This window comes from Oncorhynchus nerka, linkage group LG8 (assembly GCF_034236695.1).
Source record: "Oncorhynchus nerka isolate Pitt River linkage group LG8, Oner_Uvic_2.0, whole genome shotgun sequence".
NCBI lineage: Eukaryota > Metazoa > Chordata > Actinopteri > Salmoniformes > Salmonidae > Oncorhynchus > Oncorhynchus nerka.
The window spans coordinates 60,478,486-60,550,574 of NC_088403.1; the positions used below are offsets into that span (position 1 = coordinate 60,478,486).

The window sequence follows — 72,089 nt, forward strand, 5'->3', positions numbered from 1 at the left end:
TGCCAGGTTTCCTCCAGACGTGACGGTTGGCATTCAAGCCAAAGAGCTCAATCTTGGTTTCTTAAGACCAGAGAATCTTTTTTCTCATTGTCTGAGAGTCTTCATCTGCCTTTTGGCAAACTTCAAGCATGCTGTCATGTGCCTTTTACAGAGGAGTGGCTTCCGTCTGGCCACTCTACCGCATTGGCCTGACTGGTGGAGTCCTGCTGAGATGGTTGTCCTTCTGGATGGTTGTCCTTCCCCATTTCCACAGAGGACCCCTAGAGCTCTGTCAGAGTAACCATCGGGTTCTTGGTCACCTCCCTAACCAAGGCCCTTCTCCCCGATTGCTCAGTTTTGCCCGGCGGCAAGCTCTAGGAAGTGTCTTGGTGGTTCTAAATTTCTTCCATGAGGCCACAGTGTTCTTGGGGACCTTTAACCTCTCTACGGTATGTGGGACGGTAGCGTTCCACCTGTCAACAGCCAGTGAAACTGCAGGGCGCCAAATTCAAAACAACCGAAATTCCATAACTAAAATTCCTCAAACATACATGTATTTTACACAATTTTAAAGATACACTTTTTGTAAATCCAGCCACAGTGTCCGATTTCAAAAAGGCTTTACGACGAAAACAAACCAAGCGATTATGTTAGGTCAGAGCCAAGTCACAGAAAAACACAGCCATTTTTCCAGCCAAAGAGAGGAGTCACAAAAATCAGAAATATAGATCAAATGAATCACTAACCTTTGATGATCTTCATCAGATGACACTCATAGGACTTCATGGTACACAATACGTGTATGTTTTGTTCGGTAATGTTCATATTTATATCCAAAAATCGGAGTTTACTTTGGCGCATTATGTTCAGTAGTTCCAAAACATGATTTTGCAGAGAGCCACATCAATTCACAAAAATACTCATAATAAACATTGATAAACGATATAAGTGTTATTCACAGAATTAAAGACATATTTCTCCTTAATGCAACCGCTGTGTCAGATTTTAAAAAAACTTGCAAACCATGCAATAATCTGAGTACGGTGCTCAGACGACAAATCAAGCCAAATTGATATCCTCCATGTTGGAGTCAACATTAGTCAGAAATAGCATTAAAAATATTCACTTACCTTTGATGATCTTCATCAGAATGCACTCCCAGGAATCCCAGTTCCACAATAAATGTTTGTTTTGTTTGATAATGTTCATCATTTGTGTCCAAATAGCTACTTTTGTTAGCACGTTTTGTAAACAAATCCAATGTCACGAAGCGCGTTCACTAGTTGCAGACGAAATGTCCAAAAGTTCCGTTACAGTCCTTAGAAACATGTCAAACGATGTATAGAATCAATTTTTAGGATGTTTTAAACATAAATCTTCAATAATGTTCCAACCGGAGAATTCCTTTGTCTTCAGAAATGCAATGGAATGCAGGTCGCTCTCACGTGAACGCGCGAGACTGAGCTCGTGGCTGCTGGCAGACCCCTGACTCATTCCCCTCTCATTCGGCCACACTTCACAGTTGAAGCATCAAACAAGTTTCTAAAGACTGTTGACATCTAGTGGAAGCCTTAGGAAGTGCAACATGACCCCATAGACACTGTGGATTCGATTGGGTAAGAGTCGAAAAACAACAAACCTCAGATTTCCCATTTCCTGGTTGGATTGTGTCTCAGGTTTTTGCCTGCCATATGAGTTCTGTTATACTCACAGACATCATTCAAATAGTTTTAGAAACTTCAGAGTGTTTTCTATCCAAATCTACTAATTATATGCATTTTCTAGCTTTCATGGCAGAGTAGCAGGCAGTTTAAGTTGGGCACGCTTTTCTTCCAAAATTCCCAATGCTGCACCCTACCCTAGAGAAGTTACATGCTGCATAAATATTTTAGTACCCTTTCCCAGATCTGTGCCTCGAGATAATCCTGTCTCAGAGCTCTACGGATTATTCCTTCAACCCCATGACCTGTTTTTTACTCTGACATGCATTGTCAACTGCTGTACCTTATATAGACAGGTGTGTGCCTTTCCAAATCATGTCCAATCAATTGAGGTTACCACAGTTGAACTCCAATCAAGAACTGTAGTAGAAACATCAAGGATGGTCAATTGAAACAGGATTGACCTGAGCTCAGTTTCGAGTCATATAGCAAAGGGTCTGAATAGAAATAAATAATTTGTAAATAAGGTATTCTTTAAATGTTTTGGGTTTATACATTTGTAGACATTTGTAAAAACCTGTTTTTCCTTTGACACTGAGGGGTTTTTTGTGTCGATTGATGAGGATTAAAAAAAACAATTTTAGAATGAGGATGTAACATAACAAAATGTGGAAAAAGTGAAGATGTCTTAATTCTTTTCCCAAATGCACTGAACATAAATTAATTAGGCCCTAATCTATGGATTTCACATGACCGGGAATACAGACATGCCACTGTTATCCACAGATAACTGTTAGTCACAGATAACTGTTAGTCACAGACAACTGTTAGTCACAGATAACTGTTAGTCACAGATAACTGTTAGTCACAGATAACTGTTAGTCACAGATACATGTTAGTCACAGATTACTGTTAGTCACAGATAGCTGTTAGTCACAGATTGTCCTTAGGACCTAGTCACAGTATTTTTATGCACTCATTATGCCTGTCCATACCATAACCCTACCTGCACCATTGGGCACTCTGTTCACAACGCTGCAAACCACTAGTCCACACCACACACTACATAGTGTCTGAGGTTGTGAGGCCGGTTGGACGTACTGCTAAAATCTCTAAAACGATGTTGGAGGCAGCTTATGGTAGATAAATTAACATTAAATTCTCTGGTAACAGCTCTGGTGGACATTCCTGAAATGAGAATGTCAATTACACGCTCCTTCAAAACTTGAGCAGAGGGCAGAGCACCCAATGACAGAGGAGAGGGAGGGCAGAGCACCCAATGACAGAGGAGAGGGAGGGCAGAGCACCCAATGACAGAGGAGAGGGAGAGCAGAGCACCCAATGACAGAGGAGAGGGAGGGCAGAGCACCCAATGAAAGAGGAGAGGGAGAGCAGAGCACCCAATGACAGAGGAGAGGGAGTTCACAGCACCCAATGACAGAGGAGAGGGAGAGCAGAGCACCCAATGAAAGAGGAGAGGGAGTTCACAGCACCCAATGACAGAGGAGAGGGAGTTCACAGCACCCAATGACAGAGGAGAGGGAGAGCAGAGCACCCAATGACAGAGGAGAGGGAGTTCACAGCACCTAATAACAGAGGAGAGGGAGGGCAGAGCACCCAATGACAGAGGAGAGCGAGTTCACAGCACCCAATGACAGAGGAGAGGGAGTTCACAGCACCTAATAACAGAGGAGAGGGAGGGCAGAGCACCCAATGAAAGAGGAGAGTGAGGGCAGAGCACCCAATGAAAGAGGAGAGGGAGTGCAGAGCACCCAATGCTGGAGGTATTTATCTAGACACTGAGTGTACAAGACATCAGGACCACCTGCTCTCTCCATGACAGTTAACAGTCATTTACCAGTCAGCAGATATCAATCCAATTGATCATGAGGGATTAGATGGAACGATCTATTTAGAGTAGAAACCCACGACCAGCCTACTTGACACAACTTGTGGGAAGTATTGGTGTTGACTTGGGCCATCGTCCTTCTGGAACTCTCTTGATACCTTGTATCACTCTCAATTCAGGCCTCACTGACCTGAACAATTCTTGAAATTACTCAACCCTTTCATTTTCAGAACAATGAGGCAATTTCCTTCTCTGGCTCTGTCCAACCCCTTTTCCTGTGGGATAAATGTCACATCCCAGTTTTGTTTGTTTAGAGATGAATAACAAATTCTAGCAAATGAGGAGCAGTGTCATGTTTAAAAAGGGACAAACGTGATGACAGACACACAGTAGGAGAGACAGAGAGAAAGGGGAGAGAGTTGGATAGCGAGAGAGAGATAGAGAGACAGACAGAGAGAGACAGAGCGAGAGTAAGAGAGTTTTCTTCAAACAACAGGTGAGGCCATTTGTGATTGTAGATATTTCATTTTTCATACATATTTCATTGTAGAGAAATGTGTATAATATTTATTAGATACTTTTTTATTCCTAGTTTTGAAGGTTCCAGTGTAGAATAATCCACCATGTGTTCTTACTCTCTGGAAATGTAATGTTGAGGTTTTTCATCCCTACCCACTTCCAATACTTTAGAAACCTAACCTAACAATCACTGATTGTTCCTGTCTCTGAACAGGTGATAACCCTCTATGTGGGGAGCATTATCTCCACCTGTCCTGTCAGGTCATATCAGTAAAGAAGGAGAAAGACAGTTTGTGTTGGTAAAGTGTTGCAACCTTGAAGTGCATTGAATCATATATCCTTTGAATTTCACAGTGATGGAAACGTTGTTGTATCTCACCCTGCTAATCTCAGGTCAGTTTACTGTGTGTGTGTCCCAGCAAACATGCCCACATTGGGCCGATGTGTTCTTGCTAATCGGCTCCATATCACATCCAAGACATTTGCCCAGTGTTGCCCAGCGTGGCCCAGTGTTGCCCAGTGTTGGCAGCTCATATCTGGTGAGGACAGCCTTCACAGTTCCTGAAATAATTATATCAAATCAAAGTTAATTTGTCACGTGCGCCAAATACAACATGTTTAGACCTTACAGTGAAATGCTTACAGGCTCTAACCAATAGTGCAAAGAATGGTATTAGGTGAAACATAGGTAAGTAAAGAAATAAAAACAACAGTGAAAAGACAGTGAAAAATAACAGTAGCGAGACTATATACTGTAGAGAGGTTATATACAGTAGAGGCTATATACAGTAGTGAGGCTATATACAGTAGAGAGGCTATATACAGTAGAGAGGCAGTAGAGGCTATATACAGTAGAGAGCTATATACAGTAGTGAGGCTATATACAGTAGAGGCTATATACAGTAGAGAGGCCATATATAGTAGAGAGGCTATACAGAAGAGAGGCTATATACAGTAGAGAGGCTATATACAGTAGAGAGGCTATATACAGTAGAGAGGCTATATACAGAAGAGAGGCTATATACAGTAGCGAGGCTATATGCAGTAGAGAGGCTATATGCAGTAGAGAGGCTATATACAGTAGAGAGGCTATATACAGTAGAGAGGCCATATACAGTAGCGCGGTTATATACAGTAGTGAGGCTATATACAGTAGAGAGGCTATATACAGTAGAGGCTATATACAGTAGTGAGGCTATATACTGTAGCGAGGCTATATACAGTAGAGAGGCTATATACAGTAGAGAGGCTATATACAGTAGAGGCTATATACAGTAGAGAGGCTATATACAGTAGTGAGGCTATATACAGTAGAGGCTATATACAGTAGAGAGGCCATATATAGTAGAGAGGCTACATACAGAAGAGAGGCTATATACAGTAGAGAGGCTATATACAGTAGAGAGGCTATATACAGTAGAGAGGCTATATACAGTAGTGAGGCTATATACAGAAGAGAGGCTATATACAGTAGCGAGGCTATATGCAGTAGAGAGGCTATATGCAGTAGAGAGGCTATATACAGTAGAGAGGCTATATACAGTAGAGAGGCCATATACAGTAGAGAGGCTATATACAGTAGCGAGTTATATACAGTAGTGAGGCTATATACAGTAGAGAGGCTATATACAGTAGAGAGGCTATATACTATATACAGTAGCGGCTATATACAGTAGCGAGGCTATATACAGTAGAGAGGCTATATGCAGTAGAGAGGCTATATACAGTAGAGAGGCTATATACAGTAGCGAGGCTATAACAGTAGCGAGGCTATATTCAGTAGCGAGGCTACATACAGGCACCGGTCAGTCGGGCTGATTTAGGTAGTATGTACATGTAGATATTGTTATAGAGACCATGCAAATATGATGAACAGAGAGTAGCCGTAGCGTAAAAGAGGGGTGGGCGGGTGGTGGGTGGAGGGACACAATGCAGATAGCCCTGTTAGCGAATATGCGGGGGCACTGGTTGGCCGGGCCAATTGAGGTAGTATGTACATGAATGTATAGTTAAAGTGACTATGCATATATGATAAAACAGAGAATATAGCAGCAGTGTAAAAGGGGGGTTGGGGGTTGGGGGGGTTGGGGGGCACAATGCAAATAGTCTGGGTAGCCTTTTGATTACTTGTTCAGGAGTCTTATGGCTTGGGGGTAGAAACTATTGAGAAACCTTTTGTCCTAGACTTGGCACTCTGGTACCTTTTGCAATGTGATAGTAGAGTGAACAGTCTATGACTGGGGTGGCTGGGGTCTTTGAAAACTTTTAGGGCCTTCCTCGGACATCGCCTCGTGTAGAGGTCCTGGATGGCAGGCAACTTAGCCCCAGTGATGCACTGGGCCGTACGCACTACCTTCTGTAGTGCCTTGCAGTCGGAGGCCGAGCAGTTGCCATACCAGGCAGTGATGCAACTAGTCAGAATGCTCTCGATGTTGCAGCTGTAGAACCTTTTGAGGATCTGAGGGCCCATGCCAAATCTTTTTAGTTTCCTGAGGCAGAATAGGTTTTGTCGTGCCCTCTTCACAACTGTCTTAGTGTGTTTGGACCATTCTAGTTTGTTGGTGATGTGGACACCAAGGAACTTGAAGCTCTCAACCTGCTCCACTACAGCCCCGACGATGAGCATGTGGGCGTGCTCCGTCCTCCTTTTCCTGTAGTCCACAATCATCTCCTTAGTTTTGGTTACGTTGAGGGACAGGTTGTTATTCTGGCACCACCCTGCCAGGTCTCTGGCTTCTCCCTATAGGCTGTCTCGTCGTTGTCAGTGATCAGGCCTACCACTTTGTGTCATCAGCAGACTTATGGTGTTGGAGTCGTGCCTGGCCATGCAGTCGTGGGTGAACAGGGAGAACAGGAGTGGACTGAGCACGCAACCCTGGGGGGCTCCAGTGTTGAGGATCAGCGTGGCAGATGTGTTGCTACCTACACTCACCACCTGGGGGCGTCCCGTCAAGAAGTCTAGGATCCAGTTGCAGAGGGAGGTGTTTAGTCCCAGGATCCTTAGCTTAGTGGTGCACTTTGAGGGTACTATTGTGTTGCTGTAGTCAATGAATAGCATTCTCACATAAATGTTCCTTTTGTTCAGGTGGGTAAGGGCAGTGTGGAGTGCAAGAGAGATTGCATCATCTGTGGATCTGTTTGGGCGGTATGCAAATTGGAGTGGGTCTAGGGTTTCTGGGATAATGGTGTTGATGTGAGCCATTTCCAGCCTTTCAAAGCAATTCATGTCTACAGACGTGAGTGCTACGGGTCTGTAGTCATTTAGGCAGGTTGCCTTCATGTTTGTGGGCACAGGGACTATGGTGGTCTGCTTGAAACATGTTGGTATTATATTATAGACTCAATCAGGGACATGTTGAAAATGTCAGTGAAGACACCTGCCAGTTGGTCAGCACATGCCCGGAGCACACATCCTGGTAATCCGTCTAGCAGCGCAGCCTTGTGAATGTTGACCTGTTAAAAGGTCTTTCCTACATCGGCTACGGAGAGCGTGATCACGCAGTCGTCCGGAACAGCTGATGATCTCATGCATGCCTCATTGTTCCTTGCCTCGAAGCGAGCATAGAAGTGATGTAGCTCATCTGGTAGGCTTTAGTCACTGGGCAGCTAGTGGCTGTGCTTCCCTTTGTAGTCTGTAAAAATTTGCAAACCCTGTCACATAAGACGAGCGTCGGAGCCAGTCTAGTACCATTTAATCTTAGACCTGTATTGATGCTTTACCTGTTTGATGGTTTGTCGCAGGGCATAGCAGGATTTCTTATAAGCTTCCGGGTTAAAGTCCCGCATCTTGAAAGCTGCAGCTCTACCCTTTAGCTCAGTGCAAATGTTGCCTGTAATCCATGGCTTCTGGTTGGGGTATGTACGTACAGTCACTGTGGGGACGACGTCCTCGATGCCCTTATTGATAAAGCCAGTGACTGATGTGGTGTACTCCTCAATGCCATTGGAAGAATCCAAGGGAACATTTTCCAGTCTGTGATAGCAAAACAGTCCTTTAGTTTAGCATCTGCTTCATCTGACCACCTTTTTATAGACCGAGTCACTGGTACATAATTCTTTAATTTGTGCTTGTAAGCAGGAATCAGGAGTATAGAGTTGTGGTTGGATTTACCAAATGGAAGGCGAGGGAGAGCTTTGTACATGTCTCTGTGTGTGTAGTACAGGTGATCCAGAATTGTTTTCCCTCTGGTTGCACATTTAACATGTTGATAGAAATGAGGTAGAACTGGTTTTAGTTTCCCTGCATTAACGCCTCCGGCCAATAGGAGCGCCGCCTCTGGGTGAGTGGTTTCCTGTTAGCTTATTTCCTTAAATAACTGACTGAGTGCGGTCTTAATGCCAGCATCCTTCTGTGGTGGTAAATAAACAGCCACTAAAAGTATAGCTGAAAACTCTCTAGGCAAGTAGAGTGGTCTGCAATTTATCACAATATACTCTACTTCAGGCAAGCAAAATTTGAGACTTCCTTAGATTTCGTGCACCAGCTGTTCTTTACAAATATAAACAGACCGCACCTCCTCGTCTTACCGGAGTGTGCTGTTCTATCTTGCCGGTGCAGCGTATATCCTTCTAGCTGAATATCCATATCATCATTCAGCCACGATTCCGTGAAACATAGGATGTTACAGTTTTTGATGTCCCGTTGGTAGGCTATTCGTGATCGTACCTCGTCTAATTTATTGTCCAATGGTTGCACGTTGGCGGGCAATATTGACGGTAACATTAGCTTTACCACTCGCCTTCTGCGGATCCGTACGAGGCATCCAACTGTGTGTCCTCTGTACCTGCGTCTCTTCCTCTTGCAAATAACTGGGATGTTGGCCTTGTCGGGTGTTCGGAGAATGTCCTGTGTGTTCTGCTTGTTGAAGAAAACATCTTTGTCTAATCCGAGGTGAGTGATCGCTGTCCTGAAATCCAGAAGGTATTTTTTTGCTGTAAGATACTGTTGCAGAAAAATTATGTACGAAATAAGTTACAAATAACGTGAAAAAAGGTCCTGAGTGTATTGGCCACCTCATGGTAATTTATCAGTTGTTTCTCTTATGTACAGGTATTAATGCAATTGCTAAAGTAATGAATCAATTGTAATATTTATGAGCCCTAATTTCTGTAAAGTGTTTTCACATATGGTCCTGTTAAAAAGAACTGATCTCAGTTCTGTTTAAAGTGAACTGTGGTAGAAAGAGCAACAGAACTCTGTTCTCTTTGTATTCACTCTGCCCCTGGCTCTGAATGAGGACTCAACTCTTTGCTAGTTCACTTCACCTATTTTGTGGATAGAGTCCACTTTGCATTCACACTTCTATGTTTAGAAAGGAATCAAGATCTTTTTCCAACATTCACTCAATGCACCCTGGGATTTTATAAAGTGCAGGACAAGCCATTCAATCAGAATGTGTTATCAGACAGCTAGATAAACATCCTTACATTTAGAAAGATAATAGATACAAACATAATTATAATCAGAAGATAATATTAACATGCACTGTACATTTCATTGCTAACAGAAATAATAGCAATAGAATAACTGCAGAATAAATAATGATTTATTTGAAAATAGTACAACCAAGGTAGTCTACCGCCCCTCAACGATCCCTCACCAACCCAACAAATGCACATTGAACACCCACGCAGGACAAGTGTGGTCATGTATGCTGTGTGTTTATGGATGCACCATGCTCTACAAACTGTGTTTATGGATGCGTGTGTGTGTGTGTGTGTGTGTGTGTGTGTGTGTGTGTTTTGCACACCAGTGTGTACTGTATGTTAACAGATCCATAGATAATATGGTCGGGGTTGAGAAGGTGATGGAGAAAATGTACCTCATGAATCATTTTTCTGTTCACAGGATTCTACACACCTTCCTCATGTCTTCATCAGTATCACTTCATTACCAACGATATGAACTGGACTGATGCCCAGAGTTACTGCAGAGCACATTACACTGACCTGGCCTCAGTAGATGACAAGGAGGACCTGAACAGGCTGATTACCAGTGTCAGTAGTTATAATTCCTGGTTATGGATCGGACTGAAGAAGGGAGACTCCATGAAGTGGTCTCTGGCAGACAGACGTTTCTACAGCGAGGGGGAGACTGAGTTCAGAAACTGGGACACAGGGACACCCCAAAATGGTAACTGTGCATTAATGAGTACATCTGGGTTGTGGAACAACACCTCCTGTGATGACCAGCATCACTTCATCTGTTATGATGGTGAGTGTTTACATACTAATGATGAAGCCTGTTCTAAGTGCTGGAGCTGCCATTGAGTTGAAACATAGACTCATGAGAGCTTTAAGTTGTTAATCAGTTATTGATTTGTTATCAAATCAATCAGAACATTTACTATAGATGATCATTAGATGATGTTTTATTGGATATTTGTATCGATTATTACATTTGACTTTTGCAGGAAAACAAGACACCAACCTAACATACGTCTTAATTCAGGAGAACAAGACCTGGATAGATGCTCAGAGTTACTGCAGACAGTATCACACAGACCTGGTCAGTGTGAGGAACCAGACTGAGAACACAGAGATAGAGAAGAAGATATCACTGAGGGGACTTCCTGTGTGGATCGGTCTGTTTCTAGACTCCTGGAGATGGTCAGACCAGAGTGACTCCTCATTCAGAAACTGGTTGCCAGGACGGCCTTCAACAGATCAGGGATACACCTGCACTCTGATGTCTTCTGATACTTGTTATTATTATGAAGATGGTTATCATGTTTATTATTATGCTCCATGGATAAATGATCCCTGTGGCCTCAACTATCCTTTCAGCTGCTATGGTAAGTTACAACATTCTCCTCCTGGTCTTAATAATATAATGATGACAAGATAATTCTAATTCCCCCATGATTCACTACTGTCATTGTGGGATTGTATTATCTTGTAGGTCCAGCTGTGGAGACCACTGAGAAACCTCAACTGAAGAGACATGTGGTGAGAATAAAGATGACCCCAAAGGATCAAAATCTGAACCTCAGTGATCCTGCTGTTCAGGACGCCATCTTACAAGAGGTGAGTTTCCCCCTGTTCATGAAGAACCACTCAATAATGATGCAAACTCTACAGATCACCTCTATGATCTCCTCATAGAGTCAAAGGTTTGAAGTCAATAATGTCTCTGCAAAGCAGGAAGGATTGGTAGTTGTAGATCTTCAGAATGACCAATACAGAGTGAAATATTGTGTGTCTGTGTGTCTTTGTGTTTCTCCAGATAAGGAACAAGCTGAAGGAGCAGGGGTTACCTACAGACACCAAAGTGACATGGAAAAAGCAGCCTGATGGGAAGGTCTTCCACAAGGAGGAAGAGGGGTCTCCCAAGAAAGAAGAGGAGGAGAAGAAGATGAAGAGGATGATGACAAAGAGAGAACTCTAATTATGTCAAATGTTCTAACTTCTCTCTTTTTTTCTTCTTAAATTTAGATTAATTATCTGTACTGGGATGTATTTTCTGAATCTAATTCAATGTGTTTTATTAATTAAATTGTTTAAGTATAAACATCAATAGATGTTTTTCTTGATAATTTTCTTGACTTGGTTGTTTTATTACAGGGTTTGTTCTCAAGACAGACAATTCACACATCATGTCTGTAAATGAGTTATTTGTAGTTATGTTGATATTCAGGGCTGTGAAAGAGTATTTGCCTCCTTTCTAATTTGCTCAACTTTTACAGATTTAAGATGAAGAATGTTATCAGATCTTCAATGAAAACAGAATATTAGATGAAGGGAACATGAGTGAACAAATAACACAACAATTACATACTTATTTCATTTATTTCATAAACAAAGTTATGTTACATCCAATGTTCATGTGTTAAATATGAATTGTCCCATTACACTCAATTACTGGTTGTCACACCTTTAGCTGCAATGACTCCAACCAAGCGCTTCCTGAAGTTGTTGATCAGCATTTCACGTCGCTGTGGAGCATTTTTGGCCCACTCTTCCACCTAGAACTGCTTAAACTCAGCGAGTTTTCATGGATGAACTTTGAAGTCCTTCCACAACATCTCAATTGGGATCATTAGGTCTGGACATTGACTGGGTCATTCCAAAACTTCAAATGTGTTGCTTTTGAACCATTTTCATGTAGACTTGATTGTGTGTTTTGGATCAATGTCTTGCTGCATGACTCTCTTCAGCTCACAGACGGATGGCCTGACATTCTCCTGTAGAATTCTCTGATACTGAGCAGAATTCATGGTTCCCTCTATTAAGGCAAGTCGTCCAGGTTCTGAGGCAGCAAAGCATCCCCTTTACTGATGAATGCAGTGTTTGGTTTTTGCCAGGCGAAATGGGACCCATGTCGTCTAAAAAAAAATGTTGTTATTGAATTTTGACCCCTTTTTCTCCCCAATTTCGTGGTATCCAATTTGTTTTAGTAAATACGATCTTACTCCCATACGGGCTCCGGAGAGACGAAGGTTGAAAGTCATGCGTCCTCCGATACACAACCCAACCAAGCCGCACTGCTTCTTAACACAGCACGCATCCAACCCGGAAGCCAGCCGCACCAATGTGTTCGGAGGAAAAAGCCGCACCAATGTGTCGGAGGAAACGCTGTGCACCTGGCAACCTTGGTTAGCGTGCACTGGCCCCGGCCCGCCACAGGAGTCAAGGATATCCCTACCGGCCAAGCCCTCCCTAACCCGGATGACGCTGGGCCAATTGTGCGTCGCCCCACGGACCTCCCGGTCCTGGGCGCGAACCCAGTCTCTGATGGCACAGCTGGCACTGCAGCGCCCTTCACCACTTCACCACAAAAAAATAAAAATAATTATACATCTGTCGATAAAACCTTCTTCCAAAAGTCTTGATGTGTAATGCAATGCGTACAGGCGGCAGAGAAGTCAGAAACAGGAGAGTGTTCACTAAACATAAACCTCCGTCAACAGAACAATACAATAAATGGGTCAAACAAAACCTGGTCGATACCAGCATACCGTGCATAGGCACTACAAGAAACAATTACCCACAAGGACATGAGGGGGAACAGAGGGTTAAATACACAACAAGTATTTGATGGAATTGGAACCAGGTGTGATGGAAGACAAGACAAAACCAATGGAAAATGAAAAGTGGATCGGCGATGGCTAGAAGGTCAGTGACGTCGACTTCCGCCCAAACAACGAGAGGGACCAACTCCGGCGGAAGTCGTGACATGATGATCATCCAGTTGCTTCCAGGTGCTTTTTCGGAAACTTTAGTCAACTTTTTGGGCTAGATGGGTCCCATTATGTTTGTTGAAAACCAAACAATGCATTCCACAGTAAAACACTCCATATCAATAGTCAAGCATGGTGGTGGTAGTGTGATGGTGTGAGGATGCTTTGCTGAGTTACAGCAGTTCTGCGTGGAAGAGTGGGACAAAATCCCTCTACAGCAATGTGAGAGACTGATCAACAACTACAGGAAGTGTTTGGTTGTAGTCATTAGAGCTAAAGGTGGAACAACCAGTTATTGAGTATAAAGGAACAATTACTTTTTCACACAGGGGAATTGGGTGTTGCATAACTTTGTTAATTAAATAGACAAAATAAGTATAAATATGGTTTGTTATTTTGCAAAATAATTTTAGGTTTTGGTTGAAGATCTAATAACATTCGACATAACATTTTTGCAAAAATAGAGAATATCAGAAAGGGGGCAAATACTTTTTCACAGCACTGTGAGTATCAATGTGTTTTTCTAATTGGAATGTAACTTTCTTTAATTGAAATGTATTTAGACCACAGTTTACATACTGCATAGCCTGCATAGCATGTTTTTTATTGGTTAATGAAGATGTATTTTCTGATGATCAAGTAAATACCTGTTGCAGATTGACAGTATCGTTCTAGAATTGTGATTCTTCATGTTTCAACCTAATATTATTTTAATGTTTATTTGACATATTTTACCTTGATGGTAAAGACATCTAGACATAATGTGTAATCAAGTCCTCTCTTCAGGACTCTGATACACTGGTATCAGTTAGAACCATGTCCTGCTGACCAGGGCTTTAGTTACATTTTGCATAACTTCCTCAAATTAGACAGAGGGGGAATTTTCACATCAAGCCAGACCCAGGATATTTCCTGGAACACACAATGATGTGACATCAGTAATGAACCTGGTCTCAGATCTGTTTGTGGCCTCTTGCCAACTCTCATGTGTGTTGTGGTGCTGCGTGGCTCAGTTTGTAGAGCATCGTGCTTTTGTCACGGCCGACGAAAGAAGTAGACCAGTAGGCCAAGTCGCCAACAAAACGCTTAACTGCGGCTATACTGCCTCTAACAAAGTAAACTTCCCACACTGAAAGGAAGGAAAAAGGTCTACCTAAGTATGATTCCAAATCAGAGACAACAATAGAAAGCTGTCCCTGATTGAGAACCATACTCGGCCAAAACATAGAAATAAAGAAACATGGAAAACTAAACATAGAATGCCCACCCCACATCACACCCTGACCTAACCAAACAGAGAACTAAAACGTCTCTCTAAGGTCAGAGAGTGACAGTACCCCCCCCCCCCCCCCCCACTCCGGCCGCAAACCTTGAACCAAAAGGGGAGGGTCTGGGTGGGCATCTATTCGCGGTGGCGGCTCTGGTGGGGAACGTAGACCCCGCTCCACCTCTGACTCTCCCCGCTTTGGTGGCGTCTCTGGTGTGTGGACCCTAACCGATGACCCCGGACTGGGGACCCTCTCTGCAGGCCCCGGAATGGGGACCCTCGCTGCGGGCTCCGGACTGTGCACAGGACTGGGGGTCGTCGCCGGAGGCTCCGGACTGGAGTCCATCGCCGGAGGCTCCCGACTGTATCATCACAGGAGGCTTCGTGCCATGGATCATCACTGGAGGCTTTTTGACAAGGATCATCTCTGGAGGCTTCGTGCCATGGATCATCACTGGAGGCTTCGTGCCATGGATTATCACTGGATGCTTCTTGCCATGGATCATCACTGGAGGCTTCGTGCCATGGATCATCACTGGAGTTGGGAGACACACAGGAGGCCTAGCTCTGGGAGCAGGCACAGGCCTCACCAAGCTGGGAAGACATACAGGAGGCTTGGTTTTGGGAGCGGGCACAGGATACACTGGGCCGTGGAGGTGCACTGGAGGTCTCGAGAGTAAAGCCTGCACAACCCGTCTTGGCTGGACTGTGACTTTCGCACGGCACGTTCGGGGCGCAGGCATAGGACGCACTGGGCTGTGCAGACGCACCGGCGACACAGTGCGCAGAACCGGCGCAGGATATCCTGGGCCGTAGAGACGTACTGGCGGCCAGATGCTCTGAGCCGGCACCCTCCGACCTGGCTGGAACGTGCCTGCTCCGATTCTGTGACTCCTGGTAGCAAAGTCGTTCCTCCTTCGCTGCTTCAGCCTGTTTCCATGGCGGGTTCTTGTCCCCCGCCATAACCTCCTCCCATGTCCAAGATGTCCTCCATTCTCTCTTCTCCCGGGCCCAGGATCCCTGCTGCTCATGGCCACGCTGCTTGGTCCTTTGGTGGTGGGTAGTTCTGTCACGGGCATCATAAGAAGAAGACCAAGGTACAGCATGGTGAGTATACATTTTCCTTTTATTTAAAATGTCGCCAACAAAACAACAAACGAAGAAACAACCGTGAGGCTTAACTTCGGCTATACTGCCTCTAACAAAGTAAACTACCCACACTGAAAGGAGGGAAAAAGGGCTACCTAAGTATGATTCCCAATCAGAGACAACGATAGACAGCTGTCTCTGATTGAGAACCATACCCAGCCAAAACATAGAAATAAACAAACATAGAAAACAAAACATAGAATGCCCACCCCACATCACACCCTGACCTAACCAAATAGGTTTTAGCCAGATGGAGAGGAATTGTGAGCGAGAGTTGGAAGGGACCATTCTGGTTTCCCCCCCATTCAAGACACAACATCCCTTTCCACATGAAATGTGGAGTGAAAAGTTTTATTAGAAATAAAACGTCTCTCTAAGGTCAGGGCGTGACAGCTTTCAATGCCAGGATTGTTGGTTTGTTTCCCCCGAGGCCGCCAATATGGAAAATGTATGCTTGACTACTTTTGGATGAAAGGTTATATTATATTTTATATTATGGTCTGCAGTGAATTTGGGAAAGTGTTCAGACCCCTTGACTTTTCCATAACATTTTTTCCCATCACCAATCTACACACAATACCCCATAATGACAAAGAATAAACAGGTTCTTAGATTTCTATGCAAATGTATTACAAATAAAAATGTAAATATTAGATTTACATAAGTATTTGGACACTTTATTCAGTACTTTGTTGAAGCACCCTTAGCAGTGATTACAGCCTTGAGTCTTCTTGGAATTGACGCTACAAGCTTGGCACAACTGTATTTGGGGAGATTCTCCCATTCTTCTCTGCAGATCCTCTAAAAGCTCTGTCAGGTTGGACGGAAGCGTCGCTGCACAAATATTTCAAGTCTCTCCATAGATGTTTGATCGGTTTGAAGTCCGGCATCTGGCTGGGCCACTCTAGGACATTCAGAGACTTGTCCTGAAGCCACTCCTGCATTGTCTTGGCTGTCTGCTTAGACCTGTTGGAAGGTGAACTTTCGCCCCAGTCTGACGTCTTGAGCGCTCTGGAGCAGGTTTTCATTAAGGATCTCTCTGTACTTTTCTCGGCTCATCTTTCCCTCGATCCTGACTAGTCTCTCACAGTCCCTGCTATTGAAAAACATCCCCACAGCATGATGCTGCCACCACCATGCTTCACCCGTTGTTATGGTGCCAGGTTTCCTCCAGACGTGACGGTTGGCATTCAAGCCAAAGAGCTCAATATTGGTTTCATAAGACCAGAGAATCTTTTTTCTCATTGTCTGAGAGTCTTCATCTGCCTTTTGGCAAACTTCAAGCATGCTGTCATGTGCCTTTTACAGAGGAGTGGCTTCCATCTGGCCACTCTACCGCATTGGCCTGACTGGTGGAGTCCTGCTGAGATGGTTATCCTTCTGGAATTTTCTCCCATTTCCACAGAGGAACCCTAGAGCTCTGTCAGAGTAACCATCGGGTACATTGGTCACCTCCCTAACCAAGGCCCTTCTCCCCCGATTGCTCAGTTTTGCCCGGCGTCAGCTCTAGGAAGTGTCTTGGTGGTTCTAAATTTCTTCCATGAGGCCACAGTGTTCTTGGGGACCTTTAACCTCTCTAGGGTATGTGGGACGGTAGCGTTCCACCTGTCAACAGCCAGTGAAACTGCAGGGCGCCAAATTCAAAACAACAGAAATCCCATAACTAAAATTCCTCAAACATACATGTATTTTACACCATTTTCAAGATACACTTTTTGTAAATCCAGCCACAGTGTCCGATTTCAAAAAGGCTTTACGACGAAAACAAACCAAGCGATTATGTTAGGTCAGAGCCAAGTCACAGAAAAACACAGCCATTTTTCCAGCCAAAGAGAGGAGTCACAAAAATCAGAAATATAGATAAAATGAATCACTAACCTTTGATGATCTTCATCAGATGACACTCATAGGACTTCATTATACCCAATACATGTATGTTTTGTTCGGTAAAGTTCATATTTATATCCAAAAATCTGAGTTTACTTTGGCGCATTATGTTCAGTAGTTCCAAAACATGATTTTGCAGAGAGCCACATCAATTCACAAAAATACTCATAATAAACATTGATAAACGCTACAAGTGTTATTCACAGAATTAAAGACATATTTCTCCTTAATGCAACCGCTGTGTCAGATTTCAAAAAAACTTGAAGGAAAAAGCAAACCATGCAATAATCTGAGTACGGTGCTCAGATGACAAATCAAGCCAAATTGATATCCGCCATGTTGGAGTCAAAATTAGTCAGAAATGGCATTAAAAATATTAACTTACCTTTGATGATCTTCATCAGAATGCACTCCCAGGAATCCCAGTTCCACAATAAATGTTTGTTTTGTTTGATAATGTTCATCATTTATGTCCAAATAGCTACTTTTGTTAGCATGTTTTGTAAACAAATCCAAAGTCACGAAGCGCGTTCACTAGTTGCAGACGAAATGTCCAAAAGTTCCGTTACAGTCCGTAGAAACATGTCAAACGTTGTATAGAATCAATCTTTAGGATATTTTAAACATAAATCTTCAATAATGTTCCAACCGGAGAATTCCTTTGTCTTCAGAAATGCAATGGAACGCAGGTCGCTGTCACGTGATCACGCGAGACTGAGCTCGTGGCTGCTGGCAGACCCCTGACTCATTCCCCTCTCATTCGGCCACACTTCACAGTTGAAGCATCAAACACGTTTCTAAAGACTGTTGACATCTAGTGGAAGCCTTAGGAAGTGCAACATGACCCCATAGACACTGTGTATTCGATTGGGCAAAATTAGAAAAACTACAAACCTCAGATTTCCCACTTCCTGATGGATTGTGTCTCAGGTTTTTGCCTGCCATATGAGTTCTGTTATACTCACAGACATCATTCAAATAGTTTTAGAAACTTCAGAGTGTATTCTATCCGAATCTACTAATTATATGCATATTCTAGAGTAGCAGGCAGTTTAATTTGGGCACGCTTTTCTTCCAAAATTGCCAATGCTGCACCCTACCCTAGAGAAGTTACATGCTGCATAAATATTTTAGTACCTTTTCCCAGATCTGTGCCTCGAGATAATCCTGTCTCAGAGCTCTACGGATTATTCCTTCGACCCCATGACCTGTTTTTTGCTCTGACATGCATTGTCAACTGTTGTACCTTATATAGACAGGTATGTGCCTTTCCAAATCATGTCCAATCAATTGAGGTTACCACAGTTGAACTCCAATCAAAAACTGTAGTAGAAACATCAAGGATGGTCAATTGAAACAAGATTAACCTGAGCTCAGTTTCGAGTCATATAGCAAAGGGTCTGAATATAAATAAATAATTTTTAAATAAGGTATTTTTAAATATTTTGTCACAGACAACTGTTAGTCACAGACAACTGTTAGTCACAGATAACTGTTAGTCACAGATAACTGTTAGTCACAGATAACTGTTAGTCACAGACAACTGTTAGTCACAGATAACTGTTAGTCACAGATAACTGTTAGTCACAGATAACTGTTAGTCACAGACAACTGTTAGTCACAGACTATTAGTCACAGATAACTGTTAGTCACAGATAGCTGTTAGTCACAGATTGTCCTTAGGACCTAGTCACAGTATTTTAATGCACTCATTATGCCTGTCCATACCATAACCCTACCTGCACCATTGGGCACTCTGTTCACAACGTTGCAAACCACTAGTCCACACCACACACTACATAGTGTCTGCGGTTGTGAGGCCGGTTGGACGTACTGCTAAAATCTCTAAAACGATGTTGGAGGCAGCTTATGGTAGATAAATTAACATTACATTCTCTGGTAACAGCTCTGGTGGACATTCCTGAAATGAGCATGTCAATTACACGCTCCTTCAAAACTTGAGCAGAGGGCAGAGCACCCAATGACAGAGGAGAGGGAGGGCAGAGCACCCAATGACAGAGGAGAGGGAGGGCAGAGCACCCAATGACAGAGGAGAGGGGGGGCAGAGCACCCAATGACAGAGGAGAGGGAGGGCAGAGCACCCAATGAAAGAGGAGAGGGAGGGCAGAGCACCCAATGACAGAGGAGAGGGAGGGCAGAGCACCCAATGACAGAGGAGAGGGAGGGCAGAGCACCCAATGACAGAGGAGAGGGAGGGCAGAGCACCCAATGACAGAGGAGAGGGAGGGCAGAGCACCCAATGAAAGAGGAGAGGGAGGGCAGAGCACCCAATGACAGAGGAGAGGGAGGGCAGAGCACCCAATGACAGAGGAGAGGGAGGGCAGAGCACCCAATGACAGAGGAGAGGGGGGGCAGAGCACCCAATGACAGAGGAGAGGGAGGGCAGAGCACCCAATGAAAGAGGAGAGGGAGGGCAGAGCACCCAATGACAGAGGAGAGGGAGGGCAGAGCACCCAATGACAGAGGAGAGGGAGGGCAGAGCACCCAATGACAGAGGAGAGGGAGGGCAGAGCACCCAATGACAGAGGAGAGGGAGGGCAGAGCACCCAATGAAAGAGGAGAGGGAGGGCAGAGCACCCAATGACAGAGGAGAGGGAGGGCAGAGCACCCAATGACAGAGGAGAGGGAGGGCAGAGCACCCAATGAAAGAGGAGAGGGAGGGCAGAGCACCCAATGCTGGAGGTATTTATCTAGGACCACCTGCTCTCTCCATTACAGTTAACAGTCATTTACCAGTCAGCAGATATCAATCAAATTGATCATGAGGGATGAGATGGAACGATCTATTTTGAGTAGAAATCCACTACCAGCCAACTTGACACAACTTGTGGGAAGTATTGGTGTTGACTTGGGCCATCGTCCTTCTGGAACTCTCTTGATACCTTGTATCACTCTCAATTCAGGCCTCACTGACCTGAACAATTCTTGAAATTACTCAACCATTTTTAGGAGTTGGGTCCTTTTCAGAACAATGAGACAATTTCTGGGCAATATGTCTATCTAGAGGAGTGGGTTATCTCCTTTGGATCAACAGAACCATCACATGAACATGTTCTGTATAGTCTCTCTAACTGTTTTCTACTCTTGTTCTGTCCAACCCCTTTTCCTGTGGGATAAATGTCACATCCCAGTTTTGTTTGTTTAGAGCTGAATAACAAATTCAAGCAAATGAGGAGCAGTGTCATGTTTAAAAAGGGACAAACATGTGATGACAGACACACAGTAGGAGAGACAGAGAGAGAGAAAGGGGAGAGAGTTGGTTAGCGAGAGAGAGATAGAGAGAGACGGAGACAGAGCGAGAGTAAGAGAGTTTTCTTCAAACAACAGGTGAGGCGATTTGTGATTGTAGATATTTCATTTTTCATACATATTTCATTGTAGAGAAATGTGTATAATATTTATGAGTTACTTTTTTTATTTCTAGTTGTGAAGGTTCTAGTGTAGAATCATCCACCATGTGTTCTTACTCTCTGGAAATGTTATGTTGAGGTTTTTCACCCCTACCCACTTCCAATACTTTAGAAACCTAACCTAACAATCACTGATTGTTCCTGTCTCTGAACAGGTGATAACCCTCTATGTGGGGAGCATTATCTTCACCTGTCCTGTCAGGTCATATCAGTAAAGAAGGAAAAAGACCGTTTGTGTTGGTAAAGTGTTGCAACCTTGAAGTGCATTGAATCATATATCCTTTGAATTTCACAGTGATGGAAACGTTGTTGTATCTCACCCTGCTAATCTCAGGTCAGTTTACTGTGTGTGTGTCCCAGCGATACGTCCTTGCTAATCAGCTCCATATTATCTCCAAGACATTGGCACAGTGTTGCCCAGTGTTGGCAGCTCATATCTGGTGAGGACAGACTTCACTTTTCCTGAAATAAGCTCACTCTTTGGATCAGCTGTCCGTTTTGGGCCCGTTTGGTCCACCAAATGATCTTGATGACCACCGTATGGCATTTTATCAGTTAAATCTCTTATGTATAGGTATTTATTCATATATCATTTATTTAGGAAAAGTTCAATCAAATATTAATCATTTAATACATTTGTATATTTATGAACCCTATTTTCTGTTGGGTGTTTTTACATATGTTGGGGTGGCAGGTGGCCTAGTGAGAATACCCACGCAGGGAATGTGCAGTCATGTATGCTGGGTGTGTGTGTGTGTGTGTGTTTATGGATGTCGTTGGTGTGTGTTTGCACCCCAAGGTGTACTGTACTGTATTTTTAACAGATTCATAGATAGTGTGGTTGGGGTTGAGAAGTTGCTGGAGAAAATATCCCTCATTAATCATTATTCTGTTCACAGGGTTCTACACACCTTCCTCATGTCTTCATCAGTATCACCTCATTAGCAACTATATGAACTGGACTGATGCCCAGAGTTACTGCAGAGCACATTACACTGATCTGGCTACAGTAGATGACATGGAGGACCTGAACAGGCTGATGACCAGTGTCAGTAGTTATCATTTCTGGTTCATTGACTATACATTAAAATTAAGGCACTGGATTGGACTGAAGAAGGGAGACTCCATGAAGTGGAACTGGTCTCTGGCAGACAGACGTTTCTACAGAGAGGGGGAGACTGAGTTCAGAAACTGGGACACTGGGACGCCCCAAAATGGTAACTGTGCTTTAATGACTACAGCTGGTCTGTGGAACAACACCTCCTGTGATGACCAGCATCACTTCATCTGTTATGATGGTGAGTGTTTACATACTAATGATGAAGCCTGTTCTAAGTGCTGGGGCTGCCATTGAGTTGAAACATAGACTCATGAGAGCTTTAAGTTGTTAATCAGTTATTGATTTGTTATCAAATCAATCAGAACATTTACTATAGATGATCATTAGATGATGTTTTATTGGATATTTGTATCGATTATTACATTTGACTTTTGCAGGAAAACAAGACACCAACCTAACATACGTCTTAATTCAGGAGAACAAGACCTGGATAGATGCTCAGAGTTACTGCAGACAGTATCACACAGACCTGGTCAGTGTGAGGAACCAGACTGAGAACACAGAGATAGAGAAGAAGATATCACTGAGGGGACTTCCTGTGTGGATCGGTCTGTTTCTAGACTCCTGGAGATGGTCAGACCAGAGTGACTCCTCATTCAGAAACTGGTTGTCAGGACGGCCTTCAACAGATCAGGGATACAACTGCACTCTGGTGCATTCTAATCCTTCTGATTATACTAAATGGGTAAATCAACCCTGTGACGTCAACTATCCTTTCATCTGCTATGGTAAGTTACCATATTACCCACCTGATCTACCTGATATAATGATGACAAGAGAATTCTAATTCCCCCATGATTCACTACTGTCATTGTGGGATTGTATTATCTTGTTGGTCCAGCTGTGGAGACCCCTGAGAAACCTCAACTGAAGAGACAGGTGGTGAGAATGAAGATGACCCCAAAGGATCAAAATATGAACCTCAGTGATCCTGCTGTTCAGGACACCATCTTACAAGTTGTGAGTTTCCCCTTGTTCATGAAGAACCAGTCAGTAATGATGCAAACTGTATAGATCAAATCAAATCAAATGTTATTTGTCACATACACATGGTTAGCAGATGTTAATGAGAGTGTAGCGAAATGCTTGTGCTTCTAGTTCCGACAATGCAGTAATAACCAACAAGTAATCTAGCTAACAATTCCAAAACTACTACCTTATAGACACAAGTGTAAAGGGTTAAGAATTATGTACATAAAGATATATGAGTGAGTGATGGTACAGAGCGGCATAGGCAAGATACAGTAGATGGTATTGAGTGCAGTATATACATATGAGATGAGTATGTAAACAAGTGGCATAGAACCTGTTAGGTATGATGCGAATTTTCGCATCTTTTTGTAAAAAATCGCGCAACATTTCAACGTCCTGCTACTCATGCCAGGAATATAGTATATGCATATGATAAGTATGTGTGTATAGAAAACACTCTGAAGTCTCTAAAACTGGCTAAATCGTGTCTGTGGCTATAATAGAACGTATTTAGGAGTAAAAATCTCTGGTAAAACTGTTCACCAAAAACACAAAAAAAATTCATCCGCCAGTCAATGTATTGTCTAAGGCGACAGAAAATAAATAAGGATCCCCTGTAAACGCCTACAGCTTCCACCCGATGTCGCCAGTACTGGCATTTCATGTCTGCTTTATCCTTGGTTAGATCACGTATAGGCCCTTCCTGTCTTTAGGCGCACCACAGGATGTTGTGAAATTGAAAACATGGACGATGATTTCAAGACTTGCTGCTATCGAATACAGATCGCCCCGTGATCAATTTGATAGATTATTAACGTTTATTAATACCTAAAGTTGTTTTAGAAAAGTAGTTTGAAGTGATTTGTAAAAGTTTATAGGCAACTTTTGTAATTTTAAAAAGTGACGTTGCGTCTTGTAAAGGGGCATTTTCCTGGATCAGACTGGCTTTCAGCAAATGACATTTTGGGTATACAATGACGGATTTAATCGGGAAAAAGACCCAATTGTGATGTTTATGGGACATATAGGAGTGCCAACCAAGAAGCTCGTCAAAGGTAATGAATGTTTTATATTTTATTTCTGCGTTTTGGGTAGCGCCGGCTACCGCAAAATCTGTTGTTTAGGTGACGTTCCAGTATTTTGGGGGGGGTGCATGCTATCAGATAATAGCTTCTCATGCTTTCGCCGAAAAGCATTTTACAAATCTGACTTGGTCGCTAGATTCACAACGGGTGTGGCTTTAATTCAGTACCTTGCATGTGTGTTTTAATGAAAGTTTGAGTTTTATCGAAAACTATAGGTGGCGCTCTGAAATTTCCGCTGATTGATGTTCCTGCACTGGGATTACATTCTGCATCATCCCTAACAGGCTAGTGATACATGTATTACATAAAGATGCAGTAGATGATATGGAGTACAGTATATACATATACATATGAGATGAATAATGTAGGGTATGTAAACATTATATTAGGTAGCATTGCTTAAAGTGGCTAGTGATATATTTTACATCATTTCCCATCAATTCCCATTATTAAAGTGGCTGGAGTTGAGTCAGTGTGTTGGCAGCAGCCACTCAATGTTAGTGGTGGCTGTTTAACAGTCTGATGGCCTTGAGATAGAAGCTGTTTTTCAGTCTCTCGGTCCCAGCTTTGATGCACCTGTACTGACCTCTCCTTCTGGATGATAGCGGGGTGAACAGGCAGTGGCTCGGGTGGTTGTTGTCCTTGATGATCTTTATGGCCTTCCTGTGACATCGGGTGGTGTAGGTGTCCTGGAGGGCAGGTAGTTTGCCCCCGGTGATGCGTTGTGCAGACCTCACTACCCTCTGGAGAGCCTTATGGTTGTGGGCGGAGCAGTTGTCGTACCAGGCAGTGATACAGCCCTACAGGATGCTCTCGATTGTGCATCTGTAGAAGTTTGTGAGTGCTTTTGGTGACAAGCCGAATTTCTTCAGCCTCCTGAGGTTGAAGAGGCGCTGCTGCGCCTTCTTCACGATGCTGTCTGTGTGGGTGGACCAATTCAGTTTGTCTGTGATGTGTACGCCGAGGAACTTAAAACTTACTACCCTCTCCACTACTGTCCCATCAATGTGGATAGGGGGGTGTTCCCTCTGCTGTTTCCTGAAGTCCACAATCATCTCCTTAGTTTTGTTGACGTTGAGTGTGAGGTTATTTTCCTGACACCACACTCCGAGGGCCCTCACCTCCTCCCTGTAGGCCGTCTCGTCGTTGTTGGTAATCAAGCCTACCACTGTTGTGTCGTCCGCAAACTTGATGATTGAGTTGGAGCGTGTGTGGCCACGAAGTCGTGGGTGAACAGGGAGTACAGGAGAGGGCTCAGAACGCACCCTTGTGGGGCCCCAGTGTTGAGGATCAGCGGGGTGGAAATGTTGTTGCCTACCCTCACCACCTGGGGGCGGCCCGTCAGGAAGTCCAGTACCCAGTTGCACAGGGCGGGGTCGAGACCCAGGGTCTCGAGCTTGATGACGAGCTTGGAGGGCACTATGTTGTTAAATGCCGAGCTGTAGTCGATTAACAGCATTCTCACATAGGTATTCCTCTTGTCCAGATGGGTTAGGGCAGTGTGCAGTGTGGTTGAGATTGCATCGTCTGTGGACCAATTTGGGTGGTAAGCAAATTGGAGTGGGTCTAGGGTGTCAGGTAGGGTGGAAGTGATATGGTCCTTGACTAGTCGCTCAAAGCACTTCATGATGACGGTAGTCGTTTAGCTCAGTTACCTTAGCTTTCTTGGGAACAGGAACAATGGTGGCCCTCTTGAAGCATGTGGGAACAACAGACTGGGATAGGGATTGATTGAATATGTCCATAAACACACCAGCCAGCTGGTCTGCGCATGCTCTGAGGGGGTGGCTGGGGATGCCGTCTGGACCTGCAGCCTTGCGAGGGTTGACACGTTTAAATGTTTTCCTCACGTCGGCTGCAGTGAAGGAGAGTCCGCATGTTTTAGTTGCGGGCCGTGTCAGTGGCACTGTATTGTCCTCAAAGCGGGCAAAAAAGTTATTTAGTCTGCCAGGGAGCAAGACATCCTGGTCCGTGACGGGGCTGGTTTTCTTTTTGTAATCCGTGATTGACTGTAGACCCCGCCACATACCTCTTGTGTCTGAGCCATTGAATTGAGATTCTACTTTGTCTCTATACTGACGCTTAGCTTGTTTGATTGCCTTGCGGAGGGAATAGTTACACTGTTTGTATTCGGTCATGTTTCCGGTCACCTTGCCCTGATTTAAAGCAGTGGTTCGGGCTTTCAGTTTCACATGAATGCTGCCATCAATCCACGGTTTCTGGTTTGGGAATGTTTTAATCGTTGCTATGGGAACGACATCTTCAACGCACGTTCTAATGAACTCGCTCACCGAATCAGCGTATTCGTCAATGTTGTTGTCTGACGCAATATGAAACATATCCCAGTCCACGTGATGGAAGCAGTCTTGGAGTGTGGAATCAGATTGGTCGGACCAGCGTTGAACAGACCTCAGCGCGGGAGCTTCTTGTTTTAGTTTCTGTCTGTAGGCAGGGATCAACAAAATGGAGTCGCGGTCAGCTTTTCCCGAAAGGAGGGCGGGGCAGGGCCTTATATGCGTCGCGGAAGTTGGAATAGCAATGATCCAAGGTTTTTCCCGCCCTGGTTGCGCAATCGATATGCTGATAAAATTTAGGGAGTCTTGTTTTCAGATTAGCCTTGTTAAAATCCCCAGCTACAATGAATGCAGCCTCCGGATAAATGGATTCCAGTTTGCAAAGAGTCAAATAAAGTTCGTTCAGAGCCATCGATGTGTCTGCTTGGGGGGGGGAATATATACGGCTGTGATTATAATCGAAGAGAATTCCCTTGGAAGATAATGCGGTCGACATTTGATTGTGAGGAATTCTAAATCAGGTGAACAGAAGGACTTGAGTACCTGTATGTTGTCATGATCACACCACGTCACGTTAACCATGAAGCATACGCCCCCGCCCCTCTTCTTACCAGAAATATGTTTGTTTCTGTCGGCACGATGCGTGGAGAAACCCGCTGGCTGCACCGATTCCGATAGCGTCTCTCCAGTGAGCCATGTTTCCGTGAAGCAAAGAACGTTACAGTCTCTGATGTCCCTCTGGAATGCTACCCTTGCTCGGATTTCATCAACCTTGTTGTCAATAGACTGGACATTGGCGAGTAGAATGCTAGGGAGTGGTGCACGATGTGCCCGTCTCCGGAGTCTGACCAGAAGACCGCTCCGTTTCCCCCTTTTACGAAGTCGTTTTTTTGGGTCGCCGGCTGGGATCCATTCCGTTGTCCTGGGTGAAAGGCAGTACACAGGATCCGCTTCGCGAAAGTCATATTCTTGGTCGTACTGATGGTGAGTTGACACTGCTCTTATGTTCAGTAGTTCTTCTTGACTGTATGTAATGAAACCTAAGATGACCTGGGGTATTAATGTAAGAAATAACACGTAAAAAAACAAAAAACTGCATAGTTTCCTAGGAACGTGAAGCGAGGCGGCCATCTCTGTCGGCGCCGGAAGTATCACCTCTCTGGTCTGGTTCCTAGTGTGTTGTGGATGACCTCCTCTCTGGTCTGGGTCCTAGTGTGTTGTGGATGACCTCCTCTCTGGTCTGGGTCCTAGTCTGATTGAAGATGACCTCCTCTCTGGTCTGCGTCCTAGTCTGATTGAAGATGACCTCCTCTCTGGTCTGGGTCCTAGTCTGTTTGTAGACAACCTTCTACCCTGGCTGTGACCCCGCTCTCAAAGGGTGTCTCAGGGAGAGTGGGATGTCCAAAAACACATTTCCAATTCACACATGGATATTAAAACACACTTGTACATGTGTGAAATAGGACAAATATAAGCCTCCTCTCCTCATATAGTCAAGGGGTTGAATTGAAGAACGTCTCAGTATAGCAGGAAGGATTGGCAGTTGTAGATCTTCAGAATGACTAATACAGAGTGAAATATTGTGGGTCTCTGTATGGGTGTGTTTCTCCAGATAAGGAACAAGCTGAAGGAGCAGGGGTTACCTGCAGACACCAAAGTGACATGGAAAAAGCAGCCTGATGGGAAGGTCTTCCACAAGGAGGAAGAGGGGTCTCCCAAGAAAGAAGAGGAGGAGAAGAAGATGAAGAGGATGATGACAAAGAGAGAACTCTAATTATGTTAAATGTTCTCCTAACTTTTCTCTTTTTTAAATTTAGATCTGTACTGGGATGTATTTTCTGAACCTAATTCAATGTGTTTTATTAATTAAATTGTTTAAGTATAAACATTAATAGTTTATCTTGAGATGTTTTTCTTGATAATTTTCTTGACTTGGTTGTTTTATTACAAGGTTTGTTCTCAAGATAGACATTTCACACATCATGTCTGTAAATGAGTTATTTGTAGTTATGTTGATATTCAGGGCTGTGAAAGAGTATTTGCCTCCTTTCTAATTTGCTCAACTTTTACAGATTTAAGATGCTGAATGTTATCAGATCTTCAAAGAAAACAGAATATTAGATGAAGGGAACCTGAGTGAACAAGTAACACAACAATTACCTACTTATTTCATTTATTTCAAAGTTATGAAGCTAAACAAAGTTATGTAACACCCAATGTTCATGTGTAAAATATTAATTGTCCCATTACACTCAATTACTGGTTGTCACACCTTTAGCTGCAATGACTCCAACCAAGCGCTTCCTGAAGTTGTTGATCAGTATTTCACGTCGCTGTGGAGCATTTTTGGCCCACTCTTCTACCTAGAACTGTTTAAACTCAGTGACATTTGTGAGTGTTCAAGGATGAACTTTGAAGTTCTGCCACAACATCTCAAATGGGGTCATTAGGTCTGGACATTGACTGGGTCATTCCAAAACTTCAAATGTGTTGCTTTTGAACCATTTTCATGTAGACTTGATTGTGTGTTTTGGATCAATGTCTTGCTGCATGACTCTCTTCAGCTCACAGACTGATGGCCTGACATTCTCCTGTAGAATTCTCTGATACTGAGCAGAATTCATGGTTTCTTCTATTAAGGCAAGTCATCCAGGTTCTGAGGCAGCAAAGCATCCCCTAAACTGATGAATGTTTGGTTTTTGCCAGGCGCAATGGTTCCCATGTCATCTAAAAAGTTATACTTTTGACTCATCTGTCGATAAAACCTTCTTCCATGAGTCTTGATGTGTAATGCAATGCGTACAGGCGGCAGAGAAGTCAGGCACAGGAGAGTGTTTAATAAACATAAACCTCCGTCAACAGAACAATACAATACATGGGTCAAACAAAACCTGGTCAATACCAGCATACCATGCATAGGCACTACAAGAAACAATTACCGACCAGGACATGAGGGGGAACAGAGAGTTAAATACACAACAAGTATTTAATGGAATTGGAACCAGGTGTGATGGAAGACAAGACAAAATCAATGGAAAATGAAAAGTGGATCGGCGATGGCTGGAAGGTCGGTGACCTGGTGCTTCCAGGTGCTTTTTTTCGGAAACTTTAGTCAACTTTTTGGACTAGATGGGTCCCATTATGTTTGTTGAAAACCGAACACTGCATTCCACAGTAAAACACTTCATATCAATCGTCAAGCATGGTGGTGGTAGTGTGATGGTTTGAGGATGCTTTGCTGAGTTACAGCAGTTCTGCGTGGAAGAGTGGGACAAAATTCCTCCACAGCAATGTGAGAGACTGATCAACAACTACAGGAAGTGTTTGGTTGTAGTCATTAGAGCTAAAGGTGGAACAACCAGTTATTGAGTGTAAAGGGGCAATTACTTTTTCACACAGGGGAGTTGGGTGTTGCATAACTTTGTTAATTAAATAGACAAAATAAGTATAAATATGGTTTGTTATTTTGCAAACTCAGGTTCACTTTATCTAATTTTAGGTTTTGGTTGAAGATCTAATAACATTCAGTATTAAAATTTTGCAAAAATAGAGAATATCAGAAAGGGGGCAAATACTTTTTCACAGCACTGTGAGTATCAATGTGTTTTTCTAATTGGAATGTAACTTTCTTTAATTGAAATGTATTTAGACCACAGTTTACATACTGCATAGCCAATGTAGTCTCAGCATGTTTTTTATTGGTAAATGAAGATGTCTTTTCTGATGATCAAGTAAATACCTGTTGCAGATTGACAGTATCGGTCTAGAGTTGTGATTCTTCAAGTTTCAACATAATATTATTTTAATGTTTATTTGACACATTTTACCTTGATGATAAAGACATCTAGACATAATGTGTAATCAACTACTCTCTTCAGGACTCTGATACACTGGTATCAGTTAGAACCATGTCCTGCTGACCAGAGCTTTAGTTACATTTTTCCTTGATGATAAAGACATCTAGACATAATGTGTAATCAACTCCTCTCTTCAGGACTCTGATACACTGGTATCAGTTAGAACCATGTCCTGCTGACCAGAGCTTTAGTTACATTTTTCCTTGATGATAAAGACATCTAGACATAATGTGTAATCAACTCCTCTCTTCAGGACTCTGATACACTGGTATCAGTTAGAACCATGTCCTGCTGACCAGAGCTTTAGTTACATTTTGATGATAAAGACATCTAGATATAATGTGTAATCAACTCCTCTCTTCAGGACTCTGATACCTGGTACCAGAGAACCATGTCCTGCTGACCAGAGCTTTAGTTACATTTTGCATAACTTCCTCAAACCAGACAGAGGGGAACTTTACAACAACAAACCCAGGATATTTCCTGGAACACACAATGATGTGACATTATGTGACAGTAATGAACCTGGTCTCAGATCTGTTTGTGGCATCTTGCCAACTCTCATGTGTGTTGTGGTGCTGTGTGGCTCAGTTTGTAGAGCATCGTGCTTTTGTCACGGCCGTCGAAAGAAGTAGACAAAGGTGCAGCTTGGTGAGTGTACATTTTCCTTTTATTTAAAATGTTGCCAACAAAACGCTTCACTTCGGCTATACAGCCTCTAACAAAGTAAACTACCCACACTGAAAGGAGGGAAAAAGGGCTACCTAAGTATGATTCCCAATCAGAGACAACGATAGACAGCTGTCCCTGATTGAGAACCACACCTGGCCAAAACATAGAAATAAAGAAACATAGAAAACTAAACATAGAATGCCCACCCCACATCACACTCTCACCTAAACAAATAGAGAAATAAAACGTCTCTCTAAGGTCAGGGCGTGATAGTACCCCCCACCCCCCAAAGGTGCGGACTCCGGCCACATAACCTGAACCTATAGGGGAGGGTCTGGGTGGGCATCTATCCGCGGTGGCGGCTCTGGTGCGGGACATAGACCCCACTCCACCTCTGGCTCACCCCGCTTTGGTGACGTCTCTGGTGTGGGGACCCTAACCGCCGACCCCAGACTGGGGACCCTCTCGCGGGCCCCGGACTGGGCACCCTCGCTGCGGGCCCTGGACTGGAGGCCGTCGCCGGAGGCTTCGTGTCGTGGATCATCACTGGAGGCTTCTTGCCATGGATCATCACTGGAGGCTTCGTGCCATGGATCATCACTGGAGGCTTCGTGCCATGGATCATCACTGGAGTGGAGAGACACACAGGAGGCCTGGCTCTGGGAGCAGGCACAGGATACACTGGGCTGTGGAGGTGCAACAAACAAAAACGAAGAAACAACCGTGAAGCTTGACTTTGGCTATACTGCCTCTAACAAAGTAAACTACCCACACTGAAAGGAGGGAAAAAGGGCTACCTAAGTATGATTCCCAATCAGAGACAATGATAGACAGCTGTCTCTGAATGAGAAACATATAGGTTATAGCTAGATTTAGAGCAAGTGTGAGCGAGAGTTGGAAGGGACCATTGTGGTTTCCCCCCCATTCAAGACACAAATTCCCTTTCCACATGAAATGTGGAGTGAAAAGTTTTATTAGAAATAAAACGGCTCTCTAAGGTCAGGCGTGACAGCTTTCAATGCCAGGATTGTTGGTTTGTTTCCCCGAGGCCACCAATATGGAAAATGCATGCTTGACTACTTTTGGATGAAAGGTTATATTATATTTTATATTATGGTCTGCAGTGAATTTGGGAAAGTATTCAGACCCCTTGACTTTTTCCACAACAGTTTTTCCCCTCATCAATCTACACACAATACCCCATAATGACAAAGAATAAACAGGTTCTTAGATTTCTATGCAAATGTATTACAAATAAAAATGGAAATATTAGATTTACATAAGTATTCGGACACTTTATTCAGTACTTTGTTGAAGCACCCTTAGTAGTGATTACAGCCTCGAGTCTTCTTGGAATTGACGCTACAAGCTTGGCACACCTGTATTTGGGGAGATTCGCCCATTCTTCTCTGCAGATCCTCTAAAAGCTCTGTCAGGTTGGACGGAAGCGTCGCTGCACAAATATTTCAAGTCTCTCCATAGATGTTTGATCGGTTTGAAGTCCGGCATCTGGCTGGGCCACTCTAGGATATTCAGAGACTTGTCCCGAAGCCACTCCTGCATTGTCTTGGCTGTCTGCTTAGACCTGTTGGAAGGTGAACTTTCGCCCCAGTCTGACGTCTTGAGAGCTCTGGAGCAGGTTTTCATTAAAAAGGATCTCTCTGTACTTTTCTCGGCTCATCTTTCCCTCGATCCTGACTAGTCTCTCACAGTCCCTGCCATTGAAAAACATCCCCACAGCATGATGCCCACCACCATGCTTCACCCATTGTTATGGTGCCAGGTTTCCTCCAGACGTGACGGTTGGCATTCAAGCCAAAGAGCTCAATCTTGGTTTCTTAAGACCAGAGAATATTTTTTCTCATTTTCTGAGAGTCTTCATCTGCCTTTTGGCAAACTTCAAGCATGCTGTCATGTGCCTTTTACAGAGGAGTGGCTTCCGTCTGGCCACTCTACCGCATTGGCCTGACTGGTGGAGTCCTGCTGAGATGGTTGTCCTTCTGGATGGTTGTCCTTCCCCATTTCCACAGAGGACCCCTAGAGCTCTGTCAGAGTAACCATCGGGTTCTTGGTCACCTCCCTAACCAAGGCCCTTCTCCCCCGATTGCTCAGTTTTGCCCGGCGGCCAGCTCTAGGAAGTGTCTTGGTGGTTCTAAATTTCTTCCATGAGGCCACAGTGTTCTTGGGGACCTTTAACCTCTCTAGGGTATGTGGGACGGTAGCGTTCCACCTGTCAACAGCCAGTGAAACTGCAGGGTGCCAAATTCAAAACAACAGAAATCCCATAACTAAAATTCCTCAAACATACATGTATTTTACACCATTTTAAAGATACACTTTTTGTAAATCCAGCCACAGTGTCCGATTTCAAAAAGGCTTTACGACGAAAACAAACCAAGCGATTATGTTAGGTCAGAGCCAAGTCACAGAAAAACACAGCCATTTTTCCAGCCAAAGAGAGGAGTCACAAAAATCAGAAATATAGATCAAATGAATCACTAACCTTTGATGATCTTCATCAGATGACACTCATAGGACTTCATGGTACACAATACGTGTATGTTTTGTTCGGTAATGTTCATATTTATATCCAAAAATCGGAGTTTACTTTGGCGCATTATGTTCAGTAGTTCCAAAACATGATTTTGCAGAGAGCCACATCAATTCACAAAAATACTCATAATAAACATTGATAAACGATATAAGTGTTATTCACAGAATTAAAGACATATTTCTCCTTAATGCAACCGCTGTGTCAGATTTTAAAAAAAACTTGCAAACCATGCAATAATCTGAGTACGGTGCTCAGACGACAAATCAAGCCAAATTGATATCCTCCATGTTGGAGTCAACATTAGTCAGAAATAGCATTAAAAATATTCACTTACCTTTGATGATCTTCATCAGAATGCACTCCCAGGAATCCCAGTTCCACAATAAATGTTTGTTTTGTTTGATAATGTTCATCATTTGTGTCCAAATAGCTACTTTTGTTAGCACGTTTTGTAAACAAATCCAATGTCACGAAGCGCGTTCACTAGTTGCAGACGAAATGTCCAAAAGTTCCGTTACAGTCCTTAGAAACATGTCAAACGATGTATAGAATCAATTTTTAGGATGTTTTAAACATAAATCTTCAATAATGTTCCAACCGGAGAATTCCTTTGTCTTCAGAAATGCAATGGAATGCAGGTCGCTCTCACGTGAACGCGCGAGACTGAGCTCGTGGCTGCTGGCAGACCCTGACTCATTCCCCTCTCATTCGGCCACACTTCACAGTTGAAGCATCAAACAAGTTTCTAAAGACTGTTGACATCTAGTGGAAGCCTTAGGAAGTGCAACATGACCCCATAGACACTGTGGATTCGATTGGGTAAGAGTCGAAAAACAACAAACCTCAGATTTCCCATTTCCTGGTTGGATTGTGTCTCAGGTTTTTGCCTGCCATATGAGTTCTGTTATACTCACAGACATCATTCAAATAGTTTTAGAAACTTCAGAGTGTTTTCTATCCAAATCTACTAATTATATGCATATTCTAGCTTTCATGGCAGAGTAGCAGGCAGTTTAAGTTGGGCACGCTTTTCTTCCAAAATTCCCACTGCTGCACCCTACCCTAGAGAAGTTACATGCTGCATAAATATTTTAGTACCTTTTCCCAGATCTGTGCCTCGAGATAATCCTGTCGCAGGGCTCTACGGATTATTCCTTCGACCCCATGACCTGTTTTTACTCTGACATGCATTGTCAACTGCTGTACCTTATATAGACAGGTGTGTGCCTTTCCAAATCATGTCCAATCAATTGAGTTTACCACAGTTGAACTCCAATCAAGAACTGTAGTAGAAACATCAAGGATGGTCAATTGAAACAGGATTGACCTGAGCTCAGTTTCGAGTCATATAGCAAAGGGTCTGAATAGAAATAAATAATTTGTAAATAAGGTATTCTTTAAATGTTTTGGTTTTATACATTTGTAGACATTTCTAAAAACCTGTTTTTCCTTTGACACTGAGGGTTTTGTGTGTCGATTGATGAGGATTAAAAAAAACAATTTTAGAATGAGGATGTAACATAACAAAATGTGGAAAAAGTGAAGATGTCTTAATTATTTTCCCAAATGCACTGAACATAAATTAATTAGGCCCTAATCTATGGATTTCACATGACCGGGAATACAGACATGCCACTGTTAGTCACAGATAACTGTTAGTCACAGACAACTGTTAGTCACAGACAACTGTTAGTCACAGATAACTGTTAGTCACAGATAACTGTTAGTCACAGATAACTGTTAGTCACAGATAACTGTTAGTCACAGATACATGTTAGTCACAGATAACTGTTAGTCACAGATAACTGTTAGTCACAGATTGTCCTTAGGACCTAGTCACAGTATTTTTATGCACTCATTATGCCTGTCCATACCATAACCCTACCTGCACCATTGGGCACTCTGTTCACAGTGTTGCAAACCACTAGTCCACACCACACACTACATAGTGTCTGAGGTTGTGAGGCCGGTTGGACGTACTGCTAAAATCTCTAAAACGATGTTGGAGGCAGCTTATGGTAGATAAATTAACATTAAATTCTCTGGTAACAGCTCTGGTGGACATTCCTGAAATGAGAATGTCAATTACACGCTCCTTCAAAACTTGAGCAGAGGGCAGAGCACCCAATGACAGAGGAGAGGGAGGGCAGAGCACCCAATGACAGAGGAGAGGGAGGGCAGAGCACCCAATGACAGAGGAGAGGGAGAGCAGAGCACCCAATGACAGAGGAGAGGGAGGGCAGAGCACCCAATGAAAGAGGAGAGGGAGAGCAGAGCACCCAATGACAGAGGAGAGGGAGTTCACAGCACCCAATGACAGAGGAGAGGGAGAGCAGAGCACCCAATGAAAGAGGAGAGGGAGTTCACAGCACCCAATGACAGAGGAGAGGGAGTTCACAGCACCCAATGACAGAGGAGAGGGAGAGCAGAGCACCCAATGACAGAGGAGAGGGAGTTCACAGCACCTAATAACAGAGGAGAGGGAGGGCAGAGCACCCAATGACAGAGGAGAGCGAGTTCACAGCACCCAATGACAGAGGAGGGGAGTTCACAGCACCTAATAACAGAGGAGAGGAGGGCAGAGCACCCAATGAAAGAGGAGAGTGAGGGCAGAGCACCCAATGAAAGAGGAGAGGGAGTGCAGAGCACCCAATGCTGGAGGTATTTATCTAGACACTGAGTGTACAAGACATCAGGACCACCTGCTCTCTCCATGACAGTTAACAGTCATTTACCAGTCAGCAGATATCAATCCAATTGATCATGAGGGATTAGATGGAACGATCTATTTAGAGTAGAAACCCACGACCAGCCTACTTGACACAACTTGTGGGAAGTATTGGTGTTGACTTGGGCCATCGTCCTTCTGGAACTCTCTTGATACCTTGTATCACTCTCAATTCAGGCCTCACTGACCTGAACAATTCTTGAAATTACTCAACCCTTTCATTTTCAGAACAATGAGGCAATTTCCTTCTCTGGCTCTGTCCAACCCCTTTTCCTGTGGGATAAATGTCACATCCCAGTTTTGTTTGTTTAGAGATGAATAACAAATTCTAGCAAATGAGGAGCAGTGTCATGTTTAAAAAGGGACAAACGTGATGACAGACACACAGTAGGAGAGACAGAGAGAAAGGGGAGAGAGTTGGATAGCGAGAGAGAGATAGAGAGACAGACAGAGAGAGACAGAGCGAGAGTAAGAGAGTTTTCTTCAAACAACAGGTGAGGCCATTTGTGATTGTAGATATTTCATATTTCATACATATTTCATTGTAGAGAAATGTGTATAATATTTATTAGATACTTTTTTAATTCCTAGTTTTGAAGGTTCCAATGTAGAATAATCCACCATGTGTTCTTACTCTCTGGAAATGTTATGTTGAGGTTTTTCATCCCTACCCACTTCCAATACTTCAGAAACCTAACCTAACAATCACTGATTGTTCCTGTCTCTGAACAGGTGATAACCCTCTATGTGGGGAGCATTATCTCCACCTGTCCTGTCAGGTCATATCAGTAAAGAAGGAGAAAGACAGTTTGTGTTGGTAAAGTGTTGCAACCTTGAAGTGCATTGAATCATATATCCTTTGAATTTCACAGTGATGGAAACGTTGTTGTATCTCACCCTGCTAATCTCAGGTCAGTTTACTGTGTGTGTGTCCCAGCAAACATGCCCACATTGGGCCGATGTGTTCTTGCTAATCGGCTCCATATCACATCCAAGACATTTGCCCAGTGTTGCCCAGCGTGGCCCAGTGTTGCCCAGTGTTGGCAGCTCATATCTGGTGAGGACAGCCTTCACAGTTCCTGAAATAATTATATCAAATCAAAGTTCATTTGTCACGTGCGCCAAATACAACATGTTTAGACCTTACAGTGAAATGCTTACAGGCTCTAACCAATAGTGCAAAAAAGGTATTAGGTGAAACATAGGTAAGTAAAGAAATAAAAACAACAGTGAAAAGACAGTAACAGAAAATAACAGTAGAGAGGTTATATACTATATACAGTAGAGAGGTGAGGCTATATACAGTAGAGGCTATATACAGTAGAGAGGCTATATACAGTAGCGAGGCTATATACAGTAGAGAGGTTATATACAGTAGAGAGGCTATATACAGTAGAGGCTAGGCTATATACAGTAGAGATATACAGTAGTGAGGTTATATACAGTAGAGAGGCTATATACAGTAGAGGCTATATACAGTAGAGAGGCTATATACAGTAGAGAGGCTATATACAGTAGAGAGGCTATATACAGTAGAGAGGCTATATACAGTAGAGAGGCTATATACAGTAGAGAGGCTATATACAGTAGAGAGGCTATATACAGTAGTGAGGCTATATACAGTAGAGGCTATATACAGTAGAGAGGCTATATACAGTAGAGAGGCTATATACAGTAGAGAGGTTATATACAGTAGAGAGGAGGCTATATACAGTAGTAGGCTAAGGTTATATACAGTAGAGAGGTTATATACAGTAGAGAGGCTTATATACAGTAGAGAGGCTATATACAGTAGAGAGGTTATATACAGTAGAGAGGCTATATACAGTAGAGAGGCTATATACAGTAGAGAGGCTATATACAGTAGAGGCTATATACAGTAGAGGCTATATACAGTAGTGAGGCTATATACTGTAACAAGGCTATATACAGTAGATAGGCTATATACAGTAGAGAGGTTATATACAGTAGAGAGGTTATATACAGTAGAGAGGCTATATACAGTAGTGAGGCTATATACAGTAGAGGCTATATACAGTAGTGAGGCTATATACAGTAGTGAGGCTATATACAGTAGAGGCTATATACAGTAGTGAGGCTATATACTGTAGCAAGGCTATATACAGTAGAGAGGGTATATACAGTAGAGAGGTTATATACAGTAGAGGCTATATACAGTAGAGAGGCTATATACAGTAGTGAGGCTATATACAGTAGTGAGGCTATATACAGTAGAGGCTATATACAGTAGAGAGGCTATATACAGTAGAGAGGCTATATACTGTAGAGAGGCTATATACAGTAGAGAGGCTATATACAGTAGAGAGGCTATATACTGTAGAGAGGCTATATACAGTAGAGAGGCTATATACAGTAGAGAGGCTATATACAGTAGCGCGGTTAAATACAGTAGAGAGGCTATATACATTAGAGAGGTTATATACAGTAGAGAGGCTATATACAGTAGAGAGGCTATATACAGTAGAGAGGCTATATACAGTAGAGAGGCTATATACAGAAGAGAGGCTATATACAGTAGCGAGGCTATATGCAGTAGAGGTTATATACAGTAGAGAAGCAATATACTGTAGAGAGGCTATATACAGTAGAGAGGCTATATACAGTAGAGAGGCTATATACAGTAGCGCGGTTATATACAGTAGTGAGGCTATATACAGTAGAGAGGCTATATACAGTAGAGAGGCTATATACAGTAGAGAGGCTATATACAGTAGCGAGGCTATATACAGTAGAGAGGCTATATACAGTAGAGAGGCTATATACAGTAGCGAGGCTATAACAGTAGCGAGGCTATATTCAGTAGCGAGGCTACATACAGGCAGGTCAGTCGGGCTGATTTAGGTAGTATGTACATGTAGATATTGTTATAGAGACCATGCAAATATGATGAACAGAGAGTAGCCGTAGTGTAAAAGAGGGGTGGGTGGGTGGTGGGTGGAGGGACACAATGCAGATAGCCCTGTTAGCGAATATGCGGGGGCACTGGTTGGCCGGGCCAATTGAGGTAGTATGTACATGAATGTATAGTTAAAGTGACTATGCATATATGATAAAACAGAGAATATAGCAGCAGTGTAAAAGGGGGGTTGGGGGTTGGGGGGGTTGGGGGGCACAATGCAAATAGTCCGGGTAGCCTTTTCATTACTTGTTCAGGAGTCTTATGGCTTGGGGGTAGAAACTATTGAGAAGCCTTTTTGTCCTAGACTTGGCACTCTGGTACCTTTTGCAATGTGATAGTAGAGTGAACAGTTTATGACTGGGGTGGCTGGGGTCTTTGAAAACTTTTAGGGCCTTCCTCGGACACCGCCTGGTGTAGAGGTCCTGGATGGCAGGCAGCTTAGCCCCAGTGATGCTCTGGGCCATACGCACTACCTTCTGTAGTGCCTTGCAGTCGGAGGCCGAGCAGTTGCCATACCAGGCAGTGATGCAACTAGTTAGAATGCTCTCGATGTTGCAGCTGTAGAACCTTTTGAGGATCTGAGTGTTGCTGAGTGGATACTATTGTGTTGCTGTAGTCAATGAATAGCATTCTCACATAAATGTTCCTTTTGTTCAGGTGGGTAAGGGCAGTGTGGAGTGCAATAGAGATTGCATCATCTGTGGATCTGTTTGGGCTGTATGCAAATTGGAGTGGGTCTAGGGTTTCTGGGATAATGGTGTTGATGTGAGCCATTTCCAGCCTTTCAAAGCAATTCATGTCTACAGACGTGCTACAGGTCTGTAGTCATTTAGGCAGGTTGCCTTCATGTTTGTGGGCACAGGGACTATGGTGGTCTGCTTGAAACATGTTGGTATTATAGACTCAATCAGGGACATGTTGAAAATGTCAGTGAAGACACCTGCCAGTTGGTCAGCACATGCCCGGAGCACACATCCTGGTAATCCGTCTAGCAGCGCAGCCTTGTGAATGTTGACCTGTTAAAAGGTCTTTCCTACATCGGCTACGGAGAGCGTGATCACGCAGTCGTCCGGAACAGCTGATGATCTCATGCATGCCTCATTGTTCCTTGCCTCAGAGCGAGCATAGAAGTGATTTAGCTCATCTGGTAGGCTTTAGTCACTGGGCAGCTAGTGGCTGTGCTTCCCTTTGTAGTCTGTAAAAATTTGCAAACCCTGTCACATAAGACGAGCGTCGGAGCCAGTCTAGTACCATTTAATCTTAGACCTGTATTGATGCTTTGCCTGTTTGATGGTTTGTCGCAGGGCATAGCAGGATTTCTTATAAGCTTCCGGGTTAAAGTCCCGCATCTTGAAAGCTGCAGCTCTACCCTTTAGCTCAGTGCAAATGTTGCCTGTAATCCATGGCTTCTGGTTGGGGTATGTACGTACAGTCACTGTGGGAACGACGTCCTCGATGCCCTTATTGATAAAGCCAGTGACTGATGTGGTGTACTCCTCAATGCCATTGGAAGAATCCAAGGGAACATTTTCCAGTCTGTGATAGCAAAACAGTCCTTTAGTTTAGCATCTGCTTCATCTGACCACCTTTTTATAGACCGAGTCACTGGTACATCCTGCTTTAAAATGTGCTTGTAAGCAGGAATCAGGAGTATAGAGTTGTGGTTGGATTTACCAAATGGAGGGCGAGGGAGAGCTTTGTACACGTCTCTGTGTGTGGAGTACAGGTGATCCAGAATTGTTGCACATTTAACATGTTGATAGAAATGAGGTAGAACTGGTTTTAGTTTCCCTGCATTAACGTCTCCGGCCAATAGGAGCGCTGCCTCTGGGTGAGTGGTTTCCTGTTGGCTTTTTTCCTTATACAGCTGACTGAGTGTGGTCTTAATACCAGCATCCTTCTGTGGTGGTAAATAAACAGCCACTAAAAGTGTAGCTGAAAACTCTCGAGGCAAGTGGTGTGGTCTGCAATTCATCACAATATACTCTACTTCAGGCAAGCAAAATCTAGACACTTCCTTAGATTTCGTGCACCAGCTGTTCTTTACAAATATAAACAGACCGCCCCCCTCGTCTTCCCGGAGTGTGCTGTTCTATCTTGCCGGTACAGCGTATATCCTTCTAGCTGAATATCCATATTTCCATTCAGCCACGATTCTCTGAAACATAGGACATTACAGTTTCTGATGTCCCGTTGGTAGGATATTCGTGATCGTACCTCGTCTAATTTATTGTCCAATGGTTGCACGTTGGCGGGCAATATTGACGGTAACATTAGCTTTACCACTTGCCTTCTGCGGATCCGTACGAGGCATACAGCTGTGTCCTCTGTACCTGCGTCTCTTCCTCTTGCAAATAACTTGGATGTTGGCCTTGTCGGGTGTTCGGAGAATGTCCTGTGTGTTCTGCTTGTTGAAGAAAACATCTTTGTCTAATCCGAGGTGAGTGATCGCTGTCCTGAAATCCAGAAGGTATTTGTTTGCTGTAAGATACTGTTGCAGAAACATTATGTACGAAATAAGTTACAAATAACGTGAAAAAAGGTCCTGAGTGTATTGGCCACCTCATGGTAATTTATCAGTTGTTTCTCTTATGTACAGGTATTAATTTAATTGCTAAAGTAATGAATAAACTGTGACATTTATGAGCCCTAATTTCTGTGAGGTGTTTTCACATATGATCCTGTTTAAAGATCTCAGTCCTGTTTAAAGTAACTGATCTCAGTCCTGTTTAAAGTAACTGATCTCAGTCCTGTTTAAAGTAACTGATCTCAGTCCTGTTTAAAGTGAACTGATCTCAGTCCTGTTTAAAGTAACTGATCTCAGTCCTGTTTAAAGTAACTGATCTCAATCCTGTTTAAAGTGAACTGATCTCAGTCCTGTTTAAAGTAACTGATCTCAGTCCTGTTTAAAGTTAACTGATCTCAGTCCTGTTTAAAGTAACTGATCTCAGTCCTGTTTAAAGTGAACTGATCTCAGTCCTGTTTAAAGTAACTGATCTCAGTCCTGTTTAAAGTAACTGATCTCAGTCCTGTTTAAAGTAACTGATCTCAGTCCTGTTTAAAGTAACTGATCTCAGTCCTGTTTAAAGTAACTGATCTCAGTCCTGTTTAAAGTAACTGATCTCAGTCCTGTTTAAAGTGAACTGATCTCAGTCCTGTTTAAAGTGAACTGGGGTAAAAAGAGCAACATAACTCTGTTCTCTTTGTATTCACTCTGCCCCTGGCTCTGAAGGACGACTCAACTCTTTGCAAGTTCTCTTCACCTATTTTGTGGACAGAGTCCACTTTGCTTCACACTTCTATGTTTAGAACAGAATCAAGATCTTTTTCCAACATTCACTCGATGCACCCTGGGTTTTTATAAAGTGCAGGACAAGACATTCAATCAGAATGTGTTACTGGACATCCCGATAAACATTTTACCTTAATGATAAAGACAGCTAGACATAATGTGTAATCAACTCCTCTCTTCAGGACTCTGATACACTGGTATCAGTTAGAACCATGTCCTGCTGACCAGAGCTTTAGTTACATTTTACCTTGATGATAAAGACATCTAGACATAATGTGTAATCAACTCCTCTCTTCAGGACTCTGATACACTGGTATCAGTTAGAACCATGACCTGCTGACCAGAGCTTTAGTTACATTTTACCTTGATGATAAAGACATCTAGACATAATGTGTAATCAACTCCTCTCTTCAGGACTCTGATACACTGGTACCAGTTAGAACCATGTCCTGCTGACCAGAGCTTTAGTTACATTTTGCATAACTTCCTCAAATCAGACAGAGGGGAACTTTCCACATCAACCAGACCCAGGATATTTCCTGGAACACACAATGATGTGACATCAGTAACAAACCTGGTCTCAGATCTGTTTGTGGCCTCTTGCCAACTCTCATGTGTGTTGTGGCTCAGTTTGTAGAGCATGGTGCTTTCAATGCCAGGATTGTTGGTTTGTTTCCCCCAAGGCCGCCAACATGGAAAATGTATGCTTGACTACTTTTGGATGAAAGGTTATATTATATTTTATATTATGGTCTGCAGTTTATTCGGAAAGTATTCAGTCCATTTGACTTTTTCCACATTTTTTTTTAACGTTACAGCCTTATTCTAAAGTTGATTGAATACGTTTTACCCCCCCCCTCATCAATCTACACACAATACCCCACAATGACATTACACTACCCCATAATGACATCACAATACCCCACAATGACATTACACTACCCCATAATGACATCACAATACCCCACAATGACATTACACTACCCCATAATGACATCACAATACCCCACAATGACATTACACTACCCCATAATGACATCACAATACCCCACAATGACAAACTAAAAACAGGTTATAGACATTTTTGTACATGCATTACAAATAAAAATGGAAATATTATATTTACATAAGTATTCAGAAAATGAGGAATTGTGTTGTGTGACATAACTGCACATTTTAAGTTGCATTTTATTGTCCCCAGCACAAGGTGGACCTGTGTAATGATCATGATGTTTAGTCAGCTTCTTGATATGCCACACCTGTCAGGTGGATGGTTTATCTTGGCAAAGGAGAAATGCTCATTAACAGGTTTGTAAATAAATCAAACATTTTTAGAAATATGCTTTTTTTGCGTATGAAGAATTTATAGGATATTTTATTTCAACTCATGAAACATGGGACCAAACACTTTACGTGTTCATATATTTGTTCATATATTTGTCCATATATTTGTTCATATATTTGTTCATATATTTGTTCATATATTTGTCCATATATTTGTTCATATATTTGTTCATATATTTGTTCATATATTTGTCCATATATTTGTTCATATATTTGTCCATATATTTGTTCATATATTTGTTCATATTTTTGTTCATATATTTGTTCATATTTTTGTTCATATATTTGTTCATATAGTTGTTCATATAGTTGTTCATATATTTGTCCATATATTTGTTCATATTTTTGTTCATATATTTGTTCATATAGTTGTTCATATATTTGTTCATATATTTGTTCATATATTTGTTCATATATTTGTTCATATAGTTGTTCATATATTTGTTCATATATTTGTTCATATATTTGTTCATATAGTTGTTCATATATTTGTTCATATATTTGTTCATATATTTGTTCATATTTTTGTTCATATAGTTGTTCATATATTTGTTCATATATTTGTTCATATATTTGTTCATATTTTTGTTCATATAGTTGTTCATATATTTGTTCATATAGTTGTTCATATATTTGTTCATATATTTTTTCATATTTTTGTTCATAGTTATTATCAAGCTAGAAATGACAATGACCATAGGAGTTGCCAGACAGCACAACAGATCTGGGACCTGCAGGCTACATACTGGAACTACCACACAATGGTGGTTGTATTCATTGGACAACCCTTTGAATAACTCTTTCTGGATCCACATTTTATCGCAGCTAGAACCCTTTTGGGTTCTTTGTAGAACCCTCTGTGTAAAGGGTTTTACATTCCAGAGCAATGACAGAGGCGAGAGGGCTGAAAACCCAAGGAGATGGAGTGCAGAGCACCCAATGACAGGAGAGGGAGGTCAGAGTACCCAACTACAGAGGAGAGGGAGGTCAGAGCATCCAATGACAGAGGAGAGGGAGGTCAGAGAACCCAACTACAGAGGAGAGGGAGGTCAGAGAACCCAACTACAGAGGAGAGGGAGGTCAGAGAACCCAACTACAGGGGAGAGGGAGGTCAGAGCACCCAATGACAGAGGAGAGGGAGGTCAGAGCACCCAATGACAGAGGAGAGGGAGGTCAGAGAACCCAACTACAGAGGAGAGGGAGGTCAGAGCACCCAATGACAGAGGAGAGGGAGGTCAGAGCACCCAATGACAGAGGAGAGGGAGGTCAGAGTACCCAATGACAGAGGAGAGGGAGTTCACAGCACCCAATGACAGAGGAGAGGGAGGTCAGAGCACCCAATGACAGAGGAGAGGGAGGTCAGAGTACCCAATTACAGGGGAGAGGGAGGGCAGAGTACCCAATGACAGAGGAGAGGGAGGTCAGAGCACCCAACTACAGAGGAGAGGGAGGACAGAGAACCCAACTACAGGGTAGAGGGAGGTCAGAGCACCCAATGACAGAGGAGAGGGAGGTCAGAGCACCCAATGACAGAGGAGAGGGAGGTCAGAGCACCCAATGAAAGAGGAGAGGGAGGGCAGAGCACCCAATGACAGAGGAGAGGGAGGGCAGAGCACCCAATGACAGAGGAGAGGGAGGGCAGAGCACCCAATGACAGAGGAGAGGGAGGGCAGAGCACCCAATGACAGAGGAGAGGGAGGGCAGAGCACCCAATGAAAGAGGAGAGGGGGGGCAGAGCACCCAATGACAGAGGAGAGGGAGGGCAGAGCACCCAATGACAGGAGAGGGAGGTCAGAGTACCCAACTACAGAGGAGAGGGAGGTCAGAGTACCCAACTACAGAGGAGAGGGAGGTCAGAGTACCCAACTACAGAGGAGAGGGAGGTCAGAGCACCCAATGACAGAGGAGAGGGAGGGCAGAGCACCCAATGACAGGAGAGGGAGGTCAGAGTACCCAACTACAGAGGAGAGGGAGGGCAGAGTACCCAATGACAGGAGAGGGAGGTCAGAGTACCCAACTACAGAGGAGAGGGAGGGCAGAGTACCCAATGACAGAGGAGAGGGAGGGCAGAGAACCCAACTACAGAGGAGAGGGAGGTCAGAGAACCCAACTACAGAGGAGAGGGAGGTCAGAGAACCCAACTACAGAGGAGAGGGAGGTCAGAGAACCCAACTACAGAGGAGAGGGAGGTCAGAGAACCCAACTACAGGGGAGAGGGAGGTCAGAGCACCCAATGACAGAGGAGAGGGAGGTCAGAGCACCCAACTACAGAGGAGAGGGAGGTCAGAGAACCCAACTACAGAGGAGAGGGAGGTCAGAGCACCCAATGACAGAGGAGAGGGAGGTCAGAGCACCCAATGACAGAGGAGAGGGAGGTCAGAGTACCCAATGACAGAGGAGAGGGAGGTCAGAGCACCCAATGACAGAGGAGAGGGAGGTCAGAGCACCAAATGACAGAAGAGAGGGAGGTCAGAGTACCCAATGACAGAGGAGAGGGAGGTCAGAGCATCCAATGACAGAGGAGAGGGAGGTCAGAGAACCCAACTACCGAGGAGAGGGAGGTCAGAGAACCCAACTACAGGGGAGAGGGAGGTCAGAGGACCCAATGACAGAGGAGAGGGAGGTCAGAAGACTCAATGTCAGAGGAGAGGGAGGTCAGAGAACCCAACTACAGAGGAGAGGGAGGTCAGAGAACCCAATGACAGAGGAGAGGGAGGTCAGAGCACCCAACTACAGAGGAGAGGGAGGGCAGAGTACCCAATGACAGAGGAGAGGGAGGTCAGAGCACCCAACTACAGAGGAGAGGGAGGTCAGAGAACCCAACTACAGGGTAGAGGGAGGTCAGAGCACCCAATGACAGAGGAGAGGGAGGTCAGAGCACCCAATGACAGAGGAGAGGGAGGTCAGAGCACCCAATGACAGAGGAGAGGGAGGTCAGAGCACCCAATGACAGGAGAGGGAGGTCAGAGTACCCAACTACAGAGGAGAGGGAGGGCAGAGTACCCAATGACAGGAGAGGGAGGTCAGAGTACCCAACTACAGAGGAGAGGGAGGGCAGAGTACCCAATGACAGGAGAGGGAGGTCAGAGTACCCAACTACAGAGGAGAGGGAGGGCAGAGTACCCAATGACAGGAGAGGGAGGTCAGAGTACCCAACTACAGAGGAGAGGGAGGGCAGAGTACCCAATGACAGGAGAGGGAGGTCAGAGTACCCAACTACAGAGGAGAGGGAGGTCAGAGTACCCAATGACAGGAGAGGGAGGTCAGAGAACCCAACTACAGAGGAGAGGGAGGGCAGAGTACCCAATGACAGAGGAGAGGGAGGTCAGAGCATCCAATGACAGAGGAGAGGGAGGTCAGAGAACCCAACTACAGAGGAGAGGGAGGTCAGAGAACCCAACTACAGGGGAGAGGGAGGTCAGAGCACCCAATGACAGAGGAGAGGGAGTTCACAGCACCCAATGACAGAGGAGAGGGAGGTCAGAGCACCCAATGACAGAGGAGAGGGAGGTCAGAGTACCCAACTACAGGGGAGAGGGAGGGCAGAGTACCCAATGACAGAGGAGAGGGAGGTCAGAGCACCCAACTACAGAGGAGAGGGAGGACAGAGAACCCAACTACAGGGTAGAGGGAGGTCAGAGCACCCAATGACAGAGGAGAGGGAGGTCAGAGCACCCAATGACAGAGGAGAGGGAGGTCAGAGCACCCAATGAAAGAGGAGAGGGAGGGCAGAGCACCCAATGACAGAGGAGAGGGAGGGCAGAGCACCCAATGACAGAGGAGAGGGAGGGCAGAGCACCCAATGACAGAGGAGAGGGAGGGCAGAGCACCCAATGAAAGAGGAGAGGGGGGGCAGAGCACCCAATGACAGAGGAGAGGGAGGGCAGAGCACCCAATGACAGGAGAGGGAGGTCAGAGTACCCAACTACAGAGGAGAGGGAGGTCAGAGTACCCAACTACAGAGGAGAGGGAGGTCAGAGTACCCAACTACAGAGGAGAGGGAGGTCAGAGCACCCAATGACAGAGGAGAGGGAGGGCAGAGCACCCAATGACAGGAGAGGGAGGTCAGAGTACCCAACTACAGAGGAGAGGGAGGGCAGAGTACCCAATGACAGGAGAGGGAGGTCAGAGTACCCAACTACAGAGGAGAGGGAGGGCAGAGTACCCAATGACAGAGGAGAGGGAGGGCAGAGAACCCAACTACAGAGGAGAGGGAGGTCAGAGAACCCAACTACAGAGGAGAGGGAGGTCAGAGAACCCAACTACAGAGGAGAGGGGGGTCAGAGAACCCAACTACAGAGGAGAGGGAGGTCAGAGAACCCAACTACAGGGGAGAGGGAGGTCAGAGCACCCAATGACAGAGGAGAGGGAGGTCAGAGCACCCAACTACAGAGGAGAGGGAGGTCAGAGAACCCAACTACAGAGGAGAGGGAGGTCAGAGCACCCAACTACAGGGGAGAGGGAGGGCAGAGTACCCAATGACAGAGGAGAGGGAGGTCAGAGCACCCAACTACAGAGGAGAGGGAGGACAGAGAACCCAACTACAGGGTAGAGGGAGGTCAGAGCACCCAATGACAGAGGAGAGGGAGGTCAGAGCACCCAATGACAGAGGAGAGGGAGGTCAGAGCACCCAATGAAAGAGGAGAGGGAGGGCAGAGCACCCAATGACAGAGGAGAGGGAGGTCAGAGCACCCAATGACAGAGGAGAGGGAGGGCAGAGCACCCAATGACAGAGGAGAGGGAGGGCAGAGCACCCAATGAAAGAGGAGAGGGGGGGCAGAGCACCCAATGACAGAGGAGAGGGAGGGCAGAGCACCCAATGACAGGAGAGGGAGGTCAGAGTACCCAACTACAGAGGAGAGGGAGGTCAGAGTACCCAACTACAGAGGAGAGGGAGGTCAGAGTACCCAACTACAGAGGAGAGGGAGGTCAGAGCACCCAATGACAGAGGAGAGGGAGGGCAGAGCACCCAATGACAAGAGAGGGAGGTCAGAGTACCCAACTACAGAGGAGAGGGAGGGCAGAGTACCCAATGACAGGAGAGGGAGGTCAGAGTACCCAACTACAGAGGAGAGGGAGGGCAGAGTACCCAATGACAGAGGAGAGGGAGGGCAGAGAACCCAACTACAGAGGAGAGGGAGGTCAGAGAACCCAACTACAGAGGAGAGGGAGGTCAGAGAACCCAACTACAGAGGAGAGGGGGGTCAGAGAACCCAACTACAGAGGAGAGGGATGTCAGAGAACCCAACTACAGGGGAGAGGGAGGTCAGAGCACCCAATGACAGAGGAGAGGGAGGTCAGAGCACCCAACTACAGAGGAGAGGGAGGTCAGAGAACCCAACTACAGAGGAGAGGGAGGTCAGAGCACCCAATGACAGAGGAGAGGGAGGTCAGAGCACCCAATGACAGAGGAGAGGGAGGTCAGAGTACCCAATGACAGAGGAGAGGGAGGTCAGAGCACCCAATGACAGAGGAGAGGGAGGTCAGAGCACCCAATGACAGAGGAGAGGGAGGTCAGAGCACCAAATGACAGAGGAGAGGGAGGTCAGAGTACCCAATGACAGAGGAGAGGGAGGTCAGAGCATCCAATGACAGAGGAGAGGGAGGTCAGAGAACCCAACTACCGAGGAGAGGGAGGACAGAGAACCCAATGAAAGAGGAGAGGGAGGGCAGAGCACCCAATGACAGAGGAGAGGGAGAGGGAGGGCAGAGTACCCAATGACAGAGGAGAGGGAGGTCAGAGCACCCAACTGACAGAGGAGAGGGAGGAGGTCAGAGCACCCAATGACAGGGTAGAGGGAGGTCAGAGCACCCAATGACAGAGGAGAGGGAGGTCAGAGCACCCAATGACAGAGGAGAGGGAGGTCAGAGCACCCAATGAAAGAGGAGAGGGAGGGCAGAGCACCCAATGACAGAGGAGAGGGAGGGCAGAGCACCCAATGACAGAGGAGAGGGAGGGCAGAGCACCCAATGACAGAGGAGAGGGAGGGCAGAGCACCCAATGAAAGAGGGAGGGGGGGCAGAGCACCCAATGACAGAGGAGAGGGAGGGCAGAGCACCCAATGACAGGAGAGGGAGGTCAGAGTACCCAACTACAGAGGAGAGGGAGGTCAGAGTACCCAACTACAGAGGAGAGGGAGGTCAGAGTACCCAACTACAGAGGAGAGGGAGGTCAGAGTACCCAACTACAGAGGAGAGGGAGGTCAGAGCACCCAATGACAGAGGAGAGGGAGGGCAGAGCACCCAATGACAGGAGAGGGAGGTCAGAGTACCCAACTACAGAGGAGAGGGAGGGCAGAGTACCCAATGACAGGAGAGGGAGGTCAGAGTACCCAACTACAGAGGAGAGGGAGGGCAGAGAACCCAACTACAGAGGAGAGGGAGGTCAGAGAACCCAACTACAGAGGAGAGGGAGGTCAGAGAACCCAACTACAGAGGAGAGGGAGGTCAGAGAACCCAACTACAGAGGAGAGGGAGGTCAGAGAACCCAACTACAGGGGAGAGGGAGGTCAGAGCACCCAATGACAGAGGAGAGGGAGGTCAGAGCACCCAACTACAGAGGAGAGGGAGGTCAGAGAACCCAACTACAGAGGAGAGGGAGGTCAGAGCACCCAATGACAGAGGAGAGGGAGGTCAGAGCACCCAATGACAGAGGAGAGGGAGGTCAGAGTACCCAATGACAGAGGAGAGGGAGGTCAGAGCACCCAATGACAGAGGAGAGGGAGGTCAGAGCACCAAATGACAGAGGAGAGGGAGGTCAGAGTACCCAATGACAGAGGAGAGGGAGGTCAGAGCATCCAATGACAGAGGAGAGGGAGGTCAGAGAACCCAACTACCGAGGAGAGGGAGGTCAGAGAACCCAACTACAGGGGAGAGGGAGGTCAGAGCACCCAATGACAGAGGAGAGGGAGGTCAGAGCACCCAATAACAGAGGAGAGGGAGGTCAGAGCACCCAATGACAGAGGAGAGGGAGGTCAGAGCACCCAACTACAGAGGAGAGGGAGGGCAGAGTACCCAATGACAGAGGAGAGGGAGGTCAGAGCACCCAACTACAGAGGAGAGGGAGGTCAGAGAACCCAACTACAGGGTAGAGGGAGGTCAGAGCACCCAATGACAGAGGAGAGGGAGGTCAGAGTACCCAACTACAGAGGAGAGGGAGGGCAGAGCACCCAATGACAGAGGAGAGGGAGGTCAGAGCACCCAATGACAGAGGAGAGGGAGGTCAGAGAACCCAACTACAGAGGAGAGGGAGGGCAGAGTACCCAATGACAGAGGAGAGGGAGGTCAGAGCACCCAATGACAGAGGAGAGGGAGGTCAGAGAACCCAACTACAGAGGAGAGGGAGGTCAGAGAACCCAACTACAGGGGAGAGGGAGGTCAGAGCACCCAATGACAGAGGAGAGGGAGGTCAGAGCACCCAATGACAGAGGAGAGGGAGGTCAGAGCACCCAATGACAGAGGAGAGGGAGGTCAGAGCACCCAATGACAGAGGAGAGGGAGGTCAGAGTACCTAATGACAGAGGAGAGGGAGGTCAGAGCACCCAATGACAGAGGAGAGGGAGGTCAGAGCACCAAATGACAGAGGAGAGGGAGGTCAGAGCACCCAATGACAGAGGAGAGGGAGGTCAGAGTACCCAACTACAGAGGAGAGGGAGGGCAGAGCACCCAATGACAGAGGAGAGGGAGGGCAGAGCACCCAATGACAGAGGAGAGGGAGGGCAGAGCACCCAATGACAGAGGAGAGGGAGGTCAGAGCACCCAATGACAGAGGAGAGGGAGGTCAGAGCACCCAATGACAGAAGAGAGTGAGGGCAGAGCACCCAATGACAGAGGAGAGGGAGGGCAGAGTACCCAATGACAGGAGAGGGAGGTCAGAGTACCCAACTACAGAGGAGAGGGAGGGCAGAGTACCCAATGACAGAGGAGAGGGAGGTCAGAGCATCCAATGACAGAGGAGAGGGAGGTCAGAGAACCCAACTACAGGGGAGAGGGAGGTCAGAGCACCCAATGACAGAGGAGAGGGAGGTCAGAGAACCCAACTACAGAGGAGAGGGAGGTCAGAGAACCCAACTACAGAGGAGAGGGAGGGCAGAGTACCCAATGACAGAGGAGAGGGAGGTCAGAGCACCCAACTACAGAGGAGAGGGAGGTCAGAGAACCCAACTACAGGGTAGAGGGAGGTCAGAGCACCCAATGACAGAGGAGAGGGAGGTCAGAGCACCCAATGACAGAGGAGAGGGAGGTCAGAGCACCCAATGACAGAGGAGAGGGAGGTCAGAGCACCCAATGACAGAGGAGAGGGAGGGCAGAGCACCCAATGACAGGAGAGGGAGGTCAGAGTACCCAATGACAGAGGAGAGGGAGGGCAGAGCACCCAATGACAGAGGAGAGGGAGTTCACAGCACCCAATGACAGAGGAGAGGGAGGTCAGAGCACCCAATGACAGGAGAGGGAGGTCAGAGTACCCAACTACAGAGGAGAGGGAGGGCAGAGTACCCAATGACAGGAGAGGGAGGTCAGAGCACCCAATGACAGAGGAGAGGGAGGTCAGAGCACCTAATGACAGAGGAGAGGGAGGTCAGAGAACCCAACTACAGAGGAGAGGGAGGTCAGAGAACCCAACTACAGAGGAGAGGGAGGTCAGAGAACCCAACTACAGAGGAGAGGGAGGTCAGAGAACCCAACTACAGGGGAGAGGGAGGTCAGAGCACCCAATGACAGAGGAGAGGGAGGTCAGGTCAGAGGAGAGGGAGGTCACCCAAATACAGAGGAGAGGAGAGGGAGGTCAGAGCACCCAATGACAGAGGAGAGGGAGGTCAGAGCACCCAATGACAGAAGAGAGTGAGGGCAGAGCACCCAACTACAGAGGAGAGGGAGGTCAGAGCACCCAACTACAGAGGAGAGGGAGGTCAGAGAACCCAACTACAGAGGAGAGGGAGGTCAGAGCATCCAATGACAGTGGAGAGGGAGGTCAGAGAACCCAATGACAGAGGAGAGGGAGGTCAGAGCACCCAATGACAGAGGAGAGGGAGGGCAGAGCACCCAATGACAGAGGAGAGGGAGGGCAGAGCACCCAATGACAGAGGAGAGGGAGGGCAGAGCACCCAATGACAGAGGAGAGGGAGGGCAGAGCACCCAATGACAGAGGAGAGGGAGGGCAGAGCACCCAATGACAGAGGAGAGGGAGGGCAGAGCACCCAATGACAGAGGAGAGGGAGGGCAGAGCACCCAATGACAGGGAGAGGGAGGGCAGAGGAGATGTAGTGCAGAGCACCCAATGACAGAGGAGGGGGAGGGCAGAGGAGATGGAGTGCAGAGCACCCAATGACAGAGGAGGGGGAGGGCAGAGGAGATGTAGTGCAGAGCACCCAATGACAGAGGAGAGGGAGGGCAGAAACATTATGTACAAAGTAATAAAAAAAGGTCCTGAGTATATTGACCACCTCATGGTAATTTATCAGTTGTTTCTCTTATTAATGTAATTGATAAGTAATGAATCAATTGTAATATTTATGAGCCATAATTTCTGTAAAGTGTTTTCACATATGGTCCCGTTAAAAATAACGGATCTCAGTCCTGTTTAAAGTGAACTGTGGTAAAAAAAGAGCAACATAACTCTGTTCTCGTTGTATTCACTCTGCCCCTGGCTCTGAAGGACGACTCAACTCTTTGTTAGTTCTCTTCACCTATTTTGTGGATAGAGTCCACTTTGCTTCACACTTCTATGTTTAGAAAGGAATCAAGATCTTTTTCCAACATTCACTCAATGCACCCTGGGATTTTACAAAGTGCAGGACAAGCCATTCAATCAGAATGTGTTATCAGACAGCTAGATAAACATCCTTACATTCTGGAAGATAATAGATATAGACATAATTATAATCAGAAGATAATATTAACATGCACTGTACATTGCATTGCTAACAGAAATAATAGCAATAGAATAACTGCAGAATAAATAATGATTTATTTGAAAATTGTACACCCAAGGTAGTCTACCGCCCCTCAACGATCCCTCACCAACCCAACAAATGCACATTGAACACCCACGCAGGACAAGTGTGGTCATGTATGCTGTGTGTTTATGGATGCACCATGCTCTACAAACTGTGTTAATGGATGCAGCATGCTCTACAAACTGTGTTTATGGATGCAGCATGCTCTACAAACTGTGTTAATGGATGCACCATGCTCTACAAACTGTGTTAATGGATGTGTGTGTGTGTGTGTGTGTGTACTGCATGTGAACAAATCCATAGATAATATGGTCGGGGTTGAGAAGGCGATGGAGAAAATGTACCTCATGAATCATTTTTCTGTTCACAGGATTCTACACACCTTCCTCATGTCTTCATCAGTATCACCTCATTACCAACAATATGAACTGGACTGATGCCCAGAGTTACTGCAGAGCACATTACACTGATCTGGCCACAGTAGATGACATGGAGGACCTGAACAGGCTGATGACCAGTGTCAGTAGTTATAATTCCTGGTTATGGATCGGACTGAAGAAGGGAGACTCCATGAAGTGGAACTGGTCTCTGGCAGACAGATGTTTCTACAGCGAGGGGGAGACTGAGTTCAGAAACTGGGACACTGGGACACCCCAAAATGGCAACTGTGTTTTTATGAGTACATCTGGGCTGTGGAACAACGCCTCCTGTGATGACCAGCATCACTTCATCTGTTATGATGGTGAGTGTTTACATACTAATGATGAAGCCTGTTCTAAGTGCTGGGGCTGCCATTGAGATGAAACATAGACTCATGAGAGCTTTAAGTTGTTAATCAGTTATTGATCTGTTATCAAATCAATCAGAACATTTACTATAGATGATCATTAGATGATGTTTTACTGGATATTTGTATTGATTATTACATTTGACTTTTGCAGGAAAACAAGACACCAACCTAACATACGTCTTAATTCAGGAGAACAAGACCTGGATAGATGCTCAGAGTTACTGCAGACAGTATCACACAGACCTGGTCAGTGTGAGGAACCAGACTGAGAACACAGAGATAGAGAAGAAGATATCACTTTCCTGTGTGGATCGGTCTGTTTCTAGACTCCTGGAGATGGTCAGACCAGAGTGACTCCTCATTCAGAAACTGGAGGACAGGATGGCCTTCAACAGATCAGAGATACAACTGCACTCTGGTGCATTCTAATCCTTCTGATTATACTAAATGGATAAATGAACCCTGTGGCGTCAACTATCCTTTCATCTGCTATGGTAAGTTACCATATTACCCACCTGATCTACCTGATATAATGATGACAAGAGAATTCTAATTCCCCCATGATTCACTACTGTCATTGTGGGATTGAATTATCTTGTAGGTCCAGCTGTGGAGACCCCTGAGAAGCCCCAACTGAAGAGACATGTGGTGAGAATAAAGATGACCCCAAAGGATCAAAATCTGAACCTCAGTGATCCTGCTGTTCAGGATTCCATCTTACAACAGGTGAGTTTCATCCTGATCATGAAGAACCAACTCAGCAATGATACCAACTGTACAGACCTCTTCTCTGGTCTGGGTCCTAGTCTGTTGTGGATGACCTCCTCTCTGGTCTGGGTCCTAGTCTGTTGTGGATGACCTCCTCTCTGGTCTGGGTCCTAGTCTGTTGTGGATGACCTACTCTCTGGTCTGGGTCCTAGTCTGTTGTTGGATGACCTCCTCTCTGGTCTGGGTCCTAGTCTGTTGTAGATGACCTCCTCTCTGGTCTGGGTCCTAGTCTGTTGTAGATTACCTCCTCTCTGGTCTAGTCTGTGTGGATGACCTCCTCTCTGGTCTGGGTCCTAGTCTGTTGTGTGGTCTGACCTCCTCTCTGGTCTGGGTCCTAGTCTGTTGTGGATGACCTCCTCTCTGGTCCTGTCTGTTGTAGATTACCTCCTCTCTGGTGTGGGTCCTAGTCTGTTGTAGATGACTGTCTGGTCTGTGGATCTGGGTCCTAGTCTGTTGTAGATTACCTCCTCTCTGGTCTGGGTCCTAGTCTGTTGTGATGACCTCCTCTCTGGTCTGGGATCTAGTCTGTTGTGATTGACCTCCTCTGGTCTGGTCTGGGATCCACCTCTCTGTCTGTCTAGTCTGTTGGATGGTCTGGGTCCTAGTCTCTTGTAGATGACCTCTCTGGTCTGGGTCTGTTGTGGATGACTCCACTATGTCTGTTTGTGGAATGACCTCCTATCCTGGCTGTGACCCTGCTCTCAAAGGGTGTCTCAGAGACAGTTGGATATCCAAAAACACATGACTAATTCACACATGTAATATTAAATCAAATCTTATTTTTCTGAAACACATGGACAAAGATGTTATTTCCTCACAAGTCAAATATTGGAGTGGAACGTCTCAGTATAGCAGGAAGGATTGGTAGTTGAGATGCTTCAGAATGACTAATAAAAGTGAAATATCTGTGTGTGTCTTTGTGTTTCTCCAGATAAGGAACAAGCTGAAGGAGCAGGGGTTACCTGCAGACACCAAAGTGACATGGAAAAAGCAGCCTGATGGGAAGGTCTTCCACAAGGAGGAAGAGGGGTCTCCCAAGAAAGAAGAGCAGGAGAAGAAGATGAAGAGGATGATGACAAAGAGAGAACTCTAATTATCTTAAATGTTCTCCTAACTTTTCTCTTTTTTTAAATTTAGATTAATTATCTGTACTGGGATGTATTTTCTATTTATCATGAGATGTTTTTATTGATAATTTTCTTGACTTGGTTGTTTTATTACAGGGTTTGTTCTCAAGACAGACGATTTCACACATCATGTCTGTAAATGAGTTATTTGTAGTTATGTTGATATTCAGGGCTGAGAAAAGTATTTGTCTCCTTTCTAATTTTCTCAACTTTTACAGATTTAAGATGAAGAATGTTATCAGATCTTCAAAGAAAACAGAATATTAGATGAAGGGAACCTGAGCGAACAAATAACACAACAATTACATACTTATGTCATTTATTTCATAACACAGTTATGTAACACCCAATGTTCATGTGTTAAAAAGTAAACTCAGGGACATTTGTGGGTTTTCAATCATGAACTGCTCATTTCAAGTCCTGCCACAACATCTCAGTTGGGATGATTAGGTCTGGACATTGACGAGGTCATTCCAAAACTTCAAATGTGTTGCTTTTAAACATTTTCATGTTGACTTGATTGTGTGTTTTGGATCATTGTCTTGCTGATACTTGATACTGAGCAGATCTCATGGTTCCTTCTACTAACGTTTTGGACTGGATGGGTCCCATTGTGTTTTTTGAAAACCAAACACTTCATTCCACAGTAAAACACTTCATATCAATCGTCAAGCATGGTGGTGGTAGTGTGATGGTTTGAGGATGCTTTGCTGAGTTACAGCAGTTCTGCGTGGAAGAGTGGGACAAAATTCCTCCACAGCAATGTGAGAGACTGATCAACAACTACAGGAAGTGTTTGGTTGTAGTCATTAGAGCTAAAGGTGGAACAACCAATTATTGAGTGTAAAGGAACAATTACTTTTTCACACAGGGGAATTGGGTGTTGCATAACTTTGTTAATTAAATAGACAAAATAAGTATAAATATGTTTTGTTATTTTGCAAACTCAGGTTCACTTTATCTAATTTTAGGTTTTGGTTGAAGATCTAATAACATTCGAATAACATTTTTGCAAAAATAGAGAATATCAGAAAGGGGACAAATACTTTTTCACAGCACTGTGAGTATCAATGTGTTTTTCTAATTGGAATGTAACTTTCTTTAATTGAAATGTATTTAGACCACAGTTTACATACTGCATAGCCAATGTAGTCTCAGCATGTTTTTATTGGTTAATGAAGATGTATTTTCTGATGATCAAGTAAATACCTGTTGCAGATTGACAGTATCGGTCTAGAATTGTGATTCTTCAAGTTTCAACATAATATTATTTTAATGTTTATTTGACATATTTTACCTTGATGATAAAGACATCTAGACATAATGTTTAATCAACTCCTCTCTTCAGGACTCTGATACACTGGTACCAGTTAGAACCATGTCCTGCTGACCAGAGCTTTAGTTACATTTTGCATAACTTCCTCAAACCAGACAGAGGCGAACTTTCCACATCAAGCCAGACCCAGGACACTTCCTGGAACACACAATGATGTGACATCCTTAATGAACCTGGTCCCAGATCTGTTTGTGGCCTCTTACCAACTCTGATGGTGGGTTGTGGTGCTGTGTGGTTTCAGTTGGTAGATTATGGTGCTTTCAACGCCAGGATTGTTTTTTTGATTCCCACAAACTGCCACCCATATGCAAAATGTATGCATGTCCTCTGTGTCACTTTTAGATAAAAGACATACAATGGCATATGTTATATTTTATATTATGGTATTTTATATTATGGTCATTATGACTCTAAACATGACAATGACCATAAGAGTTGCCAGAAAGGACTCCAGATCTGGGACCTGCAAGCTACATACTGTAACTACCACACCATACCACAATTAGCTTAGGTGTGCTGATCTTGGATCAGTTTTGCCTTTCAGATCATAATGAATTAAATGACATGGACATGGGGGATCCTACATTCAGAAAAAAGGGTTCCAAACGGGTATTATGGCTTTCCCCAAAGGAGAACCCTGTAGAAAGGGTTTTACATGGAACCCAAAAGGGTTCTACCACGTGAAAAAAGTGTTCTACCTGGAACCAGAAAGGGTTCTTCAAAGGGTTCTCCTATGGGGACAGCCAAAGAACCCTTTTAGATTCTAGGGGTGTAGATCAGCGCTCCTACTCTGAGTTGCCTTATGAATACGTGTCCATGAGCTCCTAGAATTACCTCCTTACCGCCATGGGAATGAAGTCCTTTCACTCAGAGGCCTGACCATGCACTCTGGTCTCTAAATGGAAAGCCTGCAGCTCTCCCATTGGTCAATGGGCCACTGTGGACTGAGCATTCCACTCGGTATGAGTTTGAGATGCTTAGTGACTAACTGCACCACCACCGCCACCACCACCACCACCACCACCACCACCACCACCACACCACCATCACATACACTCACTCACCCTTTTGCTTAGGTAAAGCTAGGGGCCGTATCTAGGGGCCTTATCTAGGGCCCAAATCTAGTATCTCGTGGCCGTATGTAGTGGCTCTATTGTTGGGGAATAATCAGAATTGGTTGGTAACATAGGTAAGATGTTTTATATTCATCATATGTTTGTAAGTTACTTCTCATCAAGAATGTTATTTTTGTATAATACTGTGGCGGGGTTGCAGTTATCTGTTCTATGTCAAGACTAAGTTGCATGGGCCACAGAGAGGGGAGAGGTCAAGGTATCATCATGTGTAAACATATCTTTTGCTCCACTGTGTCTGTGTGCCAGTCACTCCCTACTTTTCCCATCGGGTAGAGGAGGATGGCAGTGTCTGGAATCATTCTATCCTCTCCGTGAGCTTGTCCAGGATTGGTTGTATTTAGAGTTGGTTGTATCTAAATGACAATTTGATATATGCCTGTTGATATGGAGGATTGGTTTATGGTTCTGGGGTTTGAGTAAGGAGACAAAGCTATTGACTATTTGTGTTCTTTACTATTAAAGGATCTCAGTTGCAATGTAGGGGGGCTCTCAGAGAATTCATGGATAGACACTGAATTGCCTGAGAGTCACAGGGTTGTGATGGAGCTCATATAATTAAAGATGGACTTTGATAACTAACTCTGACTTGTGTGTGGTTTGCGCTCATGATTTGGTAAATAGAGGAAATTTCCACGACACTATACAGGGGCCGTATCTAGGGGCCTAACTCATTATTGTATATTTACTACTCCTGATGTGACCTGGAACACAGACTCTTGAGTTCTTGTAGAAATGTCATTTCGGAAAGTCCAAAGGTGTGTACCCGTACTCAGTGGTTAATAAGTAATGATCATCATCTCTGCCTTTAGAACAGCTTCAGTTCGTCGGGGTATGGACTCTACAAGGTGTCGAACACTTTCCTAATATTGAGTTGCAACCCATTCTGCCCTCAGAACAGCTTCAGTTCGTCGGGGTATGGACTCTACAAGGTGTCGAACACTTTCCTAATATTGAGTTGCAACCCATTCTGCCCTCAGAACAGCTTCAGTTCGTCGGGGTATGGACTCTACAAGGTGTCGAAGCGTTCCACAGGGATGATGGGCCATGTTGACTCCAATGCGTCCCACATTTCTGTCAAGTTGGCTGGATGTCTTGATACAAGCGTGAAAAACCCGGCAGTGTTGCAGTTCTTGACACAAACTGGTGCGCCTTGCACCTACTACTATACCCCGTTGAAAGGCCCTTACATCTTTTGTGTTGCCTATCTACCTTCTGAATGGCACACATACACAATCCATGTCTTAAACCTGTCTCCTCCCCTTCATCTACACTGATTGAAGTGGATTTAATAAGGGATTATAGATTTCACCTGGATTCACCTGGTCTATGTCATGGAAAGAGCAGGTGTCCCTAATGTTTTATACACTCACACGATTCACAATTTCTTCTCAAATAAACACTTTGGATGTTCACGTGTGTTTTAGCTTTATATACAAATGCGCAGGACCAAGACATAAACATCTTAATTGAAATGTATATTTCTCATTTGAAAGTGAAACAACTGTTAGAGGCAAGTGATTGTCGTTTATGTGTAATTTATGTCACCTGTGATAAGTTGCAGGTCGCTACAGCGTAAAAAGTTGCCATTCAACCAAATTTTGAAATTTGAAAACAGGACATTCTGCTCCATTGTAAAGTGCAAGGGTGTCAATATATCAGAGCGCAACTGTTATGGCATAACACCATTGTTAGCCATGACAATTGAAAGCCGTGATTCCCCCCCCAAAAAAACATTGAGATGTCATGTTTGGCACAATGAAAATGTACTGGTTATTGCTGTTGAAGACTTGTTCTTGAACTAAAAAACAACAACCTGGTAACACTTTCTATGGAACCCCTATTCATAACGCTAAATATAATCGTGACATAGTGCTGTAAAGTGATGAAACGCCTATGACAGACAGACGTCATACACCCACAAGCTGTCGCTAAAGCTCTGAATGTATTGACAGATTGTGGGATCCACTCTAGCCGCTACGTATCCATTTACAATGTTAATCCAAACATTTTATGTTCAACTTCTATGACCAGCTTACTAGCTAGCTAACTCTTGAGTCAAGTTGAGAATAAAGGTTTGGATGAATATTGTATGTACACATACATAGCTAGCTCACCATCACAGGAGAATCAAATGGTATTTTGAGACCTGTAATTATGAAGCACTATGTTGCTGTACATTGTAAGTGATTATGATTATACTTATAATGCATTAGGAATACTGGAATGTAATATTTACATTTACATTTACATTTAAGTCATTTAGCAGACGCTCTTATCCAGAGCGACTTACAAATTGGTGCTTTCACCTTATGACATCCAGTGGAACAGCCACTTTACAATAGTGCATCTAGGTCTTTTAAGGGGGGGGGGGTGAGAAGGATTACTTTATCCTATCCTAGGTATTCCTTAAAGAGGTGGGGTTTCAGGTGTCTCCGGAAGGTGGTGATTGACTCCACATACTCGTTATGAGTATGTGTATAACGCATGATGAATATCGGCTTCACAGAAAGTTTTACAGAGTATCTCTGTGTTGTCACCCATATGCTCTCTGTCTCATTCCAGTACACTGACCAAGGCAGATCATCGTGTTAAAACACAGTTCACATCCAGGTATCCCGTTGCGTTCCGTTTCCACGCTCTCTCTTTTTGCATCCAATACATCTTCTCTCCATTATTATTTTTCACAGCCTGCATCTGTTTAACCTGTCTCTCTGTCCCTGAGTGTTCAAATAAATAGAGAGAGAGAGAGAGAGAGAGAGAGGAGAGAGAGAGAGAGAGAGAGAGAGAGAGAGAGAGAGAGAGAGAGAGAGAGAGAGAGAGAGAGAGAGAGAGAGAGAGAGAGAGAGAGAGAGAGAGAGTGAGAGAGAGGAAGAGGATGAGCGAGAGAGAGAGGGAGAGAGGGAGAGAGGAAGAGGATGAGCGAGAGAGAGAGAGGAGAGAGGAAGAGGATGAGAGGAGAGAGGATGAGCGAGAGAGAGAGAGAGAGAGAGAGAGAGAGAGAGAGAGAGAGAGAGAGAGAGAGAGAGAGAGAGAGAGAGAGAGAGAGAGAGAGAGAGGAGAGCGAGAGAGAGAGAGAGAGGAAGAGGATGAGCGAGAGAGAGAGGGAGAGAGAGGGAGAGAGGAAGAGGATGAGCGAGAGAGAGAGAGAGGGAGAGAGAGAGAGGAGAGTGAGAGAGAGAGAGAGAGAGAGAGAGTGAGAGAGAGGAAGAGGATGAGCGAGAGAGAGGGAGAGAGAGGGAGAGAGAGAGGGAGAGGGAGAGATTAAGAGAGAGAGACCGAGATACAGGATGGGAGACAGAGAAAGGAAAGATAGGGGAAGAGAGAGAGAAATAGGCAGAAACAGAGAGAGACAGAGTGAGAGGAAGAGAGAGACAGAGACACAGATTGCAAAAGGCCATTGTTAGAGTCATTCTGCATTTTGGGGCAGGAATTGCGCGACCTGCCGCTGACCGATAGGAGCTCTTTCAAGCAAATAAATAAACGGAAAATAAATAGATAACCGTAGTTTTTAAATTAAAACAATCAATCAAAGAAATAATGTGAGGGAGAGAGTGAGGGAGAGAGAGATGGAAACTGGGTGAGTGCAGAATGTCCCCATTATGATGGTGACAGCGGTATTATTTCTGTCTGGGGGAAATACGGAGGCATAGCTCAGCCATGTTTGTGTGTGTGTGTGTGAGGATATATGTATGTGTGTGAGAGAGAGGGGTGGTGGTTGAATATGAATGTAGCCTACTCAGATCGAGCCTAACCATTATCCCCCAGACCACCAAGTCCAATGAACACAACATACTTGGATTCAAAAAGTATTTGTTCTCTTTTCAAATACTTTGTCGGTTTGATGGAGCCTAATTTTAGTGCTCAGATGGGAGGGGTTTGCACTTTTGGGATTATTCCCTTGCACGAGGCAGGCAAAGTCAAACACTCGCCGCTAAAGCAACGAAAACAAATACTACACAACGGATGGAACACAAGATCCAAAAGGGCAATTGATTTTACCCATGCACTGAATGTAGTTATACACCTGTACTAAAGTTTAGAACATCATAAACAACATTTGGCCTATTGTATTGACTTATTTGTAGTGTTCTACCATATGTCTACTACATAGACTATATATCAGTTCTATATCTATGGTATACTACATAGACTATATATCAGTTCTATATCTATGGTATACTACATAGACTATATATCAGTACTATATCTATGTTATACTACATAGACTATTTATGAGTTCTATATCTATGTTATACTACATATACTATATATCAGTTCTATATCTATGGTATACTACATAGACTATATATCAGTTCTATATCTATGGTATACTACATAGACTATATATCAGTTCTATATCTATGGTATACTACATAGACTCAATATCAGTTCTATATCTATGGTATACTACATAGACTATATATCAGTTCTATATCTATGGTATACTACATAGACTAAATATCAGTTCTATATCTTTGGTATACTACATAGACTATATATCAGTTCTATATCTATGGTATACTACATAGACTATATATCAGTTCTATATCTATGGTATACTACATAGACTAAATATCAGTTCTATATCTATGTTATTCTACTACATATATCAGATATCTATAAATAGACTATATATCAGTTCTATATCTATGGTATACTACATAGACTATATATCAGTTCTATATCTATGGTATACTACATAGACTATATATCAGTTCTATATCTATGGTATACTACATAGACTAAATATCAGTTCTATATCTATGTTATTCTACATAGACTAAATATCAGTTCTATATCTATGGTATACTACATAGACTATATATCAGTTCTATATCTATGGTATACTACATAGACTATATATCAGTTCTATATCTATGGTATACTACATAGACTAAATATCAGTTCTATATCTATGTTATTCTACATAGACTATATATCAGTTCTATATTTAATTTGTATTTATTTATTTAACCTTTATTTAACTTGGCAAGCCAGTTAAGAACACATTATTACTTACAATGACGGCGTAGGAACAGTGGGTTAACTGCCTTGTTCAGGGGCAGAATGACACATTTTTACCTTGTCAGCTCTGGGCTTCAATCTAGCAACTTTCGGTTACTGGCCCAATGTTCTAAAAACTAGGCTACCTTTCCCCCATTATCCTGTGTTTTATACCTTCGTTTTCTGTTTATCTGTTGCCAGTTCATCTTGTCTCGTCAAGTCATCCAAGCATGTTTTCCGTGTGTTACCTTCTCTCTAGTTTTGTTTTCTAGTCTTCCCAATTCCGAACTTTCTGCCTGCCCTGACCCTTAGCCTGCCTACCGTTCTGTCCCTTGTTGAAGCTGCCTTGGATTACGAACCTCTGCTTACCCTCGACCTGTCCTCTTTGCCTGACCCTTTTTGATAATACATTTTCTGAGAACCGAACCAACCGCCTCTTCAGTCTGCATCTGGGTCATATCCTGAGTCGTGATTGTACGAACTTGCCATGACTGACACAGCAGACTCAGACCAGCTCCACTTACTGCTCCCTGCAAGGAGACATCATTGGAAGACACAAGGAGTTACTTCAGAACCTTATGGAGGGATCCCATAGCTTGGAGGAACGCCATGACCATATGTTCAACTCATTACTGGAGTAAGACACAACAGAAACCTCCTGGGTTCTCAGTAACCTCTATATAAGCGATGCTTCTTCCCTGCTTTCCTCCCCCGGAGCACTATGTTGGAGATCCTGGAACCTGCCGGGCGTTTCTCTCCCAGTGCTCCCTCATTTTTGAGCTACAGCCCTCTTTGTTTCCTTCGGATTGTTCAAAAATAGCATATCTTATAATGCTGATGTCTGAAAGGGCGCTTGCTTGGGCTATGCGGGTGTGGGATCAACAATCCACCGAGTGCCTTAGTCTGGAGGATTTTGTGGTGGAGGAAAGGAAGGTTTTCGATTCCCCGTTGTCCGGGAGAGAAGCTACTTCGTCTGCGTCAAGACTCCCGCAGTGTGGCTGACTACACAGTAGACTTTCACACGCTGGCCGCCGAGAGTGCCTGGAACCTTGAGTCCCTGTTCGACACCTTCCTTCATGGATTATTGAAGGAAATGAAAGATGAATTCGCAGCACGGGAGTTACCCTAGGGACCTTGACTCCCTCATAGCCTTGACTATAAGGATCGATGGGCGCCTACGGGAACGCAGGAGGAAGAAGAGGTCTGTTCTGTGCCACAATTGCTCATCCACGGTTTCTCCCTCGCCTCGGAAAGAAACCCTGAAGTTCCCAACGCCTGCATTCCAGAGAGAATCCGAAATCACCCGAGCCCCCACGGGGGTCATTGGGGAATGAACCCATGCAACTGGGCAGGGCTACTTTGCCTCGTGAACGTTTACGCAGGCTGAGCTCCGAAAGTAGCCTGTATTGTGATACTACAGGACATTACATATCCACCTGTCCCGTAAAAGGTACAAATACACTGGAGTGACATTCAGGCAGTCTCCAAACTCCTACTTCTCATACTCCTCTCCATGCTATCCTGCTGTGGATTGACCGGTCAAACTCTCACCAGGTGCTCATTGACTCTGTGGCTGACGAGAACTTCATGGACGCTACCCTGGTATCTGAGCTGGGTATCTCTACTCAGCTCCTTTCCACCCCCAATGACGCCAGACTTTGGACAGACGCTCCATTGGCAGGGTCATTGACAGTAAAGTTCCATTAACCTGCGAGTGTCGGGAAATCACAGTGAGTTGACACAGTTTTTAATAACGGAATTTCCTCATACACCTGTGATATCTGGATTTTCATAGCGCCAGAGGCACAACCCCTGATCGACTGTGCTACTGGTTCTATCCGGTTTTGGAGCCCGTTCTGCCACACACATTGCATTAAGGCGGTGCAGCCTGCCCTGGGACGTCCTTCTGTGGGCTTGGGAAAAGCCTTGGATCTCCCCGCCGTTCCCGTGTAGTACCAGAGTCTCTGGGAGCTTTTCAACAAGGCTCGCACCACATCCCTTCCTCCACATTGACCCTACGATTGCACTATTAACCTTCTCCCGGGCACCACACCACCTCAGGGACAGCTTTATTCCCTGTCTGGCCCAGAGACCAAGACCATGGAGGTATAGATTGAGGAGGACTCTCTAGCTGCCAGGATCATGTGTCTTTCTGCCTCTCCTGCATGGTTTTTCTTCGTGGAAAAGAAGGACAAACCTTGCACCCGTGTATCGACTACCGAGACATTGACATCGCAGAAAAAAATTGTTGCCCACTTCCACTCCTGTCCTCGGCTTTCGAGGCTCTGCAGGGGACTACCATCTTTTCGAAATTGGACCTACCACCTGGTTCGGATACAGGAAGGATAAGAGTGGAAAACAGGCTTTAACACAGCTAGCTGACACTACAAGTAACTGATTGTGTCGTTTGGTCTGACCAACGCTCCCGCAGTGTTCCAGGCCCTGGTCAACGATGTGCTCCGCGACATGTTGAACAGGTTCATGTTTGTCTATCTCGACGACATCCTTGTCTGTTCCTGGTCGGCTCAAGAGCATGTTCTCCATGTCCGACAAGTCCTCCAGCGCCTCCTGGAGAACCAGCTGTTTGTTAAAGCTGAGAAAGGTGAGTACCGTCATTCCACTATCTTCTTTCTGGGATACGTCATCGCTGTAGGGAACATTCAGATGTATGCTGACACGGTGACCGTGGAGGTGGGTTGGAACCAACCCACATCCAGAGTGCAGCTGCAACATTTCCTGGGATTTGCTCATTTCTACCGCCACTTTATTCAGGGCTACAGCACCCTGGTCTCCCCCCCTGTCTTCACTCACCTCTCCCAAGTTTCCTTTCATGTGGTCCCCTGCTGCTGACCGGGAGTTTCTGGATCTGAAGCACCATTTCATCACAGCCCCCATCCTAATCCATCCAGACCTGTCCCGTCAGTTTGTGGTGGAGATTGACGCCTCGGACATTGGAGTTGGGGCCTTCCTGTCCCAGCGTTCTGCCCAGGACCAAAAGCAGCATCCCTGCGCTTCCCTCTCCCTCTTGTCTCAATTCTGCTGAGATGAACTATGACGTGGGAAATCAGGAACATCTGGTAGTCAAGATGGCACTGGAGGAGTGGAGGGACTGTCTTGAAGGGGAGGAACATCCATTCTTAGTGTGGACTGATCACAATAATTCGGAATATCTCTGCACTGTCATGCACCTCAACACAAGGCAGGATCGTTGTGCTCTGATATTCACTCGATTCAATTTTACCATCGCCTACCGCCGTCCAAGAATGTGAAGCCTTACGCCCTCTCCCGCCTGTATAGTTCCGCTGCTACACAATCTGACCCTGAGATCATCCTCCCTACCTCCTATCAGCTACACTAGTCAGGGTTACCGGATGTTGGGACGAACTGGATTTTCATCCCAGAGTCGGCCGGTCCTCAGTCCTGGAATGGGTCCAACCCTCTAAACTCACCTGTCATCCCGGCTCCCGCTTTCATCCGCCAACATTTTTGGTGAACCACCAAGGTTCAGTACATCTCCACATTCGTCACCGCCTGCACTGTGTGTGCACAGAACAAGACTCCGTGGCAAGCTTCGGCTGGCCTCCTTCAACTCCTCCCTGTTCCTCATCGCCCCTGGTCCCATGTATCCCTGGACTTTGTCACTGGTCTCCCTCCGCCAAAGGGCAACAACACCATCCATACTGTGTTGGATAGGCTTTCCAAATACGCACATTTCATTCCCCTTCCCAAGTTACCCTCAACCAAGGAGAAGGCCCAGCGTATGGTGCAGCATGTCTTCCGGATCCATGGACTTACGGTCAACATGGTCTCCGATCGGGGTCCTCAGCTCTCGTCCATGTTCTGGAAGGCATTCTACACCCTCATTGGGTCATCGGCCAGCCTGTAATCCGGGTTTCACCACCAGTCTAATGGCCAATCGAAGTGAGTCAATCAGGACCTAGAGACTAATCTTCGCTGCTTCGTCTCTGCCAATCCCACCACCTGGAGCCAGCAACTTTTATGGGTGGAGCACACCCGCAACTCCCTTCACTGCTCAGCCAATGGACTCTCGCCCTTTGAGTGTTCCTTGGGTTACCAGGCCCCACTCTTTCCTAAGCAACAGGAAGAGGTAGGCATACCCTCGGCCCAGATGTTCATCAGCCGCTGTCGTCGTGCCTGGAAGAGAGCCCGGTCCGCTCTTCTTAAGACCACCTCCAGGTGGGAACAGGAGGATCGCCACCGGACCACGGCTCCCCGCTATCGGCCAGGGTATGGCTGTCTACCCGTGATCTGCTCCTCCGAGTGGAGTCTCAAAAACTTTCCCCCTAATTCATTGTTCCATTCCCCATCTCTAAAGTCCTTATCCCCTCTCCTGTTCGTCTTCTGTTGCCCGAGCATCTGCTTTCCCTCAACCTGTCCTTTTTGCCTGACCCTTTGTGATAAGATATATTCTGAAAACCGAACCATCCGCCTCATGTGTCTGCATCTGGGTCATATCCTGAGTTGTGATACATAGACTATGCATCAGTTCTAAATCTATGGTATACTAGACTATATATCAGTTCTATATCTATGGTATACTAGACTATATATCAGTTCTATATATATGGTATACTAGACTCTATATCAGTTCTATATCTATGGTATACTAGACTATATATCAGTTATATTTCTATGGTATACTAGACTCTATATCAGTTCTATATCTATGGTATACTAGACTATATATCAGTTATATTTCTATGGTATACTAAATAGACGATATATAACTTCTATATCTATCGTATACTACATTTCATAATCACAATCAGACCATTTTGTCACTTTATGACCAGTGGCTATATAAGTTGCCGTGGCTGAGAGAAGGCTCCATTTGACTCTGTATTTCAATACAAACAAATTGAGATGTGGTGCCAGAGTGATTTGCATGGTCTACCGTAGTAGGAGACCCAGGACACAGTCATGTGGAACGGGGAAGTAACAAACACTGATCACTATCACACATTCTACACAGTACACCCACAGTACCATATGCAGGCAATACTGCCTATACAAAGATGTACCTTATGTGAGCCGATGAGTACACTGTTGTGCAATATCTAACAAGACAAATTCAATTGTATTTGGCATATGCTCCGAATACAACAGGTGTACCTTACAGTGAAATGCTTAATTACAAGCCCGTAACCAACAAAGCAGCTAAGAAATATTTACTAAATTAACTAAAGTCGAAAAAATTGAATCAAAATCAAAAAGTAACACAAGAAAATTACATGGCAATAAAGAGTAATTTTCTTGTCTTTGTGGGCTATACTCGGCCTTGACTCAGGATGGTAAATTGGTGGTTGATATCCCTCTAGTGGTGTGGGGGCTGTGCTTTGGCAAAGTGGGTGGGGTTATATCCTGCCTGTTTGGCCCTGTCCGGGGGTATCATCAGATGGGGCCACAGTGTCTCCTGACCCCTCCTGTCTCAGCCTCCAGTATTTATGCTGCAGTAGTTTATGTGTCGGGGGGCTAAAGTCAGTCTGTTATATCTGGAGTACTTCTCCTGTCTTATCCGGTGTCCTGTGTGAATTTAGGTATGCTTTCTCTCTTTCGGAGGACCTGAGTCCTAGGACCATGCCCCAGGACTACCTTGCATGATGACTCCTTGCTGTCCCCAGTCCACCTGGCCGTGCTGCTGCTCCAGTTTCAACTGTTCTGCCTGCGGCTATGGAACCCTGACCTGTACACCAGACGTGCTACCTGTCCCAGACCTGCTTTTTTCAACTCTCTAGAGACAGCAGGAGCAGTAGAGATAAATCTTAATGATCAGCTATGAAAAGCCAACTGACATTTACTCCTGAGGTGCTGACTTGCTGCACCCTCGACAACTACTATGATTATTATTATTTGACCATGCTGGTCATTTATGAACATTTGAACATCTTGGCCATGTTCTGTAAAAATCTCCACCCGGCACAGCCAGAAGAGGACTGGCCACCCCTCATAGCCTGGTTCCTCTCTAGGTTTCTTCCTAGGTTTTGGCCTTTCGAGGGAGTTTTTCCGAGCCAACGTGCTTCTACACCTGCATTGCTTGCTGTTTGGGGTTTTAGGCTGGGTTTCTGTACAGCACTTTGAGATATCATCAGATGTAAGAAGGGCTTTATAAATACATGTGATTTGATTTGTGTTACTTTTTGATTTTGATTAAATTTTTTAAACAATAACGAGTCAATGTGCGGGGGTACAGGTTAGTAGAAGTAATTTGTAAAAAAACAAAAAGGGGGTCAGTGTAAATAGTCCGGCTTGCCATTTGATTAATTGTTCAGTAGTCTTGTGGATTGGGGGTAGAAGCTGTTAAGCGGCATTTTGGTCCGCTTAACATCTGTGGTAATGACGCAATGTGATAGTTTTGATGGAGAAGCTGTTTCTATCTGCCTTTTGTCCTTTCCAAAACACTGTGAGAACGAGTGTAATGAAGGTTACATTCAGTTTGAGCATTTGCTTTTAATGAAGAGGCACAATCCAGCAAACAACAAATGCCCATATTTAGTTGAAGTCTACTGTCTCTCTCTCTGTGTCTCTCTTTCTCAATTCAATTCAATTCAATTCAATTCAATTCAAGGGCTTTATTGGCATGGGAAACATGTGTTAACATTGCCAAAGCAAGTGAGGTAGACAACATACAAAGTGAATATATAATTTCTCTCTCTCTCTCTCTCTCTCTCTCTCTCTCTCTCTGTTTCTCTCTTTCTCTCTGTTTTTCTCTCTTTCTGTGTATCTCTCTCCTTCTCTCTCTTTCTGTCTCTCTGTCTCTATGTCTCTCTGTCTCTCTGTCTCGCTCTCTCTCTGTCTCTCTGTCTCTCTCTCTGTCTCTCTGTCTCTCTCTCTCTCTCTCTGTCTGTCTGTGTTGCTCTCTCTCTCTCTCTGTCTCTCTCTCTCGTTCTCTCTGTTTTTCTCTCTTTCTCTCTTTCTGTGTATCTCTCTCCCTCTGTCTCTCGGTCCTCCTTCTCTCTTTATATCTCCCTCCCTTTATCTCTAAGGGTATGGTCAGCAATAATCATATGCCCATAGAATTGAATTCCACTGTTTGCCCTGGAACTGTCTGTTTAGGAAGAAGCTCACTGTGGGAAGCCCACTCAGTACCATTTGCTCAAATGTGAATGTCACTGATATGCCTAACTTGGACCAGCCTCTCAGAATAGCACTAAAAGCAAACAAGCAAGCAGAAAGGGACCAAACATAGCCCATATTAACATACAGCGCATTCAGAAAGTATTCAGCCCCTTGACTTTTTCCACATTTTGTTACATTACAGCCTTAATCCAATATTGATTAAATACATGTTTTTCCTCATCAATTTACACACAATACACCATAATGACAAAGCGAAAACAGAAATACATTCTTTACATAAGAATTCAGACCCTTCGCTATGAGACTCGAAATTGAGCTCAGGTGTATCCTATTTCCATTGAAAATCCATGAGATTTACTACAACTTGTTTGGATTCCATCTCTGGTAAACTAAAATGATTGGACATGATTTGGAAAGGCACACACCTGTCTATATAAGGTCCCACAGTTGACAGTGCAGAGCAAAAACCAAGCCATGAGGTCGTAGCAATTGTCCGTAAAGCTATGAGACAGGATTGTGTCAAAGCACAGATCTGGGGAATGGTAGAAAAACATTTCTTCAGCGTTGAAGGTCCCCAAGAACACAGTGGTCTCCTTCATTCCAAAGTTTGGAACTATTAAGACTCCTCACTGAGCAATTGGTTGGTCAGGGAGGTGGTCAAGAACCCGATGGTCACTCTGACAGAGCTCTTGAGTTCCTCTGTGGAGATGGGAGAACCTTCCAGAAGGACAACCATCTCTGCAGCACTCCACCAATAAGGCCTTTATGGTAGAGTGGCCGGACGGAAGCCACTCCTCAGTAAAATGCACATGACAGCCCGCTTGGAGTTTGCCAAAAGGCATCTAAATACTCTCAGACCATGAGAAACAAGATCCTCCGGTCTGATGAAACCAATTATTGAACTCTTTGGCCTAAATGCCAAGCATCACGTCTTTAGGAAACCTGGCACCATCCCTACGGTGACGCATGGTGGTGGCAGCATCATGCTGAGGCGATGTATTTCAGTGGCAGGGACTGGGAGACTAGTCAGGATCGAGGGAGAGATGAATAGAGCAAAGCACAGAGAGATCCTTGATGAAAACATGCTCCGGAGTGCTCAGGACCTCAGACCGGGG

The 72,089-nt window shown here is 44.7% G+C and overlaps 2 protein-coding genes and 1 pseudogene across 3 annotated transcripts; all 3 read left to right on the forward strand.

Moving 5' to 3' along the window:
* The first annotated feature begins 3,867 nt into the window (after positions 1-3,867).
* Positions 3,868-11,524, forward strand: LOC135572964 (macrophage mannose receptor 1-like). Of its 2 annotated transcripts, XM_065021959.1 has the most exons (6): positions 3,868-3,985; positions 4,363-4,401; positions 9,857-10,222; positions 10,422-10,802; positions 10,910-11,034; positions 11,234-11,524. In XM_065021959.1, exons 2-6 carry the CDS (start codon positions 4,365-4,367, stop codon positions 11,393-11,395), a joined length of 1,071 nt encoding a protein of 356 aa, XP_064878031.1. In that variant the 5' UTR covers positions 3,868-3,985; positions 4,363-4,364; the 3' UTR covers positions 11,396-11,524. The 2 variants fall into 2 exon arrangements, with proteins under 2 accessions (XP_064878031.1, XP_064878032.1); XM_065021960.1 differs by lacking the exon at positions 4,363-4,401.
* Positions 11,525-20,752: 9,228 nt separating this feature from the next.
* On the forward strand, positions 20,753-28,547 carry LOC135572965 (macrophage mannose receptor 1-like). The gene is made up of 6 exons (XM_065021961.1): positions 20,753-20,838; positions 21,217-21,255; positions 21,821-22,219; positions 22,419-22,769; positions 22,883-23,001; positions 28,005-28,547. The coding sequence occupies exons 2-6, from the start codon at positions 21,219-21,221 to the stop codon at positions 28,164-28,166; spliced, it is 1,068 nt and encodes a 355-aa protein (XP_064878033.1). The 5' UTR covers positions 20,753-20,838; positions 21,217-21,218; the 3' UTR covers positions 28,167-28,547.
* Positions 28,548-54,096: 25,549 nt separating this feature from the next.
* On the forward strand, positions 54,097-56,366 carry LOC135572719 (macrophage mannose receptor 1-like; annotated as a pseudogene).
* Positions 56,367-72,089: the final 15,723 nt, after the last annotated feature.

Coding starts and splice junctions, on each gene's coding strand:
- LOC135572965 (XM_065021961.1), top strand. CDS start 21,219: ATGGAAACGTTGTTGTATCTCACCCTGCTAATCTCAG. Junction 21,256..21,820: donor TCTCACCCTGCTAATCTCAG/GTCAGTTTACTG, acceptor TTCTGTTCACAG/GGTTCTACACACCTTCCTCA. Junction 23,002..28,004: donor AGGACACCATCTTACAAGTT/GTGAGTTTCCCC, acceptor GTGTTTCTCCAG/ATAAGGAACAAGCTGAAGGA.
- LOC135572964 (XM_065021959.1), top strand. CDS start 4,365: ATGGAAACGTTGTTGTATCTCACCCTGCTAATCTCAG. Junction 10,803..10,909: donor CTATCCTTTCAGCTGCTATG/GTAAGTTACAAC, acceptor ATTATCTTGTAG/GTCCAGCTGTGGAGACCACT. Junction 11,035..11,233: donor AGGACGCCATCTTACAAGAG/GTGAGTTTCCCC, acceptor GTGTTTCTCCAG/ATAAGGAACAAGCTGAAGGA.